Source organism: Hypomesus nipponensis, chromosome 13 (assembly GCF_054491055.1).
Source record: "Hypomesus nipponensis isolate SF chromosome 13, ASM5449105v1, whole genome shotgun sequence".
Classification (NCBI taxonomy): Eukaryota; Metazoa; Chordata; class Actinopteri; order Osmeriformes; family Osmeridae; genus Hypomesus; species Hypomesus nipponensis.
In genome coordinates this window covers 15,023,318-15,095,406 of record NC_140373.1, presented here as the reverse complement: position 1 = coordinate 15,095,406, position 72,089 = coordinate 15,023,318, and the positions used below count along the sequence as shown (strand labels likewise).

Sequence of the window (72,089 nt, the reverse complement as noted above, 5' to 3'; positions counted from 1 at the left end):
AAATCTTTCTCTTCTCACATAACTGGTGCTAAAACCCTCTACTTTCTTAACAAAATTAACTCTGCTTCTAACCCCCACAAACTTTTCTCTACCTTCTCCACCCTTCTTAACCCACCTCCCCCACCCCCCCCCCCTCCACTCTGACAGCAGACGACTTCTCCTCCTTCTTTGAGGAAAAAGTCTCCGACATTAGCAGTCGGTTCCCTAAACCCACCTTTCCTACCCCCTCGCCTTTCACGACTGACCCAACTAAATGTCTAAACTCTTTCTCTCCCCTGTCCGAGTCAGAGCTCTCTGACCTCATTCTCTCTCATCGCCCCACCTCCTGCCCCCTTGATCCTGTCCCCTCCCCTCTCTTTCAAACTATCTCCCCCTCTATCATAACTTTTCTGCTCCATGTCCTAAACTCCTCTCTTACCTCTGGCACCTTCCCCTCTGCCTTCAAACAGGCCAGAGTTGTTCCTCTACTCAAAAAACCCTCCCTTAACCCTGCCGTCCTCCAGAACTACAGACCGGTATCACTGCTACCCTTCTTTTCTAAAACAATTGAACGTGCTGTATCTAACCAACTGTATCTATCTCATCCTACCTCTCGGGAAGATCCTACCAGGTCTCCTGGGGAGGCAAACTGTCAGACGCCCGCCAGCTCTCCACCGGTGTCCCACAGGGCTCCGTCCTTGGACCCCTCCTCTTCTCTCTGTACACCACCTCACTTGGACCAATCATCACCTCCCATGGCTTCTCCTACCACTGCTACGCTGACGACACCCAGCTGTACCTGTCGTTCCCCCCGACCGATCCGGGGATCTCTGCTAGGATTGAGGCCTGCCTCACAGACATCTCCGCCTGGATGACCGAGCACCACCTCCAGCTGAACCTCGCCAAAACAGAACTTCTCATCATCCCGGCTAAACCCTCCATCTCCCACGACCTGTCAATCACCCTGGGATCTGCGACTGTGACCTCCTCATCCTCTGCCAGGAACCTTGGGGTTACAATGGATGACGAGCTCTCCTTCACGGCCCACATCGCCGCAGTCTCCCGGTCTTGTAGATTCACCCTCTACAACATCCGAAAGATCAGGAGATACCTGTCTGAGCACTCCACCCAGCTGCTAGTCCAAGCACTGGTCCTCTCCAAATTGGACTACTGCAACTCGCTGCTCGCTGGTCTCCCAGCATGTGCAACCCGCCCTCTTCAGAGGATTCAGAATGCAGCGGCCCGCCTGGTCTACAATCTACCCAGACGCTCCCATGTTACCCCGCTCCTCATCTCCCTCCACTGGCTACCCATCAACGCCCGTATCAGATTCAAGACCCTGGTACTGACCTTCCGAGCAGTGAACGGGACTGCACCCATCTACATCAAGTCTCTCCTGCAACCTTACACCCCCACCCGTCACCTACGGTCTTCTTCAGACAACCGCCTGGTGGTCCCACCGCTCAAGACTGCCCGGTCCCAACACAAGCTCTTCTCCTGCCTGGCGCCCCAATGGTGGAACCAGCTCCCCACCTCCATCAGGGACACTGACTGTCTCCCCACCTTCAAGAAAAGGCTCAAGACGCACTTGTTCCGGGAGTACAACGGCACTTAAGAATGCTTGGCTGGATTTGTTAGTTTCCTCCAGGATCACTACGACTCTTATTGAGTGACTTGTTGCTATTGTAGGTTAGATATAACGAAGTTAAGTCTTGTACTTGCTGTGTAATATTTTACTGTTGATTGTTCTTTTACAGGTACAGTCCTGCACTTTTGTGGTTCATGTTGTTTTATTTGTAACTTGTATAACTACATGCTCTTATGGGTCTTCCCTTTTGGCACTTGTTTAGCTTTTTCACAATGTATGCTTCATGTTTTGGCTGCTTGCAATGTTTGGGACTATCTCGTTGTTATGTTCAGTGACCTATGCTCTTTTGTAAAGCTCTCTCTTGGAAGTCGCTTTGGATAAAAGCGTCTGCTAAATGAATACATGTAAATGTAATGTATTTAAAATATTCACAAAAAATCTACTTTTCATCTTACTTTCAACTTTTTTTCAGATTTGTGTCCTAAACATTCTCAAGAGTTTTCATATGAACTTGTGATTGAATCAGAGTATCACTTTTTGACCGGCGTATGTGTAAAGCATATCTACAAAACTGTACAAAGTCACAAAGTGATACTGGGACAAGTCAATGAAACCCTTTGTATTCATCAACGCACATGAACTATGTTAAACTTATATCCTTTGGTTTCATGAACACAATTACTCAAACATCTAGCTTTCGCTCTCATCGCCTCCCTTTATTGCCTTCTGCCTAATGCTAGCTAGTAAGGCAAACTATACAGCTAACTAAGCTAGCTAGCTAGCATTTCCAAAAAACACTTGTGCTGTAAAGACTTGGAAAGCACAAAATAAACAACAAAATTACTTGACACAATATAGAATAACCCAACCATACAGGCACGTACAGTACATTAATTTCAAACGCTGTCTCACACAAGTAAAAAGGTTTTATAGCAATGCTGAAATAGATGCCTACTGTTTACTAGCAAAGATGAATCCCTAGCTCAACAAAACAAGTACAAAACGGAATAAAAGTGTTTAACCTATCATACGAATTAAACACAATAATACATGTTGTTTACCACTGTAATAGGTATGCTTTTAATACTTACGGTCAAATGTAACGAAAATCTTCTGCACACAAAACAATTGTGTTCTCTCAATATCAAAGATGGTAGAACCTTCTGTATACCTTACACCCGTATATCCGGTTCCATTATCCAAGACAAATAATACAAAATACATGATCAAAGTAGTACATTAAAATAAACAAAGGTTACTGAAACACTTTTAATCCAATGAAGAAAAATCTACTCTACCATTCCAAAGAAATATGGATTTGAAAGACATTTGTATCATACATTTCCTTGCAAAACTTTGCATGTGGGACATTCTTAAACAGGGTTGTTGACTTAAAAGGTTTAGCAAAGGCAACTATGCCTGGAAATATGAAGGGTATACCTTGCTCCAAAGCAGTACCTGAATATTAGCATCAGTTTCACAAGTACTCTTGAAACACAAAGAATCAAGGTAACTTTTTATTCAATTGTATAAAGCATTTTCATTGTTTAAAGTAGTCTATATGTTGACAAGCCTCTATATTACTTCATACTCTCTTTCTGGCTTCCCCAATATTATAGGTGCAATATACTGTCCCCATGGGTGTAACCAGGCCCACAGGAAGACTTAGGTGGTGACTGCCTGGTGCCCCCACGGTTCAAAAATCATTTCTAAAATACTCTCTAGAGTGGCAAAATTAGACCAAGTGCCCTATTGTCTGCCATTCACATTGTGAAAAATGCTTGAGTGCCAGGGTGCCCCTTAATTCAATGAATGATAGTGTGCCCTCTATAAATGTCATGTCTTAATGAATTCCTTTATAGTAGAGAAGATGTGATGCAGTATCCTATAAGGTGCCCTTACAATGGTCTACATTTGACTGTTCCTGTGTCCTTACTTCCAATATAAAGAGTGCTGTTATGAAGTGTACTTTATGCTGCCCCTATATGACAATGTTCCAAATGGTGCCCTTTCCAAAGAAGACAATTAGATGCTATGCCCAACAGTCTCCCCTACAATGTGCCCACTAGGGCACGCTTTCCCAAAGTGAGGCCTTGACTAAACTTGGAGTTTCGTCCCATTCCCATTGTTACACTGGTGAGAGCCCATGTCGTGCAGTAGCAGCTTTACATTTAACCGCCAATGCACTTCAAACAACCACAGTCTGCCACTGTCCAAGCCCCCTCTGGATCTGTGAAAGCAGACTATGCTAATTGAAAATATGGAAATATGGGGCAGCAGTACACTGTCAGACAGAAAAGTAATAATTGGATTTGGATTAAATATGCACGCGTAATATAATAATGAGATATTCTTAGTCATGCTGCAATTTTTAATGACTGTTCTGCAAAGCAAATTGTATACAGTTTGAGTCACCTTCTGATCTGAAAGTTTGTGCTGGATCTGTCCATAAAAAAAATTATATTCCTCACAAAGTGTCACTGTGTAGAAACATCCATGCTGCAGATTTACCAATGGGATACCAAATCTGAAATGCAATACCATCGACATCCACAAGGCCTTTGCTAAACACCAAGGAATGAGTGGGGGCTGAGTGGTCAATATTGTGTCTTGCCAAGCCTGCGACCAAGCCGTGTGTCAAGGGAAGGCTGAGTGTGTGAGCGTGCGCGCTGAGAAGGAGAGGGGATTTGGGCAAAAAGCTCTAGAATTTAGCCAAGCATGCATGTTTCAAATATTCACCAAAAATCGACCTTTCATCTTACAGTCAACTTTTTAACAGATTTGTGTACTAAACATTCTCAAGAATCTTCATGTGAACTTTTGATTGAATCAGAGTATCAGTTTTTAAACAGCTGATGTGTAAAGCATTATTTTAGCGTTAGCAATAAGTTCAATTTGCTCTATATCAATCATTTTTGGAGAGATGAAGTTGCCTTTGCATATGGTAACATGTTGTAGTGTATTCCACTGATATACCAAGGTTAGTGTTGATATCTCAGAGATTTGCTGAGATTTGATCCAAATTCCTGTTTGGTTGCTTTGTTGCAGAATTTGATTGGCTGTACCAGACGAACGGTTTTGACATTCAAAGATAAAAGTAATGCCTAAATGAGGGTTGCTCTGACAATGATGTTTGCCAATTCTGGGAAAGATGGGAACAAAATTGTAGGAGTAGTAGGCTGTCAACGGTTTTTGATAAAACCGGAAATTGCAGAAAATCTATATAACCGAAAATTTAAAATCAAAAAACCATGTGATAACTTTTGTGAGGCTTGGTCTGAAGATAATCTCTGCCAAATTTGGTGAAGATTGGACAACATGTGTAGGACGAGTAGAGGAAAAACGTTTTTCAAATCATTCAAAATGGCGGCCGCATAAATTTGGCTATTATCACAAATTATTATGAGTCACACACAGGATGTCCAAAGATATCATGAGACAAGAAATCACTTAATAAAGTCAAACAAATCAATAGTTATTGGCCAAAACACACTTTTGCTTCCTGCGGCCACGCCCTGTGATCACATGACACCAAGTTATGTGGACATCCTCAGAACAGGGTTCCGAGTCATCATACCAAGTTTGGTGTTGACATCTCAAAGATTTGCAGAGATTTGATCCAATTTCCTGTTTGGTGTCTTTGCTGACGGATTTGATTGGCTGTACCGGATAAAAGGTTTTGAAAATCAAAAGTCCCTTCAGAATGTATAGTGAGGGTTGCTGTGAAGATGGATGTGTGCCAATTCTGGTGAAGATATGACAAAAATTGAAGGAGCAGTAGCGAAAAAACATGTTTTCTTAAAATTCAAAATGGCGGAAAATCTTTGTAACCAGAAATTGGCATCACATGGTGTAATGAACTCGCCTTGATACAGGGAATCCAACGGTACTTCATTTTTGAAAATCGGTCATACGGTTCAAAAGTTTCGTGTGTAAACACAAGTCCAACTGATTGACCCGTTGGTGATGCTAGAGTGCTCCAATGGGAGACATGAAACTTGGTGATTATGGAGAGAATATGAACAGTCCCCTACTGTGTCTCTTTGTCTCCTAACAAACGGTTGCGAAAATCAAAACGCCATGGGATAACTTTTGTGAGGCTGAAGATCATCTGTGGCAATTTTGAAGAAGATTCGACAAGAATTGTAGGAGGAGTAGCGAAACAACGCTTTTCCCTAACATTCAAAATGGCAAGATTCTAAACCCCTCAAAAAAAGTTTGGAAACGTTATTTCGGTCGATTATTCCTCCCCTTCAATTGCATTTCATATAATTAAAAAGCATGACTAGTCACCTTTACAACGAGGTACAACTTGTAAGGATTGTGCATCAGTGGAATGAGCAACACAGCTAACCGTGTGGGTAGCGGCTCAAAAAAATGTGCCAAAATCCCCTGCAATATTCTTTTGTTGGTATTCACTCTCATTTTGAGTTGCTTGGTGAATTGGATAATTGCACTCTCCCATAGTAATAAGAACACACATTGGCCATTTTTACACTTTATTCATTTTACACAGTCAGGGACTTCAGTAGCATGTGGAAGAGTGAATACCAACAGAAGAATATTGGAGCTTCGCTGCTTGGCCACCAATGACCACAACAAGAGGTACCAATCCATTGAAAATGTACATGGGTCATCCCATTTCTTCTTCTACCACCAGAGGGACCAAACTACTTAGAAATTGTAATCATGTTAGAAAAAAGTATTGAGCCTAAAATCTAACAACATTCACTACAATCAGCATGTAATGTAATATGGGGACATATCAAATGTGTCCCCTTTCTAGTGTACTCTTTGAGCCATATTACAGTGTTATATTTACACTTGTGCTGTCAGTTTAACTCGTAATTAACTGCGTTAACGCAAACCGAAATTAACGGCGTCAATTTTTTAAATCATGCGATTAACACTCTTTTTGGCCTAGCAAACTTTGTAGGTTTTTTCACATGCTGTTGCAACAACTACCGACGGTAGAAAAACTACAACACCACACCGGATCTAGCTAGACTGGAAACAAAACAACAGGCACGCCACACACACTTGTTTGGCTTGCGAGCCGGCTAAAGAGTAGTAGCAGAGCCCGTTTACGGACATTAGACATTCTCTGGTAGTGGGTAACATTATGTTTTGAGTGGACGGCAAGCGCGAAACGCCGAAATGGAGGCCAAAAAGATTCTGAATGGAAAGTTAACTTTTAAAAGTTGCAAAATGGTTCCATTGACAAGACCAAAGTGATCTGTGTGTTTTGTCGTTGTAAACTGAGCTATAATCGCAGCACGTCCAGTCTGAAATACCACTTGATGGCCAAGCACACAGCTGATGATTCTCCGCCCCTCGTCAAAGCCAGGCGATTGCAATGTTGTTTTCGATTTTTAAAAAATGTGCACAAAGCAATCCGAACCACTTTTCCATGTTGATAAGAGCATTAACATTTGAAAAAAGAAATCAAGGGACATTTAGAATAGATAAAAATGTGCGATTAATCGCAAGTTAACTATGACATTAATGCGATTAATCGCGATTAAATATTGTAATCGTTTGACAGCACTAATATATATATATATATTATCGCTCTCCTTCTCTGTATATGATTGACACTTATACATACATAGCCATTCCACAGACTCGGTTGAAAACTAAAGGTGATCGTGCCTTTTCAGCTGTAGGCCCTAATCTGTGGAATAAACAGCCAATTGTTATCAGGTCATCCCCCACCACCAAGACATTTAAGTCTCGACTTAAAACATATTTTTATTCTTTGGCTTTTGAGTCAGTTTAGGATCACTCGTGCTTACTGTAATTGTGACGTTTGCTGTTGTTCTTATTGGGTGTGCTTTGCCTTCGGCAAGGGCACAACCATTGCTATCTCACATATATATGTACTATTGTGAGAATGCTGTTAAGCTATTGTTTTCCTGTTTCTCTTTATTATTATTGTTGTTGGAATGCTGCTTCAGCATTCCAAGTATTGTTCTTTGAATCTTTATTCAACTTCTTCATATTCTTCTTCTTCTTCTATTGCTTCCACTACACTTTTCAGCGCCTTCAAATCTTCAGCTATTAAAACCGTTCAACTATCAAAAAATTCAGCAGTTTTAGGCCATGGGCGCTAGGACTTTTCAGCTTTGTACCTCTTATACTTGAATTAATATAAATCAATATTAATAATATTTTTTACATGGGTTTCCAATGGAGTTCTTTCAAATCCTCTCAAACTTCTTAAAACGTCTTCAACTTCCAAATCCTTCTTCTTCCTCAATCTTTCAGCGAGAGCCACCATTTAAACTTTAAAACGTTGACAAAACCATAAACTATTTTTTAATAATTCAGCTTTTTGATATCTATTCAACTTTTTTCAATATCTCTGATTATGTTTCAAGACTTTTCCAAACCGTTTCTGAGATTTACATGGGTGTGTACGAGAAAGCCTAGAGTGAAGACTGAATCACTCAGAGTGGAGGGGAGCTTGAGATGTCTTTGAAAACATATTTCTAGTTTGCCAGCATTGCCACAATTTTCGCTCTTCATGCTTCGTTTTTGGATCAATAGATAGCTCATTTTGTGCTGGTCGTAGACAGTTGTCTGTGGAATCCAAAAGATTTACACTTTTGTTCAGAGCTCCACAAAAGCTCCACAAAGTCCAACTCTCACCCCATAGAGTCCAATGCAAATCTGGTGACAAATTCGTCAGAAAAGGCAAAAACAACCAGATTTAGAAACTGCCGGTAGTCGTATTTCTGACCGCACAGACATATAAAGGACATCTCTTGTTTCGGCAGAGTCTTGGGTCTCGGAAAATATCTTTGTTTGGATTGGACATATAGTTTTGCGTCTAGGTTAACTTGTTTGAGGTGTGGATTCTAGCTAAATTTCTGGTATTCTCTGCCCTCAGCGCATTGGCAGCCATTGCTGCACCATCACCGTGGCAACCACACAAACACGCGCCAGTCTCTTACACAGGTGATTGGTATTAGCTGATTAGTGGAGACACAAGACAAGCTATTCAGTCAACTCGTCTCATTAAAAGACTAAGAGCACCACAACACAACTACCGATACTGCTGTATCTTATGCCACACTACAACTACTAATTCTACAGATGCTGCAAATATCTCTTTTACTAACTACTATGCTAATGGTACTGTTTTGTTCTACTACACTGAGTGTGTTCACTTGACCATGAGAAACCCGATAGCAATTGTCGGTTTATGCTTTTAATATGCTTGTTTTATGTGTTGGTTTTATTGCTGTAGGCCTATCTGTGTTTATGTGCTGGTTTTACTGTAACGTCTCTTTGAGTAGCCTACCATGCAAAGCACTCTATACTATACTATAAATAAAATGTATTATTATTAAGCCTACTTTCCCTCAAAAGTGAGCAGGGAAATAATGTTCCTTGGGAAATCTACCCTAAAGACTAGGCCTAATTTCAAACCCTTACACCATGCGAGAATATGTTTCACAACCATATGCACAAATCTCTATAAGATGTGTCTAATTCTAAATATCTTTCTACAATTAATGTTCATACAGAACAAACATGACTGGACAAAAAAGATCCTGGCAACAAGTCAAGATTAAATATAAAAACATTTTGCAGTCTGGTAAGTGCCTTAACAGTTTGCAAATGTTATGTAGAAATGTGTTACAGTATACCTGCTCACATATTTTATCTAAACTGATTTTAGCAGTTAAGAAGAAGGCTCATTTGTCTGGCACTGGGGGAGGGCCACCAGCTCCAGGCTTCACCCCAGCTGAGGAATTGGCGCTGAATTTAAATCAGGGAAGGCCAGTGATGGAAGGGATTGAGGGTGGGACAGCTAGAGACTGTGTTCCACCTGCAGAAACTGCCCTCCTTATCCATGGTACATTTTCCAGTACTGCATATCAAACACAATTACCCATTTATACGGGCATATGTGCCCGTCTGACCTTGTTTTGCCTTGCAGTGTCCGGGGACACAGTTACACTCCTGCCACCAGGCGAAGATCCAGTGAGTATTATTCGTTAAAAGCACAAGGCTTGGCACATCCTGTCAATAAAAAGTCTATTCAATATGGCAGGGGGAAGGAACTTCTGCCATATGGGATGACGAGGAGACTGTGTCACTGGATTCCAGAAGGCCTGAGGTAAATATTAATTGTATGGAACTGCATATTTAGCCCCTAATGGATGAGAAGTCAGTTATATAGCACTCATGATATATATTTCTAACAGGATCCAGACGCAGTACAGCTTGACAGCCAGCCTGGCAACATACTACCTAAAGGAAATCAAAATCATGCACAATTCCTGCTGTGCTAATCAATTAATGGTTTACAGACATCACAAACTGTCAGATGTCTGTACACGCAGCATCTAAAAAAGCAAATCGAGCTGGCAGATGCAAAGATTGCTGTAAATAAGAGGCGTCTCCAGGATCTGGACCTCGATGTACAAATCAAGAACAAAAAACTGAGGAAACTGGATCTGGAGATAAAGAAACTAGAAAAATAAGTAAATGACTTCAATCCACACTTTTGCATTTCGGTAAAACAGTGTATTTATTTTTTCTCTCTCCCCAGCTTGCCTGAGAAGGACAAGAAAATCTAGTTTTTTATGTAAAATAATTAATATATTGGTCTCTGACTAGCCTGCCATTTATGTTATCTGGGAAGATTGCTGCATTGTCCCACTCAATCTCAGGTGCCAGTGCAGGAGCCCTTTCCTTCCTCAGACAGGCAACATTATGTAGGACAGTGCAAGCTACAGTGATGTCACATGCCCTGTCTGGGGTGACCCTCAGGTGGTGGAGACACTGAAAACGTGACTTTAGAAGGCCAAATGCCATTTCAATTCGGCCCCTTGTTCTTGCATGGGCAAGATTGTACCCTTGCTGTACTGCTGTCTGAGGGTCTGCTAGCGGAGTGAGAAGGTATGTCTCACAGGCATAACCCTTGTCTCCCAGAAGAACACCAGAGAATTCACCTGAGAATACAAAATGTAATCATTACAACTACACATAAGTTAAACCTTTAACGCAATTGTTTATCAGTGAAATGTGTGTGGCATACCTTGTGACAGTCGCTGGGAAATGGTACTGGACCTGAAAACTCAGGAGTCATGGACAGACTCAGGCCACTTTGCCTCCACATTGGTGATCATGCAGGAAGCATCACAGATCATCTGAAACGATGCAATGTTGCCTATTCATTACACATTTAATGCACAGAATATTTGGCTAGTTGACAGTAATTACATAATTTTTACCTGAACATTGATACTGTGGAAGGATTTTCGATTGACATAATCTCCCTCATGGGCCTCTGAGGAGCGTTTAATTCGGATGTTTGTGCAGTCCAGTGCACCAATGACATTAGGGAAACCTGTAACACAAAATAGTCTGAGTATTTGATGACTGTTCTAACGTAACGCTTTTTAGGGTTCCTTCGGTAGGAGGAATCCTATTGTTTTTGTTAGTATTATTATTCTTATTATTCTTATTAGGGTTCCTCCGGTAGAAGGAAACCTATTGTTTTTGTTGGTATTATTCTTCTTCTTATTATTATTAGGGTTCCTCCTCCGGTAGGAGGAATCCTATTCTTTTTGTTAGTATTCTTCTTCTTCTTCTTAGTATATTTCTCCGCTAAATGGCCCAATAGCTCAAAAAGTCCTGGACCCGATTTTTTCCAATTTGGCCCAATGATTCAACAGGTCACTCATTACCCCCATACGGCTAGTGGCCCATGTACGCCCATAGGTGGCGCTATAAAACACGCCCAAAGTCTACGTGATTTTCCCAGCGCCCCATAATTCCAAAATGCCTGAAAATTGGTATACATGCCTTATTTCTCATGGGGAACAAAAAAGCCTCTTGAACCCATAAGGTCTGCCATGATAGATTTTGCTGTACTGTCCAAATTTGGTACAATCTTTAAAACCCTTCTCCTCATGAACCATAGATCCAATCGATTTGAAATTTGTTAGAGATGTGTAGAATACATGTTTTTATAAAGGGTAAAATTGAATAAGAATTGCAATATAAAATGGCTGAAAGAAGTGTATTTATGTAAATGTACAAATTGCCTCAATATTTTTTTTTTTATAAATCAAATATAATTTTGACTGATTGTATTTCAAGCCTAATAGGGTTCAAGACAACATCAATCTCTAGAAACAAAAACAATTTAACCTTGGTATGTCAATATATGATTGAATTCAATTGAATTGCTCCACAGTGTGCGCGCTCCAAATTCTCACAGACTCATCCTGCCCCTTGTCACTAGGGTGACCACCTGTCCCGCTTTGCGTTGTGTCGCACAGCATTTTCACCCCTTGTTCCGCACATCGCATATTGAAAATGCTGTACTATACAGCGCAAAGAGGAACGGGTGGTCAACCTACTGACACGCGCGAGCTTGGCGAGACGCACACATCCTTTCTGGAAACGGTGTGCTGACCAAGCCCCACCCTCACCCTCATTTCGCTTCCAATCGCATCTCGCCGTTACGAAAATAAATTATTTTTCGGCGGCCATTGTTGTTTTCAACTGGAATCACCTGATAGCCGGTTTGCAGGTAGCCACGTTCGGTAGGTCCTATTTTTACACATTTTAACCTAGAATCAATGATTGGGTTCGTGAAAGTACACTACTCTTGAATTATGGTGAAGGTTTGAGCACTTTGAGACCTTTAGATCGTGAGTTTGAAGTGACGGAAAACCGAACTCAAAAAGTAGCTAGCGTTTTCCCTCTGTGTAATTACTGAATCATGTAGCATCTCGGCGAATTCATCAAAACGGTAGAGGAGGGCAGCTTTTAGGAGAACAAGCAATTACCCACAGATCTGTTGGCTCAGAATTTTGATTTGGGTCGAGAAAGTCTTTGTAATAAGCCTATGCGCCAGGGAGATCGCATAGGCTTAGGCGGCAGCCATGTTTTGGTCGCGTCATGTTCATAAGTTCACCATTTTACAGTTCGGTCGACACCAAAAATGTGTTTGTTACCAAACCTCAAGGAGGGAAGCCTTTAGGAGATGTAGGAATTGTGCTTGTAGCCAGATGCTCCGATTATTTTTGTGATTTGCGGAAAACTTGCAAGTGGAGTGAGACTGCGTCCCCGTGTGTACATTGTTTTGACTTAGCCTCAGTGACAGACTCGGCTCGCTCACTCACTGGCAGTGTGTAAACGATGTTGTAGTTCACTCAATTCTACTCCTAAAACGTCAGGGAGAGCTGCTTTTTGTAGACAATAGTCTGCTCAAGATAGCCAGTATATAGGATCTTTCAAAACAAGCCTATTTCATTTGTCATTTTCCTGAGAAAGCGACCTACGTTAGCCAGGCTAGTTTCACTCGGTCAGCGTATTAAGGTCTCTGACAGTCAGAATCACTGTTTACAGGCAAAGGACGAGTTGGTCTTTGGTCAGATGTGTATATTGACCAGTTTAGAGCTAAATACTCTTGCCAGAGCCTGGAATCGAGCCAAATGTTTGGAGTGACTTTGCATGGCCGGGTCTCCATCAGTTCAACACATTTGGATTTAAGTTCAAGTAATGCCATTTAGGGCTGCCACTAACGACTATTTTCCTTTCGATTAATCTGTAGACTATTTTATCGATTAGTCGATTAATCTAAACGATTCATTTTCCCCCCAAAAAATGATTTTTTTTTCTTCCATTTTTTTATTTTTTAAATTTTTAATTTAATTTTTAAACAAAACTGTAGGTTTAAACTATCAACTCCAACGTCAATTAAAATATTTAGATAAGGTACATAACATATCCCAACATACACAAACACACACCCCTTGTAAACCAAAAATTCCAAGGTGCTGGTTCTGGGCTGGTGCTTATGCCAGTTCGGTAATGATTAGATAGCGATATTCGCCAATTATCTAAGAACCAGGTAGTCTACATTTACCACACTCTAGAGCCGGAGTAGGGCTAACGTCTTTAAATCACTTCATACACCTCCATTGTCCTAGCAAAGCGTCATGGTTACGGTTAACAAGTGAGCTAAATAGCAAGAGCTAACCTAGAGAGCCATCTTATCGACCAACGTAAAATACACCCCGATTCTAACCTACCTAAACATTTATTCAATGGAAACTCTAAGGTAGCAGGCAGACAACTTTATAGCTTTAATAATGCGTGTATTTAGCAGCTACAATGACAACATAGATTAAAAAGGCTATCCCTTATAAACATGAATAGACAACACCAGACAACGGTGGTTTTGCCTTTTTTGCGCCTGTATGTTTTCTTTTCAGGTGCTTGTGCATAGCGCAAGTGCTGCTGTGGTAAGCCATTGAAACTTTGCACAGTGTACAAACCACCTTATTGTTTGGTGATAGGGTTAAGTTGAAGTATTCCCATACTTTTGAAGCCTCTGGTATTTGAGGACTCGGGTTTCGGAACCAAGTCGGACTCTGCATCTGCCATGATATTTGAGCGTTGACTGGAGCCGACCAATGACTTGAACCAACAACGACTGACGTCATGCAAGCACCAATTACGATGTGATATTGAAGAAGAACACTTGTTATAATGAATTGAAGCGTTTTTTGTATTTTTTATAATAAAAAATGTGTTTGAAAAGATGCGTCGATTTAAAATATTGATGTCGACGCATTGCGTCGACGAATTGCGGCAGCCCTAGACAAGAGATCCCACTTGATGGCATCCTAAGTGGAACCAGAACGTCAGAGCATTAGCAACATTAGCAACAACATTAGCAAGCCAAAACTCTTTCTAGCATGTGTATTTACAGAGACAGCCTAACCTGCCAGCTGTGTTGTCGATGCCTCGAGAGAAAAGTGGAAGTAATCAGAGCTTAAAGCAAGCAGTAGCTCTGGTCGTACGATGTGTATGACGTCAATGCCATTTTAAAAAGATTTTTTGAACAGAAAGGAGACTTCTAACACCCAGAAAAATCTAACACCCAGTGGTGTGTATTGTTTTTGCCTCCCCTTTCGATTTTTACAATTCAAATTACTACACAAAAAATTATATCCTGAGAAAAGTGGATTTTGAGGGGTAATAGCTCCATAGACCTCCATTCATTCTACACTCGACCGTTAGCGCCCTCATATGGAACTTGAGTGGAACTGCAACCAGTTCAGAACCCGGAAGTTTCCCGAGAGTGGGAGTTCTCCCTTTATTAGACATTCTCTGATAGTAGCTAGTATTTTCGTAATTTTATAGTTCAATTTTACACGAAAAAACAGAAGGAGGGAAATGTTATGACGATATGCCTATTGTGAAGACAGCCAGCGGGTCAGCATATTTTGTGATTTGTGTAAAACTTGGAATTTGAGTGAGACCAAGTCTTGTTTTGACATTAGCCTTACAGTCAGACTGGCAGTGTGTAGTAGTAGGATACTGCCTTCAATGCCATAGCTATGGCTAAACTTTATTATGTCAAAAGAAACATTAGATTACAAGTAAACGATTTGTGTGTGAAATTATCGTGACCTGTGGTTTCAAACCAGTGCAGCTCACTGCAACAATGTAGCCTACTACTAGTCTAGTACTGTAGCTAGCTAACAAAAACATCTCCACAGTTGTTTACAGTAGAAAGTCAAACAAAACAGCGGCATATGTTCGGCACGACCCTTACTTAAATCAAAAGTCTTTCAATAGGTGAAACTATCTGACTAGTGACTACTAAACTGAACTCCATTGCCACAGCCTAAACTTTGTCAATCTGTTCATGAAAATAATTCATATCAGGGTTAGGGTCAGTTAGACTGTACAACGGAAGTAACGTATTGAATTCAACCAACGCAATCGCTACCAAGACGAACAGTCTAGTAGTAGTAGTAGCCTACAATTTACCTGGGCAGCTTCTCCACACAGGGCTATATCGCATTTTGCCTTGTTACGGACATTTTTATGAATTACTGATTTTCCCCTAAATAAATGTCAAGCTTATTTAAGTTTTTGGCGGCATATTTTCAGTTTACAGATTTTACAATTTGAATCGCGATTCCATCTGAGATAGCTACTGCTGGTAACGTTGTTGTTAAAATAAGCTTTAAAGGGGGTTCTTTATTAATGAATGAATGCAATATGAGTAGGCTAGATGCCTGAAAATATCAAGGGAAAAACGTACAATGACGTTGAAGTCATAGATATTAGGTCAATTTTTACACCAGTCTACCAAAGGTATTCGTTTTGATTCAACTATGAGGTTACTGATCACCATTCCCTCTTGCAGGGGAAATGAGAAGAAAACTATTTGTGGTCTCACTTTTGGTTTCCTGTTTCTCTTTCTTCTTATTATTATTGTTGGAATGCTGCTTCAGCATCCCAAGTATTGTTCTTTGAATCTTTATTCAACTTTATTCTATATATAGTATAATTATATTATATAATTTAATTATTTTTCTTCTATTTCTTCCGTGGCACCTTTCAGCGCCTTCAAGTCTTCAGCTATTAAAACAGTAGCAGTTTCAGGCCATGGGGGCTATGACCTTTCAGTTTTGTACCTCTTATGCTTGAATTAATATAAATCAATATTCATAATATTTTTAACATGGTTTTCAAATGGAGTTTTCTTTCGAATCCTTTTAAACTTCTTAAAACTTCTTCAACTTCCAAATCCTTCTTCTTCCTCAATCTTTCAGCTAGAGCCACCATTTAAACTTTAAAATGTTGACAAAACCCTAAACTATTTTTGAATTATTCAGATTTTTGATATCTGTTCAAATTTTTTCAACATCACTGATTATGTTTCATGACTTTTTCAAACCGTTTCGGAGATTTACATGGGTGTGTTATACGTGAAAGCCAGACTGAAACGCTTGAGTGGAGGGGAGCTTCGGATGCCGTTGAAAAAATATTTCTAATTTGCCAGCATTGCCACAATTTTCGCTCTTCATGGTTCGTTTTTGGATCAATAGATAGCTAATTTTGTGCTGGTTGTCTGTGGAATCCAACAGACTTACACATTTGTTTAGAGCCCCACGAAAGCGAGACTAAGTCCAACTCTCGCCCCATAGAGTCCAATGCAAATTCTGGTGACAAATTCGTCACAGAAAGAAAAAACAACAAGATTTAGAAACTGCCGGTAGAGTCGTATTTCTGACCGCACAGACATATAAAGGACATTGCTGGTTTGCGAGTCTTGGGTCTTGGAATTATCTATATTTTTTGGATTGGACATATAGTTTTGCGTCTAGGTTAACTTCTTTGAGGTGTGGATTCTAGCTAAATTTCTGCTATTCTCTGCCCTCAGCCCATTAGCATCCATAGCTGCACCATCACCGTGGCAACCGCACAAACACGCGCCAGTCTCTTACACAGGTGATTGGTATTAGCTGATTAGTGGAGACACAAGACAAGCTATTCAGTCAACTCGTCTCATTAAAAGACTAAGAGCAGCACAACACAACTACTACCACTACCGATACTGCTATATCTTCTGCCACACTACAACTTCTAATTCTGCAGATGCTGCTAATATCTCTTTTGCTAACTACTATGCTAATGCTACTGTTTTGTTCTACTACGCCACTGAGTGCGTTCATTTGACCATGAGAAACCCGATAGCCATTGTCAGTTTATGCCAATAATATGCTTACTCCGTTTACATGTGTAATTAGTACTGCGATTACTCAAACACGTCGATATGATTCTTTTTATTAACCATTGTATGGTCCACGGACAAAACGTGGACCATCATCCTTCTGCAACAAAGTGTCGCCCTGTCTTCCTGTATCAGCCCTACTACTGCTGTATGTTTCATTCAATCAAAACATTGAATCCTACTAAGAAAGACGAGTAAACACACTCAATGATAGGATACATCTGCTACTCATATTACTATCCCAACTATAATTTCAGCTGTTAAAACTATAATATTCTTGTTACAACTAGCTAGCCTACTTCTTCTGTTTAACAGTTCAACTTTCAGCTTCTCCCGCATTGTAGGCTATTTAAGCTCTTAGCTTTGTTGATGCAGTTTAGCTTCCACACTGCCTCTTGAAATTAAACTATTTCTTCGATTGCTTCACAACGTTCAAACGTATTCTCCCGCATTGTACTTAAGCACTGAGCTTTGTTAGATCAGTGGTTCTCAACCTTTTTTCAGTGATGTACCCCTTGTGAAATATTTTTTCAGCCAAGTACCCCCTGACCAGTGCAGAGCATTTTTGATTGAAAAAAATATGTATAGGCCCTAATACACAGCGTTATGCCATTGTAACGGATGTGTTCAGGGCATAAACAGGCACAACTCATGGGTGGATTTTTATATTGATTTGCTCCTGCAGAAGACAATGAAATAACAAATTGCCATCTTATTTTCTCTCTCTTTGCACCTCAGCTTCCCTCAAGCAATACAAAATGTAGTGTTCATTCAACATTACATCACATATTCAATGCACACTAGCTACTAGCCAAGAGCTATTCAAATTTGACCAGAAAACATTTAGCAAATTAATGTTAACATCACAAAAAACTATATCCAGAGGAGATAACAGTGCCACCTAGAGCAGGGGTTCTCAAACATTTCAGCCCACAACCCCTAAAATAATGGTGCCAGTGACTCGCGACCCCCGCATCCACGGAGGTGGTTTACATATACGTGGGAGTAAAAATAGGCCCTGAACTTTGATCCAGACCTGCGCACCAGAACCGGCCCCCATCACAGCTGCCCTGCCCTGCTAATGCATGCACATTCTGAGTTAGATGTTATGCTAGTTCGGAAGATCAATAGTTAATGCGAGCATGCGTAGCGCAAAATCAATTTTTTTGCCTTTATTTGAGCGCAACATATTTTTGGAGCTTTGTGTAAAATAAACAAAGCCGTTTTTCAAATGGTAAAACTTTGTGCGTAGCAAGTAGCAACCCACCTTCTGACTTCAAGTTTCAATGAATTTCCGTTACGTTAAATGACCGGACGACTTGCAGAATTATATGAAAGATGTGAATTAGAATCACAAAACCCGTTGCCAATGACAGCGGTCATAAACTTTTTGCAGCGATGAATATCAAGAGATTACAGACCTACGAATGCAGACATTTAACCTACATATGGCCCATACAAATCAACAGAACTTTTTGGAACATTCTGAAGAGCCGTATAATAACTATTTTTAAAGGATTTTTTAATGGATGCTGATCTTTAAAAATCTCACGTACCCCCTGGACTGCCTCACGTATCCCCAGGGGTACGCGGTTGAGAACCACTGTGTTAGATGATGCAGTTCAGCTTCCACACTCCTTTTGTGTGAATCATACATTTGTAAAATTAATTTCAGCTTGCGGGTATTTTCTCATTTCTGTATTTTCAGCCATTTAAAAGAATTAATTTCAGATTTCAGCATTCCAACACATTTTCAGCAGGAAATGCATGTTCTAGTTGTGAGAACTATTGTTTTCCTGTTTCTCTTTCTTCTTATTATTATTCCATATTCTTAGTTCTTCCGCCGTTTTTTGGCCTTTAACTGCATACTTTCACCGATTCCTACAATTCTTGTGGTATTTCTCACTTTTATACTTTTTAAAGAATTAAGGTTTTTGTGCAAATTATTCTCCCATTGAAAGTAATGGTAAATCCTTTCAAATCATTAAAAAGCTTCCTCCTCCTTCAAACTTAACTACTTCAGCATACTTTCAGCTAGAGACACCATTCAGACTTTAAAATGTTCACAAGACATTCAGCTATTCCCAAATGATTAATCTTCTTCAAATATTCAGCCAATTTTGAATCGTGACAGTTTTAAATACATGAACAATTTAGCTCCTTGATTTTTATGATTGAGCAGCCTTCAGAGTGGCACACTCTGCTGGCTGCTCTTTTTCTGATATTCAACTAAATTGACAAACAAATTCCTCTGACATTCATATAGTTTAACTTACAGAAAGAAGTTATACCTTAAAATGTAGGAAAACTTGTCCTCTTTCAGCCAATGTAACTACTTAAGAGCTCACATTTACAGATTTTCAGTTTTGAGCCTTGAAGCGAGAGCAGCCTTTCAAATTCTTTCACTAACTTCAATGGAGAGGTGGGTAAAAGGTGGGTATCCTTATTTTTTGGATTGGACGTACAGTTTTGCGTCTAGGTTAACTTGTTTGAGGTGTGGATTCTAGCTACATTTCTCATAATCGAGCTAGCGTGATGGCTCTCCATAACTAGGCTAATATTGGTTCGACTTTTTTTCCACAATCTACCAAATTGGCCAAACAAGGTATGTACATTGAGCTTAAACTGTACATAATCTAGCTAGATCGTTTTTATTTTAGCAAGTTTTAGAGAAATATGCAAAAATCGAGGTGCGACTGTCATAGCTGACCGTCACAAACAGCCAAACCAGGGCTGGGGTACAGTAACGCTAGCTTAAGTGTTTGCTGCAACTGGAGTTAATCCTACGAACAAACGCTTCGTATCTGGAAAGTTTTTACTTTTAATTAACGATATTGAACACAGATGTAAAGTAATTTGTCTTTACTCTAAATATCTTCTCCGTTTTCAATTTGAAGTAGTATATATACTTATGTAGGAAATCTTCCATTGCATCCTCTCTCTCTAGCTTCACGCTTTAACACCTACGGTGTTAATACATACCACTTTGACACACTTGCAAGAAATGATCCGCTGGTTAGATGTAGCATGATCTTGTTATTTACTATTAAAAAACTCACCAGGGACAACAACAACATCAGCAACCCTGCACTATGAATTATTATTTTGATGTAATCTCAAATTAAGTGTCTGAACAGGACTGGGTGTGCAGGCACGCATGATTAGTTTCTCCTCCATTTTGAGATTCTAGGTTAGAAATGTTGCCAATGACAAGTTCCAGCAAGTTCCAGTCATTCCAGTGTTGTCCTCTTACCTTCAAATTCGTTCAACCCAGACTTGAGCAACTGGTTTCCTGCTCAATTTTCAAATTTTCCTGCAGCTCATCTTTCTGAAATGTTCCCCTTTTAGTTTTGCATTTTTCTTCTTTTTTTCTTCCGTTTTCTGCATTCATCTTGCTCCAGGTCCTTTCAAAAATACATTTCACAGCAGTATCTTCCAACTGCCAGTACTTTTGCATTTTTTCCCTCTTTTCTGTACTTTTCTGCCTTCATCTTGCTGCAGGTCTTTTCTAACATACAATTCAGGCCTTTTGAAACTCCAGCAAATATTGTATTGCTAAATGGTCACATTTTTATGCATTGTTCCTCTTCTTTCTGATTTTTTTCACTTTTTGTTTTGCATTTTTCTTCTTCTCTTTTCTGTAGTTTTATGCCTTCGTCCAGCTCCAGCCCGTATTTAAAATACCTTTTGGGCGCTTTGAAGCTTCAGCTTATAACTTAAGGCATTGTCACTGCTGTTTCGCTGGAACAGCCTTTTGTAGTTAATTCTACTTTTCACTATTAGTATTTTGAGTTGTTAATGAGCAGAAAAAATATGCTTTTAAAACGATGTAATCTTTATAAATAATAAGTAGGCTATGCATTTTCATATAAAATATACAGAAATATCAGTTGTAAAATGTAATTTAAATATGGACCCCTGAAACCAATGCAAGCAAGCACACCCTACAATTTCCCCAGAAATTGTACCCTCTCTAGTTATTTTTATTTTTGCCCCACTAAGGCTCAGTCAATATTTGGACTACATGTTTGTCTTGGTCTCGATTGAGTTGCTTGTATTGGAATTTACGTTCCGCTGCACAGTTTAGGAGGTTACAACGTTTTTGTGGCGAAAAGTGCCTTTAGTCGACGAAGGGTACTCTGTGCTAGCTACGTCACCACGTAAACACACGTTAGCAATGACGCATGGATACAACGTGATAGAGACGTTTTAGCATGCAAGTTGGAGCTTGGATAATGAGTGAAAAATACCACCGCCAAAAATGTCCAACCATTGGACTAAGTTGAGAAAGCAATTTCGAGTGGAACTGCAAATCTCGGATTTTTTATTTAGGTCGTAAAAGTCTTTTGTAATTTGAGCGAGTGCGGGTCGCCCGTGAGACCGCCTAGCCTTATAGGCGGCAGCCATGCTAGAAAACGTCAATAGTATTTTCGTAAATTTATAGTTGAATTTGACACGAAAAAACAGAAATGGGGAAATGTTATGACGATATGACTATTGTGAAGACAGCAAGGTGGTGAGATTTTAATGTAAATTGCTGTAAAAACTTTGATTTGTTTGCTACGTGAGAGCCCTGTCCGCCTCCATTGACGATTGCGGCAGAAACAACAGTGTTGACACTCTCGATCTTCGTCTGATGAGTATTTTCTTAATTTCGTACCAGGGTCAATTCTACATCAAAATGGAGAACAGTGTTTTAAAGATATGGCGATTGCGAAGACAGCCAGCGGGTCAGCATATTTTTGTGATTTGTGTCAAACTTGGAATTTGAGTGAGACCGCATCTTGTTTTGACTTTAGCCGTCAGATTCGGCTCGCCCACTGGCAGTGTGTAGTAGTAGTAGGCTACTGTACTGCCTTCAATGCCACAGCCATGGCTACACTTTATGTCAAAAAAAAACATTCTCATTTCCGGCGCTTTCAAACAATCGGAAAAGTGTGGCTAGCAACAGCAGCCAACTTGCCTCTAGCAAACTTCTTTTGAATTAGCCCTAAATGACCCCCTAAATTAATGTCAAACGTATTTACGTTTTGGGGGGCATATTTTCAGTTAACAGACGGTACTGTTTGAATCGCAATTCCATCTTAAATACTGCCAGTGACAACGCTGTTACAGTAGCTTGTTCCAAAGGGGGTTCACCTGTTTCAAAGGCGGTTCGTTTTTTTAAAGGGTGTTCTTAATGAATTATGCAATATGAATAGGCTAAATGCTTGAAAATATCACTAGAAGGGAAAACGGACCCATCTGCAACCGACGCAAACAAGCACACCATACAATTTCCCCAGAAATTGTACCTTCTCTAGTTAATTGTTGTTTTGCCCTATTTGATGATATTGTAAAGCACTTTGGTCGGCATTTAAATGTGCTCTATAAATAAAAATGACTTGACATATATTGTATATGTACATCAAGAAAGAAAGAAATACATATGGGTGATTCTCACAAAACCAATGATTTACAATGGCTGTGATCTTTTTAAAATAAATGTCACACTTCAGTCAAATTTAAAAACATAATATTAAAGATACTGTTGTGCTCTTTCATGCACAGTATGTGATTTATGCATAAAAGTTCATTATTATTGTATTTTATACATTTTTTGCAAAAATTCTCATTACCGCAACGGGTCCCCTTTCATTTCAGAGGTTATTTTACTGTATTTTAGATAAGATAAATGAGAATAAAATTTATAAAACAATATGTATATTGTTTATTATGTATTGTAAAAATATAAAATGGGCTGCGTAATACAGTTTTACTTTCCCCAAATAAAACTGTGTGGAAAAACACGGTGTCCATGGGTGCAGTTCTCATCCTCCGCAACATTATTCTTGTTCCTGTAAAGACTACAAGTATTTTTTAAATAACGTTTTAATTTCCCAAGATGCATCACAAAGAAGAGAACCTACAAGATGGATACCAGGTAATATAAGTCTCTTCAATTTGTCTTACTTTAAAATGAAAACTTCCCTCTTTATCCCCTGTACACAACATCATTGATTCTCATTACCGCAACATGAAATATTACTTGTTAGAAAGAAGCATTTATTATAAATATTTGATCAATATAAAGGTAGCTAAGTTGAACCATTATTTATTTTTTGCTTAGTCATAATGGCTTCTCCATTGTTAGCAAAATATGCTAGCTCCTCTCATCCTCCGCAACACATATCTCATTTACCGCAACACTGTGATGCCTGTTGCGGTAGTGAGAATTGTTGTTGCGGTAGTGAGAATTCATTCATTTTTAGATTAGTTTTTGGTGTTTAAGTGAGTATGTAATTTTTTTTTATATATTGGTATTGTAAGAGCATATAGCGCCACCTACAGGTTTATGATTACATATATATATATATATATATATATATATATATAATTTATGATTAAATATAGTAGGCCCCCAATGTGTAAATTATAAAATAATTATATATATATATATATATCAGGGTTTCCCGCAGCACTTTATAGTTAAAGTTGTGTAAGCAACACACGCCGGCCGCCTTAACTACGTTGTAAAGAAAAACGGAAAAATAGCGATATCCGCCGTGTTACCCTGTCCTGTTTTCTCCATTCCATTCCAAAACGACAGTCTCCCTTCATTAGGCTATCGTACAAACTACCCTCCCGTATGCTGGCACCCCCCCCCCCCCCCCCCCTCTACCACCTTTATTAACACATTTTCTGCGGGAAACCCTGTAAATAAATTACATCTAATAGTGCCATTTTAGTTGGGCATTGTAATGCTTGTAGCGCCAACTACAAGTCTATCTTTGAATTGATTAGCATATGGGTTAAAGCTAGTGTAAAAAATAAAGCTGCAGCAAGTGCTAGATTAAAAAAGCATAGAGAGAGGATATACAGCAACCCAGAACTCCTGGAGGAGTACAGAAGCTGATATTGCATGTTTATTTAGTTGTAGTGAGTCCCATTGGTTGTTATACACTGATCATTCACCCATTCACTCACTCACTCACTCACTCACTCAACATTTGTTGTGGTATTATATAAAGCAATTAGTCAAATGGCATTGTATTGTAGAACTACAATACCTCTACTGTAGAGGGAAACTTAAGTCATATAACAAATATTGCACTTTCAGGTATCAGAGAAAACAACATGGAATAATGAAAAAAACGGATTTCTTACCATCAAACATGAAAAAAAAAAACTATGGAGAAAAGATTCGGCAAAGTATTATGCTAAGAAGAAATTCATGAATGCAATTTTGAATTTGACCCCTCCCTCCATCAATGAGCCAGATGCTGTACAGGTACATGATGTACAGGTAGCACCAAGTCCCCCACAACTGCTGTTTAACTGCTCGACTCCAGTGCAGACCTCCACCCCCAAAGCGGGAAGAAAAAGGAAGGCAACCATAACCTCACCGAGGTCAAAGTTGAGGGTGAGTAAAGATAAGATGGAAATCAAGGCCAGAACAATTAGTAATTTAAAGAAACAGCTTAGAAGGCTCCAAGAAAAAAAAAGAGGTCCAGCCCAAACCACTGGTCACAAAAGAGCTACCCACCGGTGAGACCCCAAGACCCTGACCAACAACAGCCAGAGACGGCTGATGGGACATCTTGTCAGCCGTTTCTTGCACCAGGATGACAACTCTACCATAATTAATGGCAAAACTGGGGAGGCCCGCAAGAAAGGTCAAGTATACCGGAAGAGGGCCTTAAATGATACATTGGAGAGACTCCATTAAAAGTTTATACGTCAGTATCCACGAAACACGCTGACCAGGGCTCAATTCTGCAGACTAAAGCCCTTCTGGATTATCAAACCAAATATCTCACAAAGAGAAACATGTGCATGTAAAAGCCATGAGAACATCAATTTTAAGATCAGGAAACTTCACCAACTGGGCATTATTGCAAGTCCTAATGTACATCAGATCATTGAGTCATGTGTCTGCAGTACAAAAAACATGGAATACATGTACAGAAGGTGCATGCAATGTAAAGAACAAACCTTCCCTACAGCCATCGATCAGTCTACCAAAGGAAACATAATTTCCTGGGATGAGTGGGTCACCCGTACCGTTCCAGTGACAAAAAAAGGCAGCAATGGTGCACTGGAAGAGATTGAAGTCAAAAACACCATACTTGAAAAGAAGCACACTTCGATAGAAAAGCTTGCTGACCTTGCTCAGGAGCATGTTAGCAAGTTCAACATCCATCTGTTTAACATCCAGCACCAATTTCAGAGACTTCAGTCACTCCGGGAGAGCCTGACCGAGAAGGATGTGGTTGTGCACATTGACTACAGTGAAAACTACAGCTGCAAGTACAGTAGGGAAGTGAAAGACACCCACTTTGGTGGGGGAAACCAGCAGGTTACGCTTCATACTGGGGTCAAGTACCTGAGCGGTGGACGCGTGGAGTCTTTTGCCTCCCTGTCAGCTTGCCTGAAGCATCATGCCATTGGAACATGGGCTCATCTTGATCCTGTGCTGAAGGCGATCCGAGAGGAGCATCCAGCAGTCAGGAATATTCATTTCAGATGGACCCACCTCCCAGTACCGCAACAAAACGGCGTTCTACCTGGCCTCAACAGTGCCTTTCATGAGGGGGTTTCAATATGTCAGCTGGAATTTCACAGAGGCATTGCATGGCAAGGGAGCCCCTGATAGGGTGGGAGTGGCCCTCAAGAACCTGGCAGACAGGATTGTTGCATATGGAACTAACATCCCAGATGCAAACACTCTGTTTACACAGCTTGCAGAGCATTTATCAGTGAGGCTGTTCATGGTGACGGCAGATGAGATTAACTCAGGCCTTGAACTGATTCCTCCATCACTGAAAACGGTGACCGGGACCATGAAGATACATCAGGTAGGTTAATGTGATAAAAACTTCAGCAAGTTTAATTGTCATTAGTTCGCTTAACTACTCTGCATGTACATTGAAGATATGTTATCAAATCAAATTATTGATGATGTGCCACTAAGTTAAATCTCTGAGTTGAATCTCACCCCAAAACTTTTTGCTAATCATTAGCTGACATCGACAAAACCAGGGGTTATCCAGACCCGAGAAGTGTCCTGCTTTTGTGGCGGTGCATGTGGCTGCTTTTTCCCGAAAGAGTTCAATTTCATAAAAGGGGAAAATGTGGAGACAGAGAAGGAGAGGGAGCCAGAGAAGGAGCCAGAACCAGTTTTAGAAGTGGGAAAGTGGTGCCATGTTGAATATGATGCAGAACTTTTTCCTGGCACCATCACAAAGGTATGTGGAACTTTAGTTGGAGTTACATGGACACTCCATGTTAATGATAAATCCCGAGTACTATTCTGTACCTTTTTATCTGTTCTATTTCCTCTACAGATTATGGGAGATCAGTACGAGGTGGACACAATGAATTGTGCTGGAGAGAACAAGTTCTACATTCCGACAATAAGATACGATGGAGAGAAAGTGTGGTACTACTTTGATGACATCAAATGTATCATCCCGGAGCCACTACCTGCCACATCCTCTGCACGTCATTTCAGTGTTGCGACTGAGATCTGGGCTAAACACACGAAGAAACATGTCTAAAACATATGTGTGGAGGTTCTATAAGTCAACGCTTGTTTCACATTTTGTCATGATTGTTTGTGTTCTGTTTTTATGTATGTATGTATATGTGTGTGTAAGTGTGTATGTATGTTTGATTAATTTTGTATAGGCCTACCTGTTTTTGACCAGAATATATGAATTGAAATTCTTTGCAATTGAAATTCAGGGGCAGTCGATCTAAGCACAAAGTTTAATATTTGCTTCAATCGGCCTATTTAATAACATTTGTAATAGAGTTTTTTATTAATTCATTTCTTAAATTGTATTTTCTTTCACTTTCACAATTTATTTTAAGCAAAATGTATATTTAAATAATGTATTAAGTTAAATTCTGGTGAAAATTATGTTTGTAAAACGTTTTACAAAACATTTTTGTTATTGTGCTGTATATTGCATCTTGTATATTCTTGCTTTCAAACAAAATAAAGTTTTGAGCTGAGCTGAAATTTAGTTTTTTTTTCCATTTCAAATGTTTGTGAGTTAAGGTGTTTCTTTGCAGCTGTCCTTGCTTTTGAAATAGTTCAATTATCTTACTAATGCTGGAATTAAAAAAATCTATTTGACTAATTCTCATTGCCGCAATCATAACCCTCATTTCCGAAACATGTATATCATTACCAAAACAATTGATAAATGAGAAGTTAATTAATTAACTAACAAATCATATTTAGCTTTTCAATTTAGTTTGAAGAATATTTACATTTACATTTAGTCATTTAGCAGACGCTTTTATCCAGAGCGACTTACAGTAAGTACAGGGACATTCCCCCGAGGCAAATAGGGTGAAGTGCCTTGCCCAAGGACACAACGTAATTTGGTGTGGCCGGGAATCGAACCGGCGACCTTCAGATTACTAGCCCGATTCCCTAACCGCAATTTTGCAGCATAACTTAAAATATGTCAGGTTTCCTTGAAATATTAGAAAAAACTAGTTGTAGATTAAAGGAACTGTTGCGGTAATGAGAAAAATCAGTCAAATGAAATAAATACATTTACAATGAGATTTTCTTAGGACCTGTTTGGTAAAATGTGATATAAATGTGATATATTGTCAATATATGTTTTGAGATTAATAGTATCAATTACCTAAAACCTTGTTTTTTAAGTTTCAAAAGAAAATTACCGCATTAATGGCTTTTGAAAATTGTCATATTTGAAATCTATTAAAAAAGGATTTAATGAGAATGACCTATATAGATGTGTACTGTATGTACATACATATAGACCAATTATTTGTTAGTAAACATTCGGGATGCGCGCGCAATGTGGTTGCAGAAAAAAACAGGGAAAAGATAGCATTTTAAATGGCAAAAGGACCACACGGATTATACAAATAGTCTGATTTAAAAAGACCAAAAAGATTGAGGAGGACAGTCTTTAAGAGAGAAAGCGATTACCCATTGATCTGTCGCATCAGAATTTTTATTTGGGTCACGAAAGTCTTGAAATTTGAGTGAGAATGTCGCCCGGTAGAGACCGCATAGTCAAGCGGAAACCATGTCTTCACGACATGTCACAAAGTTCATATTTTTACAGTTTTACAGTTAATATATAATAGATATATGATGACCTGATCGACACTCTAAGTGTAAGACCGTAGAGAAGTTTGTCTTTTGCAACCGACATGCGCAGTTGAGCCTGCTTGACAGTTGTGTGACGTAGGGTGATAGTTGGTCTATACTGTATGGGGCTTCAGAAAGTAGGCATACAAGTAAGTTGTAACTGGTGTTGGTATTTGGGTCATGTAGGTCATGATAATGGCCACGTTTCCCAGATTCGTTAAGAAGCTCTTAAGCGCTAAGAGCTTAGGAGCGCTCTTAAGAGCGCTGTGAAAGAAGGACGTGTTTCCCAGAGTCGTTCTTAGCTTAAGAAGATCTTTCACTAAGAAGGAAATGTAAGATCAGCCTGACCCACTCTTAACAGCCTTCTTAGCGACCAAACACTCACTGCAGCCGCGTCAGGGAAAGTTATATCTGACACTCAAAGGAATACTAAAACCATGCGTGATGATAAATGTGCGCCCACGGCTGCAGAATAAGAACAATTATAGCATAAGAAGAAAGATAACAATATAAAACTAGAGAGCATACAAGTTCTGGGGAAATTGTGAGGGTGTGCTTGCGGCTGCCCCAGCTGCCCATACTCTCCTGGTGTTTACATATTTCAAAAAGCATTTAAGTGTATGACTACAGTTCTGACCATTGTGTTCCCTTGATAATAAGTTTGTAAAAATGACATGCATCACTCAGATGGAGGAGAGGTGATACTGGTTGGTTGGAAGAGAAGGAGGCCAAATGTAGCTCATGAAGATGCAGCGCTAGATAACTTATTAAATTGTAATCAGATATAAACAACTTGTTGGTTGCCCTATTATGTCCTATTATCCTCCTATTATCGTCCTATTATGTAATTTGAACGCCCTGAACGGCATCATTTGAGTAATGAGGGCAGCGCAGGCTTATTGATTACTTAAAAAATGTTAAGTTTCATTATGCATGATAGAGGAGCCTAGTTAGAGAAGGATTTAGCAGTTTTATTATTAGAAGCCTATTTTATTAATAATTTTCAGAGTAACCTCAAACCTTTCTTTTGTTTCTTTGACCTTACATTTTCTTTGAGAGCTTAGTGGTCTCGGTTTAACATCATTATTTATAGCAACATCATTACCGGACACTGTTAGCTCGCAATGTGGACGAGAAAGAATGCCCCTGCAACAAAGTTGTAACTTGGTAACAAGTAGCCAGCTAGAAACCGACCAGAAGTTTGTAGCCATATAAAGGCCTATATATATAGGCTACTTGATTTGGCTGCAAGATTTGCTGATTTTGAGTGTCCAAGATATGATGGATTCTGATCTGTGTCAACAGTCTAGCCATGTAGCTAAGGCATGTCCGGGAAGAGTGGATTTTTTTTGTACGGCAAGTCTGGAAGATCAATTTAGGCTAGTGCTACTTGCCCCAATGCACTGGACAAGTTATTAAAACTCAAACAAAATAAAATGCAATGTTAGGCCTACTTCACGTTATGTGCCACTCATTACGTCTATCGATTTTATTTGAGCGAATTCTGCATCAGTAAAACCACCAACCCAAGATCTCTACAGACCAGCTAATTTCCTGCTCAACACTTCAAAGGGGGGCTTATTACTTGAAAGATGACTTAGGCTATTTACGGTCGTCTCAGTTACACTATGAGGGGTGGGAAATACTGTGATTTGCTTAAGAAGGCAAATGGCTAGTAAAACATAACATTTCATAATAATTTCAGTAAATCAAGCAGCGCTGCAAGACCTAGTGAAATGTATATCCTACAGCAAAGCAAGGCTGAAGCAGGCTGACATTAATTATTTTCATGAACAGACAAAGTTTTGACATTGACAAAGTTTAGGCTGTGGCAATAAAGTTCAGGTTAGTAGTCAGATACTTTCACCTATTGAAAAACTTTTGAGTAAGGGGAAAGCCGAACATGTTCCGTCGCCGTTTGACTTCCTAAACAGCTGTGGAGATGTTTTTGTTAGCTACTCATTAGTGTCTCGGGTAGGCTACAGCGTTGCAGTGAGCCGCCACACTGATATGAAACCACAGGTAATGGTCATTTCACCAACAAATCGTTTATTAATGTCAAAATAAATCCTACAACAAAAACGTATTTGTGAGGAATGTTTATTTCAACGATTAAAAACAGATGCATCATGACCACTGTAGTATGTGTTGCCCAAGCAACAGAGGCTAATGTCATGATGCTAATGCTTCAGTGAAATAGTAGACTACCGTTTCCGAAAGTAGATGTGGGCCTACTTACTTAATAAATATCAGCTAATATTGTACATTACATTTCACAATTATGTTTCACATCACAAAGTAAAATGATTAAATATCACCCTGGCCTCTTTGTTTGTGGCGTTTCTGCAGCTGCCTTGCAGACTAGTATCCCCCAAGTTAACAGATGCGAAACTATTGTTCTGCTAGAGATAGTCACGCGAGTTTCGTGACGTTAGTGACGTTAGTGGCGTCAGTGATTGTGGCTAGCAAGTTAGCCACCGTTAGCTTCACTTTTCGCCACAAAAACGTAATTTCTACTTAAACCGTGCAATGGAACGTAAATCCCAATACAACCAACGCAATCGCTACCGAGACAAACCTTTTGACATCGCCGTTGTCTATGTAGTCCAAATATTGAGGCATCCTTAGGGGGGCGAAAAGAAACAATAAATAATAAATAATATATATGTGAGATAACAATGGTTTGTGCTCGCCGAAGGCAAGCACACCCCAAATAGAATATAGCTGCAAGCAGCGATGCGGGTTCCTCCGCAAAATGGCAAAATATTATAAACATGTACATTGCAGAAGATCGAGACTTGGACAACAAGAGAGCAAAACGACTTCATGTTTGGCCTAAAACAATTCCAAACTCTCAGACAATGCACAACTAACTAAAGTCATGTGGGAAACTGGGCTAGGGCAGCGTTCATATTCAGCTCCTTGCAAGAATAGCCTGTAACGGTTTAGCAGCCGACTCTCTGGTCCGATTAAACTACAGAACATACACAATCAGGTTGACCAACAAGATTATATTAACTAACCAACAATAACATTACAAACATATAATTGAACGAACACAACACATGAAATCCCTCGCAAGACTGTTGTAACCAAACTATTTTCCACAAGTCTTTGCGTTTTTGGACATGCCGCACTGCATGCTGGGTACCCAAGGGATCTGACGCTGATTATCTAGCAGTGCTCCGACTGCGTGATATGAGTATTAGTTTTTTGTCAGCTTTGGGACAAAGGTTAAGAAAAGTTTGACATTTCAAGGTTAAATTGCATGAAATTATGGTATTTCAGAATGATGTCTGCCTGTTTAACTAAACAAATAATCAAAATTATGACAGGCCAAAAGACTGTGCCTGGATTTGAACCCGTGGCATTACGCTTTGCAGTACAACGCTTCAACCCATTGAGCTACCCGCAAGGCTGAGAAATTCAGATCAGTTTCTGTCCCCCCCAAAAAAGATGTATATCCTGTAGCATGGCTTGTTCGATTTGGCCAAAGCTTAAACAGCTGTAATTCAATGATTTTTTGACATATCAAGGTGAAATTGCGCATGGTACTTCAGAACGATGTCATCCTGTTTAACTAAACATGTATTCAAATTTACGACAGATTCAGTGTTGCTGGATTTGAACCTACGACCTTGTACTTTGCAGGTCACCGTTCCAGCTCGTTGAGCTATTCTCAGTGTTGTGTATTGGCACGTTCAGTTACTGAACAAAAAAAAAGCTGTTTCTCCAATGGCAAGCATTGTCAGATTTGGTCCAAGTTCAAACAGCTGTAATTTAGTCATAGTTTGACATATCAAGGTGAAATTGTTTATGGTACTTCATGGGCGTGTCACCTTAAAGCCTATTAGGTTTGAAAACCCATCATTCAAAATGAACTTTGATTTAGTGACACAAACATATTGAGGCAATATGGAAATTTACATAAATACACCCCTTTCAGCTATTTAGTATTTTATTCAATTGCTATAAGTAACGTTTTTAAATACGTCAATGATACATATCTCTACAAAATCTCAAGTTAATTAGACCTTTGGTTCAAGAGAAGAGGAACTTTGAAGGTTTTCCCAAATCATCACTGTACAGGAAAATCGATCAGGCGGACCTTACGGCTCCTTGGAGCTTTTTTGTTCGCCATGAGAAATAAGGCATGCACACCAAGTTTCAGAAGAATTTGAGCAATGGGGTGGAAATGCTATCGCTTAGAAAATCGGACGTTTGGGCGGCCGTAGTTGTGAAATGTTGTATCAATATGCCAAATTTCAAAACTTTTTACCAATGTGTTCATGAGATAAATTACTAGAATAATAATAATAAATATAGCTGCAAGCAGCAATGTGGTGGCCAAGCTGTCAAATGAACCATAAAACACTTTAGAAATCCTCAGAACAGGGTTCCGAGTGCATGCAGCAAGTTTGGTGTGAATCCATCAAAGATTTGCCGAGATACGACCCAACTTCCTGTTGGCTGGATTAATGGCAAATTTGACTGCCTGTACCGGGCAAACGGTTCTGAAAATCAAAAAATCATGTGAAACCCTTTGTGAGGCTTGGACTGAAGATACTCTCTGCCAAATTTGGTGAAGATTGGACAACATGTGTAAGAGGAGTAAAGAAAAAACGTTTTTCAATGAATTCAAAATGGCGGCCGGATCAATTCGGCTATTATCACAAGTTATCATGTATCCCATACGGGATGTCCCAACATATCATGAGACAAAGGAATCACTTAATAAAAGCAAACAAATCAACAGTTATTGGCCAAAACACATTTTTGCTTCCTGCGGCCACGCCCAGTGATCACATGACACCAAATTAATTGGACAGCCTCAGAAGAGGGTTCCGAGTCATCATATTAAGTTTGGTGTTGATTTCTCAAAGATTAGCTGAGATATGACCCAACTTCCTGTTTGGTTGCTTTGTTGCCGATTTTGATTGGCTGTACCGGACAAACGGTTTTGAAAATCGAATATCCTTTGATAACTTCTGTGAGGGTTGGTCTGATGATAATGTGTGCCAATTCTGGGGAAGATTTGAAAAAAATAAAAGTAGTTGAATCGAAAAAACGTGTTTCCTTAAAATTCAAAATGGTGGAAAATCTATATAACCGGAAATTGGCGTCATAGGGTGTGTTGAACTCGTCTTGATCCAGGGAATCCAATGGTACCTCATTTTTGAAAATCGGTCATACGGTTCAAAAGTTACGTGTGTAAACACAAGTCCAACTTTGACCAGTTGGTGGCGCTAGAGTGCTCCAATGAGAGACATGAAACTTGGTGAATATAAAGAGGGGACTGTGCTTAATAAGTGTGCCAAATTTCACAACTTTTTACCATACGGTTCTAGGGGCTGCCATAGACTCCAATGACAGAAGAAGTGTAATAATAAATATAGCTGCAAGCAGCAATGGAGGGGCCAAGCAGTCCAGAGCAGGACATGGCCTCCATAGCACTTGCGCAACAATTAAGTCACAACAACCTGTTGCACTCATGCAACACACCAAGTTTGGTTGAAATATCTGTTTGCGTTCCAAAGTACTGAGTGTTTAAAGTGTTTTTTTCTGGTATAACACCACAGGCCTCCTCTGCTCCTCTTTGGAACGATGGAACCCAAGTTCGGTGACTATCGCTAAAATGGTTGCTGAGTTACGCTCTAACGTGTCTTTTGTGGCTTCGCCGCCGCCTTTGATCGGCTCTACCGAACAAACGGTTTCGAAAATTTGAAAATCCATCAGACACCTTTGTGAAGCTTGGTTTGAAGATCATCTGTGCCAAATTTAGTAAACATTGGACGAAATTTGGGGCGTGTAAAAGGTTTTTACACTTTTCCATGAAATCCAAAATGGCGGCCGCGTCAATTTGGTTGTTATGAAATATTATCGATGGTCAAGCTTGATATCTCACAAGACATCAACAGACAAAGAAATTACTTTATTAAGGTAAACACTTCAACAGTTATTAGCCAAAACACGTTTATGCTTCCGGCCACGCCCCCTTTTAGTCACATGACACAATTTTTGGAGGACATCCTTAGAATAAAGTTCTGAGTAGGCCTACCAACTTTGGTGTCACTGCCTCAAAGAACTGCTGAGATATGGCTTCACTTCCTGTTTGGCGGCTTTTCTGCAGAATTTGATTGGCTGTACCGGACAAACGGTTTTGAAAATTAAATATCCTTCGATAACTTTTGTGAAGCTTGGTCTGAAGATCATGTCTGGGAATTTTGAAGAAGATTTGACAAAATGTGTAGGAAGAGTAGGCTTTTAAAGGTTTTTGATAAAACCGGAAATAGCGGAAAATCTATATAACCGGAAATTGACGCCATGGTGTGCATTGCACTCGGCTTGATCCAGGGAATCCAATGGTACCTCATTTTTGAAAATGGGACATACGGTTCAAAAGTTGCGTGTGTAAACACAACTCCAACTTTGACCCGTTGGTGGCGCTAGAGTGCCGAAGCATGGGACATGAAACTTTGTGAATTGGACCAGGGGACTGTCCTCAATGAGTGTGCCAAATTTCAAAACTTTCGACCAAGCGCATCTAGGGCCTGCCATAGACACCCAGTCTTAAGAATAATAATAATAAATATAACTGCAAGCAGTAATGGCGGATTCCTCCAAACACTGCAAACCATTGAACAATGTTTATTCTTGACAAATTGTAACTGTATAGAAGAATGTATGCTGCAGAATTACCAATGGCATACCAAATCTGAAATGCAATACCATCAAGATCCACAAGGGCCTTTATTTCAAGCCAGTAAGTGAAGGAAGGGGGCTTGGTGAGCTTATCCATTCCAGAAAGCCTTGTATCTTTATGCATTAAGGCGTGGCCTGTAGCGCCACCTATGGGTAATGGTGGGCCATTTGTGGTGTGGTAGTTACTCTTGGCCTATACTATTAATGTTTCAGGATTTTAAAAACTTTTTACCACTGCATATAAAATCGAAAATGCAATACCAACAGGATCCACATGGGCTTTGGGTAAAGTGTGGTAGTTACTCTTGGCCTGTACTGTCAATGTGTCAGGATTTGGAGACCTTTTTACTATTGCATACAAAGTAGGAAATGCAATGACACCAAGGTCCTCAAGGGCCTATGCTGATATTCAAGGAATGAGTTGGGGCTTGGTCAGCCCACACAGTCCTGATATGTTGCGTGTATGTCTTGCCAAGCCCGCGCGTGTCAAGGGAAGAATGAGTGTGTGAGAATTTGGAGCATGCGCGGGGAGGAGCAGGGGACACATTTCATTGTAAATTTCCCTAGAAATTAGCCAAGCATGCATGTTTCAAAGATTCACCAAAAATCGACCTTTCATCTTAGAGTCAACTTTTTCTCAGATTTGTGTACTAAACATTCTCAAGAGTCTTCATATGAACTTGTTTGACTGGCTTACATGTAAAGCATTGCGAACCATTGAAAAATGTATATTCTTGACAAATTGTAACTGTATAGAAAAATCAATGCTGCAGAATTTCCAATGGGATACCAAATCTGAAATGCAATAACATCAAGATCCACAAGGGCCTTTATTTCAAGCCAAGAAGTGAAGCGCTTTAATCTTCACAAGAAGTGAAGTGCTTTGTGCTTTAAGGCTTGGCCTGTAGCGACACCTATTGGTAATGGTGGGCCATTTGTGGTGTGGTAGTTACTCTTGGCCTATACTATCAATGTTTCAGGATGTTTTTAACTTTTTACCATTGCATACAAAATCGGAAAAATATACCAACAATATCCACATGGGCTTTTGTTAAAGTGTTGTTGTTACTGTTGGCCTTTACTATCAATATTTCAGGATTTGGAGAACTTTTTACCATGGCAAACAAAATCTGAAATGCAATACCATCAAGATCCACAAGGCCTTTGCAAAAGACCAAGGAATGAGTGGGGGCTTGGTAAGCCCACACTCTCCTGAAATGTTGCGTGTGCGTCTTGCCAAGCCCGCGCGTGTGTCAAGGGAAGACCTATGGGTAATAGTGGGCCATTTGTGGTGTGGTAGTTACTCTTGGTCTATACTATCAATGTTTCAGGATTTTTATAACTTTTTACCATTGTATACAAAATCGGAAAAGCAATACCAACAAGATCCACATGGGCTTTTTGTTAAACTGTTTCTTTGCCTATACTATCTATGTTTCAGGATTTTGAGACCTTTTTACCATTGCATACAAAATCGGAAATGCAATACCATCAAGATCCACATGGGCCTTTTTTCAAGCCAATACGTGAAGGGAGGGGGCTTGGTGAACCTATCCATTCCAGAAAGCCTTGTATCTTTGTGCTTTTGGGCGTGGCCTATAGCGCCACCTATGGGTAATGGTGGGCCATTTGAGGTGTGGTATTTACTCTTGGTCTATACTATCAATGTTTCAGGATTTGAGACCTTTTTACCATTGCATACAAAATCGGAAATGCAATACCATCAAGAGCCACATGGGCCTTTGCTAAAGACCAAGGAATGAGTGGGGGCTTGGTCAGCCCACACTCTCCTGAAATGTTGCGTGTGCGTCTTGGCCGCGCGTGTGTCAAGGGAAGGCTGAGTGTGTGTGAGATTTTGGAGCACGCGCGGGGAGGAGCAGGGGAGACATTCATTGGAAATTTGCCTAGAAATTAGCCAAGCAAGCATGTTTCAAATATTCACCAAAAATCGACCTTTCATCTTACAGTCAACTTTTTCACAGATTTGTGTTATGAACATTCTCAAGAGTCTTCATATGAACTTGTGATTGAATCAGAGTATCAGTTTTTGACTGGCTGATGTGCAAAGCATTATTTTAGCGTTAGCGATAAGTTCAATTTGATTTATATCAATCATTTTTAGAGATATGAATTTGCCTTTGCACATGGTAATATGTTGTAGTGTCTTCCTCCGATCTACCAAGTTTAGTGTTGATATCTCAAAGATTTGCTGAGACATGACTTCACATCCTGTTTGGCGGCTTTTCTGATGAATTTGATTGGCTGTACCGGACAGACGGTTATGAGGATCAAAATTCCTTTGATAACTTTTGTGAGGCTTGGTTTGAAGATCATCTCTGGTGATTTTGAAGAATATATGACAAAAATTGTAGGAGGAGTAGGCTTTCAAAGGTTTTTGATAAAACCGGAAATGGCGGGAAATCTATATAACCGGAAATTAACGCCATGGTGTGCGTTGAACTCGGCTTGATCCAGGGAATCCAATGGTACCTCATTTTTGAAAATTAGTCATACGGTTCAAAAGTTGCGTGTGTAAACACAAGTCCAACTTTGACCCATTGGTGGCGCTAGAGTGGTCTAATGGGAGACATGAAACTTGGTGTAGGTATAGAAGAAACTGTCCTTAATGAGTGTGCCAAATTTCACAAAAAGTTGTCGATGGGGTCTAGGGGCTGCCATTGACTCCCATGGTACAAGAATTACAAATAATAAAACCACCAATAACAATAGGTTTCCTCCTTACGGAGGAATCCTAAATATAGCTGCAAGCAGCAATGGAGGGGCCAAGCAGTCCAGAGCAGGACATGGCCTCCATAGCACTTGCGCAACAATTAAGTCACAATAACCTGTTGCACTCATGCAACACACCAAGTTTGGTTGAAATATATGTTTGCGTTCAAGAGTACTGAGAGTTCAAAGTTATTTTTCTGGTATAACACTGCAGGCCTCCTCTGCTCCTCGTGGGAACGATGGAACCCAAGTTTGGTGACAATCGCACGAATGGTTGCTGAGATAGGCTCTTGCGTCTCGTTTGGCGGCTTCGCCGCTGCCTGAGTGTATGACACTTACATAATTGTGTGGGCAATATAGAATAGCAGACAGATATAAATGTATTGTTTAAAAGTTATGACCATTCTAGTGATAAATGAGAAAACAGGCTAAAGCATTTAGAATGTCAAGATTCATTTCACATGACCACTTCTCAAATACCTTTGCATACAATAAATTGCATCTGAAAATAACGGACACCACCACTGAAATATGCATTTTATGTGTTCAATAAAACACACACTTTATTTGTTTTGAACATTAAACTGTGAGGGGAATGATATCTCAGCAAAACATACAACAACAAACTTTCAAACTATCTACTGTAAATCATTTTTTTTATAAATAACTGCGAAGCAGAAGTTATATTTAAATGCATAAACTCAACTGCAATCCCTGTTGAGAGAAGAGAGGGAGAAGACAGGGAGATAAAGAGGCAGGGGGAAGACAACACCAATAAACACATCCTTTTTCATCTACGCCTTGTCGCGATACTGGTCACACTCAGATGACTGCCAAAACTGAAAACAGTTCCTATTGCAAAGCAAGCAAAGTCGTTTGCCATTACATTTCGGCGCGCAAGAAACTACTTGTTTTATTTTCAGTCCTATTTTTACGATTAGCATAGCCAGGCAGTGGTTCTCAAACCTGTCCTCAAATACCACCTGTTCTGCATGTTTTAGATGTTTCCCTGCTCCAACACACCTGATTCAAATGCATGTTTGTTACCAGGCTTCTACAGAGCTAGATAACGACCCATTTATTTGAATCAGGTGTGTTGGAGCAGGAAAACATCTCATATGCAGGACAGGTGGTACCTGAGGACCGGTTTGAGAACCACTGTGTTACAGGATGTTTTCCATTCTAGGGAATATGGGTTGTGTGAAGTGACGACAAAGGAGGGACTACAGGTTTTAGCATAATAATCTGATTATTATGAGTATTAGTCTTATGGGAAACAGAAACAAATAATATACATTGATACATACCCAGATGATGTTCCTGGCTGGGTATCAGGTTCAATCTCATTTTTCCATATCGTCCTGGTCTTCCTCCAGCAGTTCCTGGTTCAGTAGATCCTCCTCCTGTGTGCTGGTAATCAACAGTCAGCTGCCTCCTCCTCTTGCAGCGATAGTCTTCCTTCACCTCTACAACAGAAAAAAATCAAATTGGTAGCCTGCAGTGTGTTCTTCCCAAATCCGATAAACCATAATGTTGAACTGTGGACAGCCCTTTCACACCTTCCTTGCGAATAGTAAGATACAAACATCCTAAAATCATGTCTGTATGATGGATGGGTATAGCTATCTGCAAAAATATAGAAGGATGTTTCATGACATGAGAAAATCAACAAGCTAAACTTATCCAACTACAGTAGCACACCAGTTTCCAGGCAGTTCTGAACCTACCTATCCCAACCTAAGGCAAATGTACGGAAGCAACAACATTGGCCCAAAACGTTACTGATGTTTAGCTAAAATATGACATAGTATTGCTAGTAACTATTTACTTCACACACACACACAAAAAGTTGATATAAGAAGAGATTTGCTGCTTGCCTGTCAACAAGCACCGATTGGGTGACGTCGAAAAACTAACTAGCAGCGTAGTTACTCCTCCGCGTAACTACCAAGGTTTTACTATATTCCACAATCGACTAAATTGCCCCAAAAAGGTATAAATATTTAGCTTAAAGTGTACATGGTGGTCCTAGCTAATGTTTATTATCCAGGTTTCCCAAAATTAGCTAAATTGTTTTTCTTTTTGCTCACGTCACTCCAGTCCTACTGTAGTTCTACAAATAAATGCTTCGTAACTAAAAACGTTTGACTTTTAATTTGAACAATGTTGACAATATTGATAACACATGTGAAGAAACTTGTCTTACCTCGTATGATCGACTTAGTTTTCAAAATGAAGCAGTAAATCCAGCTCTTGCGGTAATCTTATACCATACCATAGATATCCTTTATATGTCTGTACGGTCAGAAATAGGACTCTACCAGCAGTTTCAAAAACGTGTTTGTTTGGTTGCCACGGTGATTGTGCAGCTAGGATTGCTAACAAGCTGGGCAGACAGAATAATATACATTTACCTAGCATCCACACCTCAAACAAGTTAACCTAGACGCAAAACTATAAGTCGTATAAAAAAAATTAGGATATTTTCCGAGACCCAAGACTCTGCCGAAACCAGAGATGTCCTTTATATGTCTGTGCGGTCAGAAATACGACTCTACTGGCAGTTTAGAAATCGTCTTCCTTGTGCTTTTTCTGAGAAATGTGTCCCTAGATTTTACATTGGTCTCAAACGTGTTTGTTTGGTTGCCACGGTGATGGTGCAGCTATGATTGCTAACAAGCTTGGCAGAGAGAATAATATACATTTACCTAGCATCCACACCTCAAACAAGTGAACCTAGACGCAAAACTATAAGTCCGATAAAAAAAATGAGGATATTTTCCGAGACCCAAGACTCTGCCGAAACCAGAGATGTCCTTTATATGTCTGTGCGGAAAGAAATACGACTCTACTGGCAGTTTAGAAATCGTCGTCCTTGTGCTTTGTCTGAGAAATGTGTCACTAGATTTGCATTGGGCTCTATGGGGCGAGAGTTGGACTTTGTCTCGCTTTCGTGGGGCTCTGAAAAAATGTGTAAGTTTGTTGGATTCCACAGACAACTGTCTACGACCAACACATAATTAGCTATCTATTGATCCAAAAATGAAGCATGAAGAGTGAAAATTGTGGCAATGCTGGCAAACTAGAAATACTTTTTGAAACTGATTTCGAAGCTCCCCTCCACTCTAAGCGTTTCAGTCAGCACTCTAGACTCTCACATAGACACCCATGTAAATCTCAGAAACGGTTTGAAAAACTAATGAAACATAATCAGTGATATTAAAAAAAGTTGAAAAGATATCAAAAGGCTGAATTACAGAAACAATAGTTTAGTGTTTTCTCATCATTTTAAAGTTTAAATGGTGGCTGTAGCTGAAAGATTGAGGAAGAAGAACGTTGAAGAAGTTTAAGAGGATTGAGAGGATTTGAGAAAAAAAAAACATGTTAAAAATATGATGAATATTGATATTTTCCATGAAATCCAAAATGGCGGCCGCGTCAATTCGGTTATTATGAAAAGTTATCAATGGCCAGGCTTGATATCTCACAAGACATCAAGAGACAAAAAATTACTTTATTAAGGTAAACACTTCAACAGTTATTAGCCAAAACACGTTTATGCTTCCGGCCACGCCCCCTTTTAGTCACATGACACCATTTTTGGAGAACATCCTTAGAATAAAGTTCCGAGTAGGCGTACCAACTTTGGTGTCACTGCTTCAAAGAACTGCTGAGATATGGCTTCACTTCCTGTTTGGCGGCTTTTCTGCAGAATTTGATTGGCTGTACCGGACAAACGGTTTTGAAAATCAAATATCCTTCGATAACTTTTGTGAGGCTTGGTCTGAAGATCATATCTGGTAATTTTGAAGAAGATTTGACAAAATTTGTAGGAGGAGTAGGCTTTTAAAGGTTTTTGATAAAACCGGAAATAGCGGAAAATCTATATAACCGGAAATTGACGCCATGGTGTGCATTGCACTCGGCTTGATCCAGGGAATCCAATGGTACCTCATTTTTGAAAATGGGACATACGGTTCAAAAGTTGCGTGTGTAAACACAACTCCAACTTTGACCCGTTGGTGGCGCTAGAGTGCCAAAGTATGGGACATGAAACTTTGTGACTTGGACCGGGGGACTGTCCCTAATGAGTGTGCCAAATTTCACAACTTTCGACCAAGCGCTTCTAGGGCCTGCCATAGACACCCAGTCTTAAGAATAATAATAATAAATATAACTGCAAGCAGTAATGGCGGATTCCTCCAAACACTGCAAACCATTGAACAATGTTTATTCTTGACAAATTGTAACTGTATAGAAGAATGTATGCTGCAGAATTACCAATGGCATACCAAATCTGAAATGCAATACCATCAAGATCCACAAGGGCCTTTATTTCAAGCCAGTAAGTGAAGGAAGGGGGCTTGGTGAGCTTATCCATTCCAGAAAGCCTTGTATCTTTATGCATTAAGGCGTGGCCTGTAGCGCCACCTATGGGTAATGGTGGGCCATTTGTGGTGTGGTAGTTACTCTTGGCCTATACTATTAATGTTTCAGGATTTTAAAAACTTTTTACCACTGCATATAAAATCGAAAATGCAATACCAACAGGATCCACATGGGCTTTGGGTAAAGTGTGGTAGTTACTCTTGGCCTGTACTGTCAATGTGTCAGGATTTGGAGACCTTTTTACTATTGCATACAAAGTAGGAAATGCAATGACACCAAGGTCCTCAAGGGCCTATGCTGATATTCAAGGAATGAGTTGGGGCTTGGTCAGCCCACACAGTCCTGATATGTTGCGTGTATGTCTTGCCAAGCCCGCGCGTGTCAAGGGAAGAATGAGTGTGTGAGAATTTGGAGCATGCGCGGGGAGGAGCAGGGGACACATTTCATTGTAAATTTCCCTAGAAATTAGCCAAGCATGCATGTTTCAAAGATTCACCAAAAATCGACCTTTCATCTTAGAGTCAACTTTTTCTCAGATTTGTGTACTAAACATTCTCAAGAGTCTTCATATGAACTTGTTTGACTGGCTTACATGTAAAGCATTGCGAACCATTGAAAAATGTATATTCTTGACAAATTGTAACTGTATAGAAAAATCAATGCTGCAGAATTTCCAATGGGATACCAAATCTGAAATGCAATAACATCAAGATCCACAAGGGCCTTTATTTCAAGCCAAGAAGTGAAGTGCTTTAATCTTCACAAGAAGTGAAGTGCTTTGTGCTTTAAGGCGTGGCCTGTAGCGACACCTATTGGTAATGGTGGGCCATTTGTGGTGTGGTAGTTACTCTTGGCCTATACTATCAATGTTTCAGGATGTTTTTAACTTTTTACCATTGCATACAAAATCGGAAAAATATACCAACAATATCCACATGGGCTTTTGTTAAAGTGTTGTTGTTACTGTTGGCCTTTACTATCAATGTTTCAGGATTTGGAGAACTTTTTACCATGGCAAACAAAATCTGAAATGCAATACCATCAAGATCCACAAGGCCTTTGCAAAAGACCAAGGAATGAGTGGGGGCTTGGTAAGCCCACACTCTCCTGAAATGTTGCGTGTGCGTCTTGCCAAGCCCGCGCGTGTGTCAAGGGAAGACCTATGGGTAATAGTGGGCCATTTGTGGTGTGGTAGTTACTCTTGGTCTATACTATCAATGTTTCAGGATTTTTATAACTTTTTACCATTGTATACAAAATCGGAAAAGCAATACCAACAAGATCCACATGGGCTTTTTGTTAAACTGTTTCTTTGCCTATACTATCTATGTTTCAGGATTTTGAGACCTTTTTACCATTGCATACAAAATCGGAAATGCAATACCATCAAGATCCACATGGGCCTTTTTTCAAGCCAATACGTGAAGGGAGGGGGCTTGGTGAACCTATCCATTCCAGAAAGCCTTGTATCTTTGTGCTTTTGGGCGTGGCCTATAGCGCCACCTATGGGTAATGGTGGGCCATTTGAGGTGTGGTATTTACTCTTGGTCTATACTATCAATGTTTCAGGATTTGAGACCTTTTTACCATTGCATACAAAATCGGAAATGCAATACCATCAAGAGCCACATGGGCCTTTGCTAAAGACCAAGGAATGAGTGGGGGCTTGGTCAGCCCACACTCTCCTGAAATGTTGCGTGTGCGTCTTGGCCGCGCGTGTGTCAAGGGAAGGCTGAGTGTGTGTGAGATTTTGGAGCACGCGCGGGGAGGAGCAGGGGAGACATTCATTGGAAATTTGCCTAGAAATTAGCCAAGCAAGCATGTTTCAAATATTCACCAAAAATCGACCTTTCATCTTACAGTCAACTTTTTCACAGATTTGTGTTATGAACATTCTCAAGAGTCTTCATATGAACTTGTGATTGAATCAGAGTATCAGTTTTTGACTGGCTGATGTGCAAAGCATTATTTTAGCGTTAGCAATAAGTTCAATTTGATTTATATCAATCATTTTTAGAGATATGAATTTGCCTTTGCACATGGTAATATGTTGTAGTGTCTTCCTCCGATCTACCAAGTTTAGTGTTGATATCTCAAAGATTTGCTGAGACATGACTTCACATCCTGTTTGGCGGCTTTTCTGATGAATTTGATTGGCTGTACCGGACAGACGGTTATGAGGATCAAAATTCCTTTGATAACTTTTGTGAGGCTTGGTTTGAAGATCATCTCTGGTGATTTTGAAGAATATATGACAAAAATTGTAGGAGGAGTAGGCTTTCAAAGGTTTTTGATAAAACCGGAAATGGCGGGAAATCTATATAACCGGAAATTAACGCCATGGTGTGCGTTGAACTCGGCTTGATCCAGGGAATCCAATGGTACCTCATTTTTGAAAATTAGTCATACGGTTCAAAAGTTGCGTGTGTAAACACAAGTCCAACTTTGACCCATTGGTGGCGCTAGAGTGGTCTAATGGGAGACATGAAACTTGGTGTAGGTATAGAAGAAACTGTCCTTAATGAGTGTGCCAAATTTCACAAAAAGTTGTCGATGGGGTCTAGGGGCTGCCATTGACTCCCATGGTACAAGAATTACAAATAATAAAACCACCAATAACAATAGGTTTCCTCCTTACGGAGGAATCCTAATAAATATAGCTGCAAGCAGCAATGGAGGGGCCAAGCAGTCCAGAGCAGGACATGGCCTCCATAGCACTTGCGCAACAATTAAGTCACAATAACCTGTTGCACTCATGCAACACACCAAGTTTGGTTGAAATATATGTTTGCGTTCAAGAGTACTGAGAGTTCAAAGTTATTTTTCTGGTATAACACCGCAGGCCTCCTCTGCTCCTCGTGGGAACGATGGAACCCATGTTTGGTGACAATCGCACAAATGGTTGCTGAGATAGGCTCTTGCGTCTCGTTTGGCGGCTTCCCCGCTGCCTGAGTGTATGACACTTACATAATTGTGTGGGCAATATAGAATAGCAGACAGATATAAATGTATTGTTTAAAAGTTATGACCATTCTAGTGATAAATGAGAAAACAGGCTAAAGCATTTAGAATGTCAAGATTCATTTCACATGACCACTTCTCAAATACCTTTGCATACAATAAATTGCACCTGAAAATAACGGACACCACCACTGAAATATGCATTTTATGTGTTCAATAAAACACACACTTTATTTGTTTTGAACATTAAACTGTGAGGGGAATGATATCTCAGCAAAACATACAACAGCAAACTTTCTAACTATCTACTGTAAATCATTTTTTTTATAAATAACTGCGAAGCAGAATATATATTTAAATGCATAAACTCAACTGCAATCCCTGTTGAGAGAAGAGAGGGAGAAGACAGGGAGATAAAAAGGCAGGGGGAAGACAACACCAATAAACACATCCTTTTCCATCTACGCCTTGTCGCGATACTGGTCACACTCAGATGACTGCCAAAACGGAAAACAGTTCCTATTGCAAAGCAAGCAAAGTCGTTTGCCATTACATTTCGGCGCGCAAGAAACTACATTTGTTTTATTTTCAGTCCTATTTTTACGATCATAGCCATAGCATAGCCAGGCAGTGGTTCTCAAATCTGTCCTCAAATACCACCTGTTCTGCATGTTTTAGATGTTTCCCTGCTCCAACACACCTGATTCAAATGCATGTTTGTTACCAGGCTTCTACAGAGCTAGATAACGACCCATTTATTTCAATCAGGTGTGTTGGAGCAGGAAAACATCTCATATGCAGGACAGGTGGTACCTGAGGACCGATTTGAGAACCACTGTGTTACAGGATTTTTTTCCATTCTAGGGAATATGGGTTGTGTGAAGTGACGACAAAGGAGGGACTACAGGTTTTAGCATAATAATCTGATTATTATGAGTATTAGTCTTATGGGAAACAGAAACAAATAATATACATTGATACATACCCAGATGATGTTCCTGGCTGGGTATCAGGTTCAATCTAATTTTTCCATCTCCTACTCGTCCTGGTCTTCCTCCAGCAGTTCCTGGTTCAGGAGGTCCTCCTCCTGTGTGGTAATCAACAGTCAGCTGCCTCCTCCTCTTGCAGGGATAGTCTTCCTTCACCTCTACAACAGAAAAAAAATCAAATTAGTAGCCTGCAGTGTGTTCTTCCCAAATCCGATAAACCATAACGTTGAACTGTGGACAGCCCTTTCACACCTTCCTTGCGAATAGTAAGATACAAACATCCTAAAATCACGTCTGTATGATGGATGGGTATAGCTATCTGCAAAAATATAGAAGGATGTTTCATGACATGAGAAAATTAACAAGCTAAACTTATCCAACTGCAGTAGCAAACCAGTTTCCAGGCAGTTCTGAACCTACCTATCCCAACCTCAGGCAAATGTACGGAAGCAACAACATTGGCCCAAAAAGTTATTGATCTTTAGCTAAAATATGACATAGTATTGCTAGTAACTATTTACTTCACACACACAAAAAAGTTGATATAAGAAGAGATTTGCTGCTTGCCTGTCAACAAGCACCGATTGGGTGAAGTCGAAAAACTAACTAGCAGCGTAGTTACTCCTCCGCGTAACTATCAAGGTTTTACTATATTCCACAATCGGCTAAATTGCCCAAAAAGTTATAAATATTTAGCTTAAAGTGTACATGGTGGTCCTAGCTAATGTTTATTATCCAGGTTTCCCAAAATTAGCTAAATCGTTCTTCTTTTTGCTCACGTCACTCCAGTCCTAGTTCTACAAATAAATGCTTCGTAACTAAAACATTTGACTTTTAATTTGAACAATGTTGACAATATTGATAACACATGTAAAGAAACTTGTCTTACCTCGTATGATCGACTCAGTTTTCAAAATGAAGCAGTAAATCCAACTCTTGCGGTGATCTTATACCATACCATAGATATCCTTTATATGTCTGTACGGTCAGAAATAGGACTCTACCAGCAGTTTCAAAAACGTGTTTGTTTGGTTGCCACGGTGATTGTGCAGCTAGGATTGCTAACAAGCTGGGCAGACAGAATAATATACATTTACCTAGCATCCACACCTCAAACAAGTTAACCTAGACGCAAAACTATAAGTCGTATAAAAAAAATTAGGATATTTTCCGAGACCCAAGACTCTGCCGAAACCAGAGATGTCCTTTATATGTCTGTGCGGTCAGAAATACGACTCTACTGGCAGTTTAGAAATCGTCTTCCTTGTGCTTTTTCTGAGAAATGTGTCCCTAGATTTTACATTGGTCTCAAACGTGTTTGTTTGGTTGCCACGGTGATGGTGCAGCTATGATTGCTAACAAGCTTGGCAGAGAGAATAATATACATTTACCTAGCATCCACACCTCAAACAAGTGAACCTAGACGCAAAACTATAAGTCCGATAAAAAAAATGAGGATATTTTCCGAGACCCAAGACTCTGCCGAAACCAGAGATGTCCTTTATATGTCTGTGCGGAAAGAAATACGACTCTACTGGCAGTTTAGAAATCGTCGTCCTTGTGCTTTGTCTGAGAAATGTGTCACTAGATTTGCATTGGGCTCTATGGGGCGAGAGTTGGACTTTGTCTCGCTTTCGTGGGGCTCTGAAAAAATGTGTAAGTTTGTTGGATTCCACAGACAACTGTCTACGACCAACACATAATTAGCTATCTATTGATCCAAAAATGGAGCATGAAGAGTGAAAATTGTGGCAATGCTGGCAAACTAGAAATAATTTTTGAAACTGATTTCGAAGCTCCCCTCCACTCTAAGCGTTTCAGTCAGCACTCTAGACTCTCACATAGACACCCATGTAAATCTCAGAAACGGTTTGAAAAACGAATGAAACATTATCAGTGATATTAAAAAAAGTTGAAAAGATATCAAAAGGCTGAATTACAGAAAAAATAGTTTAGGGTTTTGTCAACATTTTAAAGTTTAAATGGTGGCTGTAGCTGAAAGATTGAGGAAGAAGAAGGATTTGAAGTTTAAGAGGATTGAGAGGATTTGAGACAAAAAACCATGTAAAAAATATGATGAATATTGATATTTTCCATGAAATCCAAAATGGCGGCCGCGTCAATTCGGTTATTATGAAAAGTTATCAATGGCCAGGTTAGATATCTCACAAGACATCAAGAGACAAAGAAATTACTTTATTAAGGTAAACACTTCAACAGTTATTAGCCAAAACACGTTTATGCTTCCGGCCACGCCCCCTTTTAGTCACATGACACAATTATTGGAGGACATCCTTAGAATAAAGTTCCGAGTAGGCGTACCAACTTTGGTGTCACTGCTTCAAAGAACTGCTGAGATATGGCTTCACTTCCTGTTTGGCTGCTTTTCTGCAGAATATGATTGGCTGTACCGGACAAACGGTTTTGAAAATCAAATATCCTTCGATAACTTTTGTGAGGCTTGGTCTGAAGATCATATCTGGTAATTTTGAAGAAGATTTGACAAAATTTGTAGGAGGAGTAGGCTTTTAAAGGTTTTTGATAAAACCGGAAATAGCGGAAAATCTATATAACCGGAAATTGACGCCATGGTGTGCATTGCACTCGGCTTGATCCAGGGAATCCAATGGTACCTCATTTTTGAAAATGGGACATACGGTTCAAAAGTTGCGTGTGTAAACACAACTCCAACTTTGACCCGTTGGTGGCGCTAGAGTGCCAAAGTATGGGACATGAAACTTTGTGACTTGGACCGGGGGACTGTCCCTAATGAGTGTGCCAAATTTCACAACTTTCGACCAAGCGCTTCTAGGGCCTGCCATAGACACCCAGTCTTAAGAATAATAATAATAATAATAATAAATATAGCTGCAAGCAGCAATGGAGGGGCCAAGCAGTCCAGAGCAGGACATGGCCTCCATAGCACTTGCGCAACAATTAAGTCACAATAACCTGTTGCACTCATGCAACACACCAAGTTTGGTTGAAATATCTGTTTGCGTTCCAAAGTACTGAGTGTTTAAAGTGTTTTTTTCCGGTGTAACACCACAGGCCTCCTCTGATCCTCTTGGGAACGATGGAACCCAAGTTCGGTGACAATCGCTAAAATGGTTGCTGAGTTACGCTCTAACGTGTCTTTTGTGGCTTCGCCGCCGCCTTTGATCGGCTCTACCGAACAAACGGTTTCGAAAATTTGAAAATCCATCAGACACCTTTGTGAAGCTTGGTCTGAAGATCATCTGTGCCAAATTTAGTAAACATTGGACAAAATTTGGGGCGTGTAAAAGGTTTTTACACTTTTCCATGAAATCCAAAATGGCGGCCGCGTCAATTCGGTTGTTATGAAATATTATCGATGGTCAAGCTTGATATCTCACAAGACATCAAGAGACAAAGAAATTACTTTATTAAGGTAAATACTTCAACAGTTATTAGCCAAAACACGTTTATGCTTCCGGCCACGCCCCCTTTTAGTCACATGACACCATTTTTGGAGGACATCCTTAGAATAAAGTTCAGAGTAAGCGTACCAACTTTGGTGTCACTGCCTCAAAGAACTGCTGAGATATCGCTTCACTTCCTGTTTGGCGTCTTTTCTGCAGAATTTGATTGGCTGTACCGGACAAACGGTTTTGAAAATCAAATATCCTTCGATAACTTTTGTGAGGCTTGGTCTGAAGATCATATCTGGTAATTTTGAAGAAGATTTGACAAAATTTGTAGGAGGAGTAGGCTTTTAAAGGTTTTTGATAAAACCGGAAATAGCGGAAAATCTATATAACCGGAAATTGACGCCATGGTGTGCATTGCACTCGGCTTGATCCAGGGAATCCAATGGTACCTCATTTTTGAAAATGGGACATACGGTTCAAAAGTTGCGTGTGTAAACACAACTCCAACTTTGACCCGTTGGTGGCGCTAGAGTGCCAAAGTATGGGACATGAAACTTTGTGACTTGGACCGGGGGACTGTCCCTAATGAGTGTGCCAAATTTCACAACTTTCGACCAAGCGCTTCTAGGGCCTGCCATAGACACCCAGTCTTAAGAATAATAATAATAATAATAATAATAATAATACTACCAATTACAATAGGTGCCTCGCAGCTTCGCTGCTTGGCCCCTAATAATAATACTACCAATTACAATAGGTGCCTCGCAGCTTCGCTGCTTGGCCCCTAATAAATATAGCTGCAAGCAGCAATGGAGGGGCCAAGCAGTCCAGAGCAGGACATGGCCTCCATAGCACTTGCGCAACAATTAAGTCACAATAACCTGTTGCACTCATGCAACACACCAAGTTTGGTTGAAATATATGTTTGCGTTCAAGAGTACTGAGAGTTCAAAGTTATTTTTCTGGTATAACACTGCAGGCCTACTCTGCTCCTCGTGGGAACGATGGAACCCAAGTTAGGTGACAATCGCACAAATGGTTGCTGAGATAGGCTCTTGCGTCTCGTTTGGCGGCTTCGCCGCTGCCTGAGTGTATGACACTTACATAATTGTGTGGGCAATATAGAATAGCAGACAGATATAAATGTATTGTTAAAAAGTTATGACCATTCTAGTGATAAATGAGAAAACAGGCTAAAGCATTTAGAATGTCAAGATTCATTTCACATGACCACTTCTCAAATACCTTTGCATACAATAAATTGCATCTGAAAATAACGGACACCACCACTGAAATATGCATTTTATGTGTTCAATAAAACACACACTTTATTTGTTTTGAACATTAAACTGTGAGGGGAATGATATCTCAGCAAAACATACAACAACAAACTTTCAAACTATCTACTGTAAATCATTTTTTTTATAAATAACTGCGAAGCAGAAGATATATTTAAATGCATAAACTCAACTGCAATCCCTGTTGAGAGAAGAGAGGGAGAAGACAGGGAGATAAAGAGGCAGGGGGAAGACAACACCAATAAACACATCCTTTTTCATCTACGCCTTGTCACGATACTGGTCACACTCAGATGACTGCCAAAACTGAAAACAGTTCCTATTGCAAAGCAAGCAAAGTCGTTTGCCATTACATTTCGGCGCGCAAGAAACTACTTTTGTTTTATTTTCAGTCCTATTTTTACGATTAGCATAGCCAGGCAGTGGTTCTCAAACCTGTCCTCAAATACCACCTGTTCTGCATGTTTTAGATGTTTCCCTGCTCCAACACACCTGATTCAAATGCATGTTTGTTACCAGGCTTCTACAGAGCTAGATAACGACCCATTTATTTGAATCAGGTGTGTTGGAGCAGGAAAACATCTCATATGCAGGACAGGTGGTACCTGAGGACCGGTTTGAGAACCACTGTGTTACAGGATGTTTTCCATTCTAGGGAATATGGGTTGTGTGAAGTGACGACAAAGGAGGGACTACAGGTTTTAGCATAATAATCTGATTATTATGAGTATTAGTCTTATGGGAAACAGAAACAAATAATATACATTGATACATACCCAGATGATGTTCCTGGCTGGGTATCAGGTTCAATCTCATTTTTCCATCTCGTCCTGGTCTTCCTCCAGCAGTTCCTGGTTCAGTAGATCCTCCTCCTGTGTGCTGGTAATCAACAGTCAGCTGCCTCCTCCTCTTGCAGCGATAGTCTTCCTTCACCTCTACAACAGAAAAAAATCAAATTGGTAGCCTGCAGTGTGTTCTTCCCAAATCCGATAAACCATAATGTTGAACTGTGGACAGCCCTTTCACACCTTCCTTGCGAATAGTAAGATACAAACATCCTAAAATCATGTCTGTATGATGGATGGGTATAGCTATCTGCAAAAATATAGAAGGATGTTTCATGACATGAGAAAATCAACAAGCTAAACTTATCCAACTACTGTACAGTAGCACACAAGTTTCCAGGCAGTTCTGAACCTACCTATCCCAACCTCAGGCAAATGTACGGAAGCAACAACATTGGCCCAAAAAGTTACTGATGTTTAGCTAAAATATGACATAGTATTGCTAGTAACTATTTACTTCACACACACACACAAAACGTTGATATAAGAAGAGATTTGCTGCTTGCCTGTCAACAAGCACCGATTGGGTGACGTCGAAAAACTAACTAGCAGCGTAGTTACTCCTCTGCGTAACTACCAAGGTTTTACTATATTCCACAATCGACTAAATTGCCCCAAAAAGGTATAAATATTTAGCTTAAAGTGTACATGGTGGTCCTAGCTAATGTTTATTATCCAGGTTTCCCAAAATTAGCTAAATCGTTTTTCTTTTTGCTCACGTCACTCCAGTCCTACTGTAGTTCTACAAATAAATGCTTCGTAACTAAAAACGTTTGACTTTTAATTTGAACAATGTTGACAATATTGATAACACATGTGAAGAAACTTGTCTTACCTCGTATGATCGACTTAGTTTTCAAAATGAAGCAGTAAATCCAGCTCTTGCGGTAATCTTATACCATACCATAGATATCCTATATGTCTGTGCGGTCAGAAATAGGACTCTACCAGCAGTTTCAAAAACGTGTTTGTTTCGTTGCCACGGTGATTGTGCAGCTAGGATTGCTAACAAGCTGGGCAGACAGAATAATATACATTTACCTAGCATCCACACCTCAAACAAGTTAACCTAGACGCAAAACTATAAGTCCAATAAAAGAAATTAGGATATTTTCCGAGACCCAAGACTCTGCCGAAACCAGAGATGTCCTTTATATGTCTGTGCGGTCAGAAATACGACTCTACTGGCAGTTTAGAAATCGTCTTCCTTGTGCTTTTTCTGAGAAATGTGTCACTAGATTTGCATTGGTCTCTAACGTGTTTGTTTGGTTGCCACGGTGATGGTGCAGCTATGATTGCTAACAAGCTTGGCAGAGAGAATAATATACGTTTACCTAGCATCCACACCTCAAACAAGTTAACCTAGACGCAAAACTATAAGTCCAATAAAAAAAATGAGGATATTTTCCGAGACCCAAGACTCTGCCGAAACCAGAGATGTCCTTTATATGTCTGTGCGGACAGAAATACGACTCTACTGGCAGTTTAGAAATCGTCATCCTTGTGCTTTGTCTGAGAAATGTGTCACTAGATTTGCATTGGTCTCTATGGGGCGAGAGTTGGACTTTGTCTCGCTTTTGTGGGGCTCTGAAAAAATGTGTAAGTCTGTTGGATTCCACAGACAACTGTCTACGACCAACACATAATTAGCTATCTATTGATCCAAAAATGAAGCATGAAGAGTGAAAATTGTGGCAATGCTGGCAAACTAGAAATACTTTTTTAAACTGATTTCGAAGCTCCCCTCCACTCTAAGCGTTTCAGTCAGCACTCTAGACTCTCACATAGACACCCATGTAAATCTCAGAAACGGTTTGAAAAACTAATGAAACATAATCAGTGATATAAAAAAAAGTTGAAAATATATCAAAAGGCTGAATTACTGAAAAAATAGTTTAGGGTTTTGTCAACATTTTAAAGTTTAAATGGTGGCTGTAGCTGAAAGATTGAGGAAGAAGAACGTTGAAGAAGTTTAAGAGGATTGAGAGGATTTGAGAAAAAAAAACCATGTAAAAAATATGATGAATATTGATATTTTCCATGAAATCCAAAATGGCGGCCGCGTCAATTCGGTTATTATGAAAAGTTATCAATGGCCAGGTTAGATATCTCACAAGACATCAAGAGACAAAGAAATTACTTTATTAAGGTAAACACTTCAACAGTTATTAGCCAAAACACGTTTATGCTTCCGGCCACGCCCCCTTTTAGTCACATGACACAATTATTGGAGGACATCCTTAGAATAAAGTTCCGAGTAGGCGTACCAACTTTGGTGTCACTGCTTCAAAGAACTGCTGAGATATGGCTTCACTTCCTGTTTGGCTGCTTTTCTGCAGAATATGATTGGCTGTACCGGACAAACGGTTTTGAAAATCAAATATCCTTCGATAACTTTTGTGAGGCTTGGTCTGAAGATCATATCTGGTAATTGTGAAGAATATTTGAAAAAATTTGTAGGAGGAGTAGGCTTTTAAAGGTTTTTGATAAAACCGGAAATAGCGGAAAACCTATATAACCGGAAATTGACGCCATGGTGTGCATTGCACTCGGCTTGATCCAGGGAATCCAATGGTACCTCATTTTTGAAAATGGGACATACGGTTCAAAAGTTGCGTGTGTAAACACAACTCCAACTTTGACCCGTTGGTGGCGCTAGAGTGCCAAAGTATGGGACATGAAACTTTGTGACTTGGACCGGGGGACTGTCCCTAATGAGTGTGCCAAATTTCACAACTTTCGACCAAGCGCTTCTAGGGCCTGCCATAGACACCCAGTCTTAAGAATAATAATAATAAATATAACTGCAAGCAGTAATGGCGGATTCCTCCAAACACTGCAAACCATTGAACAATGTTTATTCTTGACAAATTGTAACTGTATAGAAGAATGTATGCTGCAGAATTACCAATGGCATACCAAATCTGAAATGCAATACCATCAAGATCCACAAGGGCCTTTATTTCAAGCCAGTAAGTGAAGGAAGGGGGCTTGGTGAGCTTATCCATTCCAGAAAGCCTTGTATCTTTATGCATTAAGGCGTGGCCTGTAGCGCCACCTATGGGTAATGGTGGGCCATTTGTGGTGTGGTAGTTACTCTTGGCCTATACTATTAATGTTTCAGGATTTTAAAAACTTTTTACCACTGCATATAAAATCGAAAATGCAATACCAACAGGATCCATATGGGCTTTGGGTAAAGTGTGGTAGTTACTCTTGGCCTGTACTGTCAATGTGTCAGGATTTGGAGACCTTTTTACTATTGCATACAAAGTAGGAAATGCAATGACACCAAGGTCCTCAAGGGCCTATGCTGATATTCAAGGAATGAGTTGGGGCTTGGTCAGCCCACACAGTCCTGATATGTTGCGTGTATGTCTTGCCAAGCCCGCGCGTGTCAAGGGAAGAATGAGTGTGTGAGAATTTGGAGCATGCGCGGGGAGGAGCAGGGGACACATTTCATTGTAAATTTCCCTAGAAATTAGCCAAGCATGCATGTTTCAAAGATTCACCAAAAATCGACCTTTCATCTTAGAGTCAACTTTTTCTCAGATTTGTGTACTAAACATTCTCAAGAGTCTTCATATGAACTTGTTTGACTGGCTTACATGTAAAGCATTGCGAACCATTGAAAAATGTATATTCTTGACAAATTGTAACTGTATAGAAAAATCAATGCTGCAGAATTTCCAATGGGATACCAAATCTGAAATGCAATAACATCAAGATCCACAAGGGCCTTTATTTCAAGCCAAGAAGTGAAGTGCTTTAATCTTCACAAGAAGTGAAGTGCTTTGTGCTTTAAGGCGTGGCCTGTAGCGACACCTATTGGTAATGGTGGGCCATTTGTGGTGTGGTAGTTACTCTTGGCCTATACTATCAATGTTTCAGGATGTTTTTAACTTTTTACCATTGCATACAAAATCGGAAAAATATACCAACAATATCCACATGGGCTTTTGTTAAAGTGTTGTTGTTACTGTTGGCCTTTACTATCAATGTTTCAGGATTTGGAGAACTTTTTACCATGGCAAACAAAATCTGAAATGCAATACCATCAAGATCCACAAGGCCTTTGCAAAAGACCAAGGAATGAGTGGGGGCTTGGTAAGCCCACACTCTCCTGAAATGTTGCGTGTTCGTCTTGCCAAGTCCGCGCGTGTGTCAAGGGAAGACCTATGGGTAATAGTGGGCCATTTGTGGTGTGGTAGTTACTCTTGGTCTATACTATCAATGTTTCAGGATTTTTATAACTTTTTACCATTGTATACAAAATCGGAAAAGCAATACCAACAAGATCCACATGGGCTTTTTGTTAAAGTGTTTCTTTGCCTTTACTATCTATGTTTCAGGATTTTGAGACCTTTTTACCATTGCATACAAAATCGGAAATGCAATACCATCAAGATCCACATGGGCCTTTTTTCAAGCCAATACGTGAAGGGAGGGGGCTTGGTGAACCTATCCATTCCAGAAAGCCTTGTATCTTTGTGCTTTTGGGCGTGGCCTATAGCGCCACCTATGGGTAATGGTGGGCCATTTGAGGTGTGGTATTTACTCTTGGTCTACACTATCAATGTTTCAGGATTTGAGACCTTTTTACCATTGCATACAAAATCGGAAATGCAATACCATCAAGAGCCACATGGGCCTTTGCTAAAGACCAAGGAATGAGTGGGGGCTTGGTCAGCCCACACTCTCCTGAAATGTTGCGTGTGCGTCTTGGCCGCGCGTGTGTCAAGGGAAGGCTGAGTGTGTGTGAGATTTTGGAGCACGCGCGGGGAGGAGCAAGGGAGACATTCATTGGAAATTTGCCTAGAAATTAGCCAAGCAAGCATGTTTCAAATATTCACCAAAAATCGACCTTTCATCTTACAGTCAACTTTTTCACAGATTTGTGTTATGAACATTCTCAAGAGTTTTCATATGAACTTGTGATTGAATCAGAGTATCAGTTTTTGAATGGCTGATGTGTAAAGCATAATTTTAGCGTTAGCGATAAGTTCAATTTGCTTTATATCAATCATTTTTTGAGATATGAATTTGCCTTTGCACATGGTAACATGTTGTAGTGTCTTCCTCCGATCTACCAAGTTTAGTGTTGATATCTCAAAGATTTGCTGAGACATGACTTCACATCCTGTTTGGCGGCTTTTCTGATGAATTTGATTGGCTGTACCGGACAGACGGTTATGAGGATCAAAATTCCTTTGATAACTTTTGTGAGGCTTGGTCTGAAGATCATCTCTGGTGATTTTGAAGAAGATATGACAAAAATTGTAGGAGGAGTAGGCTTTCAAAGGTTTTTGATAAAACCGGAAATGGCGGGAAATCTATATAACCGGAAATTAACGCCATGGTGTGCGTTGAACTCGGCTTGATCCAGGGAAACCAATGGTACCTCATTTTTGAAAATGAGTCATACGGTTCAAAAGTTGCGTGTGTAAACACAAGTCCAACTTTGACCCATTGGTGGCGCTAGAGTGGTCTAATGAGAGACATGAAACTTGGTGTAGGTATAGAAGAAACTGTCCTTAATGAGTGTGCCAAATTTCACAAAAAGTTGTCGATGGGGTCTAGGGGCTGCCATTGACTCCCATGGTACAAGAATTACAAATAATAAAACCACCAATAACAATAGGTTTCCTCCTTACGGAGGAATCCTAATAATAATAATAATAATACTACCAATTACAATAGGTGCCTCGCAGCTTCGCTGCTTGGCCCCTAAATATAGCTGCAAGCAGCAATGGAGGGGCCAAGCAGTACAGAGCAGGACATGGCCTCCATAGCACTTGCGCAACAATTAAGTCACAATAACCTGTTGCACTCATGCAACACACCAAGTTTGGTTGAAATATCTGTTCGCCGCTGCCTGCGTGTATGACACTTACATAATTGTGTGGGCAATATAGAATAGCAGACAGATATAAATGTATTGTTTAAAAGTTATGACCATTCTAGTGATAAATGAGAAAACAGGCTAAAGCATTTGGAATGTCAAGATTCATTTCACATGACCACTTCTCAAATACCTTTGCATACAATAAATTGCATCTGAAAATAACGGACACCACCACTGAAATATGCATTTTATGTGTTCAATAAAACACACACTTTATTTGTTTTGAACATTAAACTGTGAGGGGAATGATATCTCAGCAAAACATACAACAACAAACTTTCTACTGTAAAGATTTTTTTTTTAAATAACTGCAAAGCAAAAGATATATAAATGCATAAACTCAACTGCAATCCCTGTTGAGAGAAGAGAGGGAGAAGACAGGGAGATAAAGAGGCAGGGGGAAAACAACACCAATAAACACATCCTTTTCCATCTACGCCTTGTCGCGATACTGGTCACACTCAGGTGACTGCCAAAACTGAAAACAGTTCCTATTGCAAAGCCGTTTGCCATTACATTTTGGCGCGCAAGAAACTACTTTTGTTTTATTTTCAGTCCTATTTTTATGATTAGCATAGCCAGGCAGTGGTTCTCAAACCTGTCCTCAAATACCACCTGTTCTGCATGTTTTAGATGTTTCCCTGCTCCAACACACCTGATTCAAATGCATGTTTGTTACCAGGCTTCTACAGAGCTAGATAACGACCCATTTATTTCATCAGGTGTGTTGGAGCAGGAAAACATCTCATATGCAGGACAGGTGGTACCTGAGGACCGATTTGAGAACCACTGTGTTACAGGATTTTTTCCATTCTAGGGAATATGGGTTGTGTGAAGTGACGACAAAGGAGGGACTACAGGTTTTAGCATAATAATCTGATTATTATGAGTATTAGTCTTATGGGAAACAGAAACAAATAATATACATTGATACATACCCAGATGATGTTCCTGGCTGGGTATCAGGTTCAATCTCATTTTTCCATCTCCTCCTCGTCCTGGTCTTCCTCCAGCAGTTCCTGGTTCAGTAGGTCCTCCTCCTGTGTGGTAATCAACAGTCAGCTGCCTCCTCCTCTTGCAGGGATAGTCTTCCTTCACCTCTACAACAGAAAAAAAATCAAATTAGTAGCCTGCAGTGTGTTCTTCCCAAATCCGATAAACCATAACGTTGAACTGTGGACAGCCCTTTCACACCTTCCTTGCGAATAGTAAGATACAAACATCCTAAAATCACGTCTGTATGATGGATGGGTATAGCTATCTGCAAAAATATAGAAGGATGTTTCATGACATGAGAAAATCAACAAGCTAAACTTATCCAACTGCAGTAGCACACCAGTTTCCAGGCAGTTCTGAACCTACCTATCCCAACCTCAGGCAAATGTACGGAAGCAACAACATTGGCCCAAAAAGTTATTGATCTTTAGCTAAAATATGACATAGTATTGCTAGTAACTATTTACTTCACACACACAAAAAAGTTGATATAAGAAGAGATTTGCTGCTTGCCTGTCAACAAGCACTGATTGGGTGAAGTCGAAAAACTAACTAGCAGCGTAGTTACTCCTCCGCGTAACTATCAAGGTTTTACAATATTCCACAATCGGCTAAATTGCCCAAAAAGTTATAAATATTTAGCTTAAAGTGTACATGGTGGTCCTAGCTAATGTTTATTATCCAGGTTTCCCAAAATTAGCTAAATCGTTCTTCTTTTTGCTCACGTCACTCCAGTCCTAGTTCTACAAATAAATGCTTCGTAACTAAAACATTTGACTTTTAATTTGAACAATGTTGACAATATTGATAACACATGTAAAGAAACTTGTCTTACCTCGTATGATCGACTCAGTTTTCAAAATAAAGCAGTAAATCCAACTCTTGCGGTGATCTTATACCATACCATAGATATCCTTTATATGTCTGTGCGGTCAGAAATAGGACTCTACCAGCAGTTTCAAAAACGTGTTTGTTTCGTTGCCACGGTGATGGTGCAGCTAGGATTGCTAACAAGCTAGGCAGAGAGAATAATATACATTTACCTAGCATCCACACCTCAAACAAGTTAACCTAGACGCAAAACTATAAGTCGTATAAAAAAAATGAGGATATTTTCCGAGACCCAAGACTCTGCCGAAACCAGAGATGTCCTTTATATGTCTGTGCGGTCAGAAATACGACTCTACTGGCAGTTTAGAAATCGTCTTCCTTGTGCTTTTTCTGAGAAATGTGTCCCTAGATTTTACATTGGTCTCAAACGTGTTTGTTTGGTTGCCACGGTGATGGTGCAGCTATGATTGCTAACAAGCTTGGCAGAGAGAATAATATACATTTACCTAGCATCCACACCTCAAACAAGTGAACCTAGACGCAAAACTATAAGTCCGATAAAAAAAATGAGGATATTTTCCGAGACCCAAGACTCTGCCGAAACCAGAGATGTCCTTTATATGTCTGTGCGGAAAGAAATACGACTCTACTGGCAGTTTAGAAATCGTCGTCCTTGTGCTTTGTCTGAGAAATGTGTCACTAGATTTGCATTGGGCTCTATGGGGCGAGAGTTGGACTTTGTCTCGCTTTCGTGGGGCTCTGAAAAAATGTGTAAGTTTGTTGGATTCCACAGACAACTGTCTACGACCAACACATAATTAGCTATCTATTGATCCAAAAATGAAGCATGAAGAGTGAAAATTGTGGCAATGCTGGCAAACTAGAAATACTTTTTGAAACTGATTTCGAAGCTCCCCTCCACTCTAAGCGTTTCAGTCAGCACTCTAGACTCTCACATAGACACCCATGTAAATCTCAGAAACGGTTTGAAAAACTAATGAAACATAATCAGTGATATTAAAAAAAGTTGAAAAGATATCAAAAGGCTGAATTACAGAAACAATAGTTTAGTGTTTTCTCATCATTTTAAAGTTTAAATGGTGGCTGTAGCTGAAAGATTGAGGAAGAAGAAGGATTTGAAAGTTGAAGAAGTTTAAGAGGATTGAGAGGATTTGAGAAAAAAAAAACATGTAAAAAATATGATGAATATTGATATTTTCCATGAAATCCAAAATGGCGGCCGCATCAATTCGGTTATTATGAAAAGTTATCAATGGCCAGGCTTGATATCTCACAAGAAATCAAGAGACAAAGAAATTACTTTATTAAGGTAAACACTTCAACGGTTATTAGCCAAAACACATTTATGCTTCCGGCCACGCCCCCTTTTAGTCACATGACACCATTTTTGGAGGACATCCTTAGAATAAAGTTCAGAGTAAGCGTACCAACTTTGGTGTCACTGCCTCAAAGAACTGCTGAGATATCGCTTCACTTCCTGTTTAGCGGCTTATCTGCAGAATTTGATTGGCTGTACCGGACAAACGGTTTTGAAAATCAAATATCCTTCGATAACTTTTGTGAGGCTTGGTCTGAAGATCATATCTGGTAATTGTGAAGAATATTTGAAAAAATTTGTAGGAGGAGTAGGCTTTTAAAGGTTTTTGATAAAACCGGAAATAGCGGAAAACCTATATAACCGGAAATTGACGCCATGGTGTGCATTGCACTCGGCTTGATCCAGGGAATCCAATGGTACCTCATTTTTGAAAATGGGACATACGGTTCAAAAGTTGCGTGTGTAAACACAACTCCAACTTTGACCCGTTGGTGGCGCTAGAGTGCCAAAGTATGGGACATGAAACTTTGTGACTTGGACCGGGGGACTGTCCCTAATGAGTGTGCCAAATTTCACAACTTTCGACCAAGCGCTTCTAGGGCCTGCCATAGACACCCAGTCTTAAGAATAATAATAATAATAATAATAATAATAATACTACCAATTACAATAGGTGCCTCGCAGCTTCGCTGCTTGGCCCCTAATAATACTACCAATTACAATAGGTGCCTCGCAGCTTCGCTGCTTGGCCCCTAAATATAGCTGCAAGCAGCAATGGAGGGGCCAAGCAGTCCAGAGCAGGACATGGCCTCCATAGCACTTGCGCAACAATTAAGTCACAATAACCTGTTGCACTCATGCAACACACCAAGTTTGGTTGAAATATCTGTTTGCGTTCCAAAGTACTGAGTGTTTAAAGTGTTTTTTTCCGGTGTAACACCACAGGCCTCCTCTGATCCTCTTGGGAACGATGGAACCCAAGTTCGGTGACAATCGCTAAAATGGTTGCTGAGTTACGCTCTAACGTGTCTTTTGTGGCTTCGCCGCCGCCTTTGATCGGCTCTACCGAACAAACGGTTTCGAAAATTTGAAAATCCATCAGACACCTTTGTGAAGCTTGGTCTGAAGATCATCTGTGCCAAATTTAGTAAACATTGGACAAAATTTGGGGCGTGTAAAAGGTTTTTACACTTTTCCATGAAATCCAAAATGGCGGCCGCGTCAATTCGGTTGTTATGAAATATTATCGATGGTCAAGCTTGATATCTCACAAGACATCAAGAGACAAAGAAATTACTTTATTAAGGTAAATACTTCAACAGTTATTAGCCAAAACACGTTTATGCTTCCGGCCACGCCCCCTTTTAGTCACATGACACCATTTTTGGAGGACATCCTTAGAATAAAGTTCAGAGTAAGCGTACCAACTTTGGTGTCACTGCCTCAAAGAACTGCTGAGATATCGCTTCACTTCCTGTTTGGCGGCTTTTCTGCAGAATTTGATTGGCTGTACCGGACAAACGGTTTTGAAAATCAAATATCCTTCGATAACTTTTGTGAGGCTTGGTCTGAAGATCATATCTGGTAATTTTGAAGAAGATTTGACAAAATTTGTAGGAGGAGTAGGCTTTTAAAGGTTTTTGATAAAACCGGAAATAGCGGAAAATCTATATAACCGGAAATTGACGCCATGGTGTGCATTGCACTCGGCTTGATCCAGGGAATCCAATGGTACCTCATTTTTGAAAATGGGACATACGGTTCAAAAGTTGCGTGTGTAAACACAACTCCAACTTTGACCCGTTGGTGGCGCTAGAGTGCCAAAGTATGGGACATGAAACTTTGTGACTTGGACCGGGGGACTGTCCCTAATGAGTGTGCCAAATTTCACAACTTTCGACCAAGCGCTTCTAGGGCCTGCCATAGACACCCAGTCTTAAGAATAATAATAATAATAATAATAATAAATATAACTGCAAGCAGTAATGGCGGATTCCTCCAAACACTGCGAACCATTGAAAAATGTTTATTTTTGACAAATTGTAACTGTATAGAAAAATGTATGCTGCAGAATTACCAATGGCATACCAAATCTGAAATGCAATACCATCAAGATCCACAAGGGCCTTTATTTCAAGCCAGTAAGTGAAGGAAGGGGGCTTGGTGAGCTTATCCATTCCAGAAAGCCTTGTATCTTTATGCATTAAGGCGTGGCCTGTAGCGCCACCTATGGGTAATGGTGGACCATTTGTGGTGTGGTAGTTACTCTTGGCCTATACTATTAATGTTTCAGGATTTTAAAAACTTTTTACCATTGCATATAAAATCGGAAATGCAATACCAACAGGATCCACATGGGCTTTGGGTAAAGTGTGGTAGTTACTCTTGGCCTGTACTGTCAATGTGTCAGGATTTGGAGACCTTTTTACTATTGCATACAAAGTAGGAAATGCAATGACACCAAGGTCCTCAAGGGCCTATGCTGATATTCAAGGAATGAGTGGGGGCTTGGTCAGCCCACACAGTCCTGATATGTTGCGTGTGTGTCTTGCCAAGCCCGCGCGTGTCAAGGGAAGAATGAGTGTCTGAGAATTTGGAGCATGCGCGGGGAGGAGCAGGGGACACATTTCATTGTAAATTTCCCTAGAAATTAGCCAAGCATGCATGTTTCAAAGATTCACCAAAAATCGACCTTTCATCTTAGAGTCAACTTTTTCTCAGATTTGTGTACTAAACATTCTCAAGAGTCTTCATATGAACTTGTTTGACTGGCTTACGTGTAAAGCATTGCGAACCATTGAAAAATGTATATTCTTGACAAATTGTAACTGTATAGAAAAATCAATGCTGCAGAATTTCCAATGGGATACCAAATCTGAAATGCAATAACATCAACATCCACAAGGGCCTTTATTTCAAGCCAAGAAGTGAAGCGCTTTAATCTTCACAAGAAGTGAAGTGCTTTGTGCTTTAGGGCGTGGCCTGTAGCGACACCTATTGGTAATGGTGGGCCATTTGTGGTGTGGTAGTTACTCTTGGCCTATACTATCAATGTTTCAGGATGTTTTTAACTTTTTACCATTGCATACAAAATCGGAAATGCAATACCAACAAGATCCACATGGGCTTTTGTTAAAGTGTTGTTGTTACTCTTGGCCTTTACTATCAATGTTTCAGGATTTGGATAACTTTTTACCATGGCAAACAAAATCTGAAATGCAATACCATCAAGATCCACATGGGCTTTTGTTAAAGTGTTTCTCGGCCTACACTATCAATGTTTCAGGATTTGAGACCTTTTTACCATTGCATACAAAATCGGAAATGCAATACCATCAAGAGCCACATGGGCCTTTGCTAAAGACCAAGGAATGAGTGGGGGCTTGGTCAGCCCACACTCTCCTGAAATGTTGCGTGTGCGTCTTGGCCGCGCGTGTGTCAAGGGAAGGCTGAGTGTGTGTGAGATTTTGGAGCACGCGCGGGGAGGAGCAAGGGAGACATTCATTGGAAATTTGCCTAGAAATTAGCCAAGCAAGCATGTTTCAAATATTCACCAAAAATCGACCTTTCATCTTACAGTCAACTTTTTCACAGATTTGTGTTATGAACATTCTCAAGAGTTTTCATATGAACTTGTGATTGAATCAGAGTATCAGTTTTTGAATGGCTGATGTGTAAAGCATAATTTTAGCGTTAGCGATAAGTTCAATTTGCTTTATATCAATCATTTTTTGAGATATGAATTTGCCTTTGCACATGGTAACATGTTGTAGTGTCTTCCTCCGATCTACCAAGTTTAGTGTTGATATCTCAAAGATTTGCTGAGACATGACTTCACATCCTGTTTTGCGGCTTTTCTGATGAATTTGATTGGCTGTACCGGACAGACGGTTATGAGGATCAAAATTCCTTTGATAACTTTTGTGAGGCTTGGTCTGAAGATCATCTCTGGTGATTTTGAAGAAGATATGACAAAAATTGTAGGAGGAGTAGGCTTTCAAAGGTTTTTGATAAAACCGGAAATGGCGGGAAATCTATATAACCGGAAATTAACGCCATGGTGTGCGTTGAACTCGGCTTGATCCAGGGAATCCAATGGTACCTCATTTTTGAAAATGAGTCATACGGTTCAAAAGTTGCGTGTGTAAACACAAGTCCAACTTTGACCCATTGGTGGCGCTAGAGTGGTCTAATGGGAGACATGAAACTTGGTGTAGGTATAGAAGAAACTGTCCTTAATGAGTGTGCCAAATTTCACAAAAAGTTGTCGATGGGGTCTAGGGGCTGCCATTGACTCCCATGGTACAAGAATTACAAATAATAAAACCACCAATAACAATAGGTTTCCTCCTTACGGAGGAATCCTAATAATAAATATAACTGCAAGCAGTAATGGCGGATTCCTCCAAACACTGCAAACCATTGAACAATGTTTATTCTTGACAAATTGTAACTGTATAGAAGAATGTATGCTGCAGAATTACCAATGGCATACCAAATCTGAAATGCAATACCATCAAGATCCACAAGGGCCTTTATTTCAAGCCAGTAAGTGAAGGAAGGGGGCTTGGTGAGCTTATCCATTCCAGAAAGCCTTGTATCTTTATGCATTAAGGCGTGGCCTGTAGCGCCACCTATGGGTAATGGTGGGCCATTTGTGGTGTGGTAGTTACTCTTGGCCTATACTATTAATGTTTCAGGATTTTAAAAACTTTTTACCACTGCATATAAAATCGAAAATGCAATACCAACAGGATCCACATGGGCTTTGGGTAAAGTGTGGTAGTTACTCTTGGCCTGTACTGTCAATGTGTCAGGATTTGGAGACCTTTTTACTATTGCATACAAAGTAGGAAATGCAATGACACCAAGGTCCTCAAGGGCCTATGCTGATATTCAAGGAATGAGTTGGGGCTTGGTCAGCCCACACAGTCCTGATATGTTGCGTGTATGTCTTGCCAAGCCCGCGCGTGTCAAGGGAAGAATGAGTGTGTGAGAATTTGGAGCATGCGCGGGGAGGAGCAGGGGACACATTTCATTGTAAATTTCCCTAGAAATTAGCCAAGCATGCATGTTTCAAAGATTCACCAAAAATCGACCTTTCATCTTAGAGTCAACTTTTTCTCAGATTTGTGTACTAAACATTCTCAAGAGTCTTCATATGAACTTGTTTGACTGGCTTACATGTAAAGCATTGCGAACCATTGAAAAATTTATATTCTTGACAAATTGTAACTGTATAGAAAAATCAATGCTGCAGAATTTCCAATGGGATACCAAATTTGAAATGCAATAACATCAAGATCCACAAGGGCCTTTATTTCAAGCCAAGAAGTGAAGTGCTTTAATCTTCACAAGAAGTGAAGTGCTTTGTGCTTTAAGGCGTAGCCTGTAGCGACACCTATTGGTAATGGTGGGCCATTTGTGGTGTGGTAGTTACTCTTGGCCTATACTATCAATGTTTCAGGATGTTTTTAACTTTTTACCATTGCATACAAAATCGGAAAAAAATACCAACAATATCCACATGGGCTTTTGTTAAAGTGTTGTTGTTACTGTTGGCCTTTACTATCAATGTTTCAGGATTTGGAGAACTTTTTACCATGGCAAACAAAATCTGAAATGCAATACCATCAAGATCCACATGGCCTTTGCAAAAGACCAAGGAACACTCTCCTGAAATGTTGCGTGTGCGTCTTGCCAAGCCCGCGCGTGTGTCAAGGGAAGACCTATGGGTAATAGTGGGCCATTTGTGGTGTGGTAGTTACTCTTGGTCTATACTATCAATGTTTCAAGATTTTTATAACTTTTTACCATTGTATACAAAATCGGAAAAGCAATACCAACAAGATCCACATGGGCTTTTTGTTAAACTGTTTCTTTGCCTATACTATCTATGTTTCAGGATTTTGAGACCTTTTTACCATTGCATACAAAATCGGAAATGCAATACCATCAAGATCCACATGGGCCTTTTTTCAAGCCAATACGTGAAGGGAGGGGGCTTGGTGAACCTATCCATTCCAGAAAGCCTTGTATCTTTGTGCTTTTGGGCGTGGCCTATAGCGCCACCTATGGGTAATGGTGGGCCATTTGAGGTGTGGTATTTACTCTTGGTCTATACTATCAATGTTTCAGGATTTGAGACCTTTTTACCATTGCATACAAAATCGGAAATGCAATACCATCAAGAGCCACATGGGCCTTTGCTAAAGACCAAGGAATGAGTGGGGGCTTGGTCAGCCCACACTCTCCTGAAATGTTGCGTGTGCGTCTTGGCCGCGCGTGTGTCAAGGGAAGGCTGAGTGTGTGTGAGATTTTGGAGCACGCGCGGGGAGGAGCAGGGGAGACATTCATTGGAAATTTGCCTAGAAATTAGCCAAGCAAGCATGTTTCAAATATTCACCAAAAATCGACCTTTCATCTTACAGTCAACTTTTTCACAGATTTGTGTTATGAACATTCTCAAGAGTCTTCATATGAACTTGTGATTGAATCAGAGTATCAGTTTTTGACTGGCTGATGTGCAAAGCATTATTTTAGCGTTAGCGATAAGTTCAATTTGATTTATATCAATCATTTTTAGAGATATGAATTTGCCTTTGCACATGGTAATATGTTGTAGTGTCTTCCTCCGATCTACCAAGTTTAGTGTTGATATCTCAAAGATTTGCTGAGACATGACTTCACATCCTGTTTGGCGGCTTTTCTGATGAATTTGATTGGCTGTACCGGACAGACGGTTATGAGGATCAAAATTCCTTTGATAACTTTTGTGAGGCTTGGTTTGAAGATCATCTCTGGTGATTTTGAAGAATATATGACAAAAATTGTAGGAGGAGTAGGCTTTCAAAGGTTTTTGATAAAACCGGAAATGGCGGGAAATCTATATAACCGGAAATTAACGCCATGGTGTGCGTTGAACTCGGCTTGATCCAGGGAATCCAATGGTACCTCATTTTTGAAAATGAGTCATACGGTTCAAAAGTTGCGTGTGTAAACACAAGTCCAACTTTGACCCATTGGTGGCGCTAGAGTGGTCTAATGGGAGACATGAAACTTGGTGTAGGTATAGAAGAAACTGTCCTTAATGAGTGTGCCAAATTTCACAAAAAGTTGTCGATGGGGTCTAGGGGCTGCCATTGACTCCCATGGTACAAGAATTACAAATAATAAAACCACCAATAACAATAGGTTTCCTCCTTACGGAGGAATCCTAATAATAATACTACCAATTACAATAGGTGCCTCGCAGCTTCGCTGCTTGGCCCCTAAATATAGCTGCAGGCAGCAATGGCGGGTTCCTCCTTAACATTGCAAACCATTACCAAATTGACATGACACAGACATGTATTTCACACATGTACACAATATTCCAAGACAATTGGATCAGTGGTTGATTTTAAGTCATTTTCAAAAATTCTTCACAAATTGTCACTGTAGAGAAATGTCCATGCTGCCGACATTGTGGGTTCTTGATACTCTTTTGTTCCCCATGAGCAATATGAGGCATGCGTACCAACTTTTAGAAATTTTGGACAAACGGGGTTAAAATGCTGTTGTCGTCGTTGTCATCTACCGCTTGTCCGGGGGTCGGGTCGCTGGGGCAGCAACCTAAGCAGGCCCCGACTTCCCTCTCCCCGGCCACTTCCACCAGCTCCCCCTGGGGGACCCCGAGGCGTTCCCAGGCCAGCCAAGAGACAGTCCCTCCAGCGTGTCCTGGGTCTTCCCCGGGGCCCCTTCCCAGTGGGACGTGCCCAAAACACCTCACCAGGGAGGCGTCCAGGAGGCATCCTGATCAGATGCCCGAGCCACCTCAGCTGGCTCCTCTCGACGCAGAGGAGCAGCGGTTCTCCTCTGAGCCCCTCCCGGATGACCGAGCTTCTTACCCTATCTCTAAGGGAAAGCCCGGACACCCTGCGGAGAAAGCTCATTTCGGCCGCTTGTATTCGGTCACCGCCCATAGTTCGTGACCATTGGTGAGGGTAGGAACGTAGATCGACTGGTAAATAGCGAGCTTTGCCTTTCGACTCAGCTCCTTCTTCACCACGACGGACCGATGCAGAGCCCGCATCACTGCGAACGCCGCACCGATCCGCCTGTCGATCTTGCGCTGCATTCTTCCCTCGTGAACAAGACCCAGAGATACTTGAAGTCCTCGGCTTGGGTCAATGTGCCTTTCATCAACCCCAAGTTTGCGTGCTACAGGTCTGTTGCTGCTTGTGAGTGCTTTCTGCACAGCTTTCTGTTTGAAAGCTAAAATATAAGAATGTTTTGGCATGCTAATTCAGATTTCTACAAAAAGGAGAGACACGCGCAGCTTCAATTTTACACTCAGCGTTTGTTTGACCTCCTTGTCTAGTTGTTTGTCTGCAGCGTTTAATTAAAGAAATATGGTATATGACAGCAATATTTTGTATGTAACTGGCCTTTTTAACATCACAAGTGGCCGCAGCTTTTCCCCTTATGGTCTAGGACTTCCCCTAGCTGCATTGCAAATCAAGAATAGAGCTTTTCATTTGGCCCAGTGGCAGACTGTCTGAGGTTGTCAAATGTCACCACTCATGGAATGCTTCTTGTCCAATAAAATAGACTTACTTGAATGGAACTAATTGTTGTGCACACATTTATATTCCAGTTATAAACAAACATCAACCATATTGTACATGGACAAAGTTGCTTCCTAAACGCATTCACTCTTATTTCATAGTTTTTGTGATGTCAAAGTAGAATAACTACATATGTGTCTTACATAAACATACACACTGAATTTTAAATCAATTGTAGTCAGTGTAGTTAAATGTGGTAATATGTCCATATCATTGTTGTGTTGGAAATGTATGTGAATGCTGGGTGGTTGACTATTTCTTATTGTATGATCTGTTTGAGATGTAAGCAAGGTAAATATTCCGTGAGGTCTTAAGATAGATAGCAGTTTTAGAATAAACAAATACTTTATTAGCAATGAACAAAATTTACAAGTTAAAGGCAAATGAATAAGTAACATGAATATAAGTAAAAGAACGTATGTCGAGCACACTCATGCTGTTTGAGGTTGTCAAATATCACCAGACATGGACTTCTGCCTAAATTGACATGCACCAACTCAGAGCAATGAGTTTCAACAACCATCAGCACAGTTATTCAATTTGTTGACTCTACTCTTAATGCAAGACTATGTTAAAGTTATTGTCTGACATTCTTTGTCGGCAACTGTTTATGGAGGAACCATCCCTCAACAAATTGCTTTGGTCATGCTTTCTTAAAAGTCTAGTCCTTAATTTAGATGTGCCAAAGAAGATGATAACATGACCAAGCTGTGTTTGGTTGATTCAACTGTATAGTTCTGAAGAAGAAGAAGACCTTCTGTTTCTTTTAACAATAGAATTAGCTGTGGCCAAACTAATCACAGAATGCCTACTAGTCTAAAATGTCTACTAGACTAAGGAGTGAAGGTGGGAGCTTGGTACTGTTGGGGCCATGTACTGTTATGGTTTTTGAGTCAAACAACTTGCTAAATGATTAAATGTCAAATCCAACTTTAAATGTATAAAAGAGAGAATTAAACCTAGAGGTTTAAAAGGCTACATTTGTTTAAACAAACTACAGACAGGATTTGGGGTAAAAGCTCTAGAAATTAGCCGAGCATACATATTTTAAATACTCACAATTAATCTACTTTTCATCTTACATTAAACTATTTTTCAGATTTGTGGGGGTGCCGTTATAGGTTCGAGAGGCTTTTTTGCTCCTCATGAGAAATAAGGCATATGTAATGAATTTCAGAATTTTGGGACAAATGGGATGCAAATGGAATCACTTTGAAAATTGACAATTGGGGGGGTGGCCGTAGCGCCACCTATGGATAATGGTGGGTCATTGTGGTGTGGTAGTTACTCATGGCCTATACCATCAATGTTTCAGGATTTTGAGAACTTTTTACCTTTGCATACAAAATCAGAAATGCAATACCATCAAGATCCACAAGGCCTTTGCTAGAAACTAAGGAATGAGTGGGGGCTTGGTCAGCCCACACTCTGGAGATGTTGCGTGTGCGTCTTGTCAAGCCCGCGCGTGTGTCAAGGGAAAGCTGAGTGTGTGTGAGGATTTGGAGCAGGCGCGGGCAGGAGGAGGGGAGAGAGTGATTTCTCCAAAATAGCTCTGAAACTAGCCAAGCATGTATATTTAAAATATTCACCAAAAATCTACTTTTCATCTTACATTCAACTTTTTTTCAGATTTGAATACTAAACATTCTCAAGAGTCTTCATATAAACTAGTGATAGTATCAGAGTATCCGTTTTAGACCGGTGGATGTGTAAAGCATTATTTTAGCGTTAGCGATAAATTTGATTTGCTTGATATCAGTCATTCTTTTAGATATTAAGTAAATTTTTCAAATAAGAACATGTTGTAGTGTCTTCCACCGATATACCAAGTTTGGGGTTGGTATCTTAAAGATTTGCTGAGATTTGACCCAACTTCCTGTTTGGTTCCTTTGTTGATGATTTTGATTGGCTGTACCGGACAAACAGTTTTGAAAATCAAAAATCCTATTGATAACTTTTGTGAGGCTCAGTCCAGAGATCCTCTCTGGCAACGTTGAAGAAAATTCGACCAAAAATGTAGGAGGAGTAGCGAAAAAACGTGTTTCCTCAATCTTTATTGTACAGAAAAATCCAATATGGCGGCCGTTATAGGTTCTAGAGGCTTTTTTGTTCCTCATGAGAAATAAGGTATCTGTAATAAATTTCAGCATTTTGGGACTTATGGCCTGCAAATGGCATCACTTTAAAAATTGACATTTTGGGGCGTGGCCTGTAGCGCCACCTATTGTCTCACATGGCCCATGTTTGGTATGGTAGTTACTAATGGTCTGCAGTTTCAACATGCCAAATTTCACAACTTTTTACTATTGTGCTCTAGGGGCTGCCATTGACTCCCATGGGTAAAACATAATAATAATAATACCACCAATAACAATAGGGTTCCCTCCTACCGGAGGAACCCTAAATATAACTGCAAGCAGTAATGGCGGATTCCTCCAAACACTGCGAACCATTGAAAAATGTTTATTCTTGACAAATTGTAACTGTATAGAAAAATGTATGCTGCAGAATTACCAATGGCATACCAAATCTGAAATGCAATACCATCAAGATCCACAAGGGCCTTTATTTCAAGCCAGTAAGTGAAGGAAGGGGGCTTGGTGAGCTTATCCATTCCAGAAAGCCTTGTATCTTTATGCATTAAGGCGTGGCCTGTAGCGCCACCTATGGGTAATGGTGGGCCATTTGTGGTGTGGTAGTTACTCTTGGCCTATACTATTAATGTTTCAGGATTTTAAAAACTTTTTACCATTGCATATAAAATCGAAAATGTAATACCAACAGGATCCACATGGGCTTTGGGTAAAGTGTGGTAGTTACTCTTGGCCTGTACTGTCAATGTGTCAGGA

The 72,089-nt window shown here is 40.0% G+C and overlaps 1 long non-coding RNA gene and 1 pseudogene across 2 annotated transcripts; one reads left to right on the top strand and one right to left on the bottom strand.

Annotated features, from left to right (window-relative positions):
• The first annotated feature begins 23,044 nt into the window (after positions 1-23,044).
• LOC146260394 (uncharacterized) lies at positions 23,045-27,118 on the top strand (annotated as a pseudogene). Its single transcript, XR_014729553.1, has 4 exons — positions 23,045-23,055; positions 23,974-25,969; positions 26,135-26,359; positions 26,459-27,118. The product of XR_014729553.1 is annotated as an uncharacterized LOC146260394 (transcript).
• An 11,100-nt stretch (positions 27,119-38,218) lies between these two features.
• On the bottom strand, positions 38,219-40,970 carry LOC146260393 (uncharacterized). Its single transcript, XR_014729554.1, has 2 exons — positions 39,893-40,970; positions 38,219-39,152 (listed from the first exon to the last, which is right to left on the bottom strand). It is a non-coding gene; the product is annotated as an uncharacterized LOC146260393 (long non-coding RNA).
• Between the last annotated feature and the right edge of the window lie 31,119 nt (positions 40,971-72,089).